This window comes from Lupinus angustifolius, unplaced genomic scaffold (genome assembly GCF_001865875.1).
Source record: "Lupinus angustifolius cultivar Tanjil unplaced genomic scaffold, LupAngTanjil_v1.0 Scaffold_82_50, whole genome shotgun sequence".
NCBI classification, from domain to species: domain Eukaryota; kingdom Viridiplantae; phylum Streptophyta; class Magnoliopsida; order Fabales; family Fabaceae; genus Lupinus; species Lupinus angustifolius.
In genome coordinates, this window is record NW_017724144.1 from 1 (window position 1) to 56,363 (window position 56,363).

Here is a 56,363-nt window from a genome sequence, read left to right on the forward strand (position 1 = left end):
AATAGGTGTCGCAATTCCCACTTACCGCTATTTACACCAAAGCCCTATTCTGGAAACTTACCGTGTTAATCGATTAAAGCTATGACTTAATCGATTAAGTCGCGCAGAATCAACACTTGCTGACTGGCTCATTTACACAACCAATTACAGATTATACAGCAATGATATAGCAGATATATTTGAACACAAATGATCTTTATTTGGCAGTAATACTATATTCAAAATATCAGCTACAATATGCAATTAAAAGATACTAAAAATAGTAAAGAGATAAGGGAAAGAAACAACATGCAACAAGGTTTTTATACTGGTTCGTTTTACGGTCCACTACAAAACTACATCTAGTCCTCCCCTCTGATCCAGGAGATTTTCTTCACTAAAATTGAAATCAATGTGTCTTACAAACACACTTCCAATTACAAGACCTTGAATGCTCCCTTCTTGAGTTCCCAGAACCTCTACCTTGGTTTGACCTTACACAATCGCCTAGGAAATCCTTTCCTACGATCCAACCCCAGCCAAGACTATGCTCTAAACTCGAGACCTCCAAGTCTTGGTGAAGACTCTCTAATCTCTTTGGTGGTACAACACCAAGAGACGACTTTCCTTGTTACACAAACAACACAAAAAACAGAGTAATGTGTAGCACTAAAATAGCTCAAATATTACAAGAAAGAACAAGCTATAAACCCTATACAAATCTCACAATTACGACTTTCCTTGGCATGTTGATTTGTTGAGTTTTCTTTAAGCTTTCACTAAGTCCTTTGTCTTCATAAAAACATATGCAAGCATAAGTGCACTCTTGACACATTGCACTTTCAGACAAAGCAACACATACTTGCTTCTTACTATACCATGATACTAGGGAGCTGCCCAAGAGATGGCAAGTACCGCTAGTACTTTTCCGGTCCAACTTGCATCCTGCAAAATCATAATCGGAATATCCTATTAGGGACAACGAAGCATCCCTAGGATACCATAAACCCATAGACAATGTTCCTTTAAGATATTTCATAACACGTTTTATAGCACTAAAATGAGATTCCTTAGGTGACGCTTGATATCTTGTGCATATAAATACACTAAACATTATATCGGGGCAACTTGCAGTTAGATACAATAGTGAACCAATTATCCCACGATATTTTTTACCTCAATTGCTTTAACTTTTTCATCCTTGTCGAGATAGAAGGATGATGCTCAGGATGTTGTCGCTTCTTTACACTTATCCATCTCGAACTTTTGCAATTGTTCCTTGCAATATTTTGTTTGGTGAATGAATATCTCATTACTTATCTTCTTTATTTGTAGTCTTAGAAAGAGTGTCAGCTCGCCCATCATCGACATTTTAAACTCCCCTTTCATAAGATCAGAAAACTCCTTACAAAGTAAATCATTAGTAGCACCAAATATTATATCATCTGCATAAATTTGTACTAACAAGACATTACTTTCTGATTTTAATATAAAGAGAGGTGTATCAACTTTTCCCCTTTCAAATCCCTTTTCTAATAGAAAAAATACTCAATCTATAATATCAAGCTCTAGGAGCTTGCTTTAGACCATATAGCGCCTTTTTGAGTTTGTAAACATGATTAGAGAATTTATGATTTTCAAAGCCGGACGGTTGATTTACATATACTTCTTCCTGAATATATCCATTAAAGAAAACACTTTTTACATCCATTTGCAAGAGTTTGAAGTTCATTATCGATTCAAAGGCTAGTAACATTCGGATAGCCTCCAACCTCACAATAGGGGCGCAGGTTTCATCATAGTCGATGCCTTCTTCTCGATTATACCCTTTGGCAACTAGACGTGCTTTATTTCGTATAATCAAACCAGATTTGTCCAATTTATTTTTAAAGACCCATTTAGTGCATATTACACGATGATCTTTAGGTTTAGGGACCCAAGTCCTACACGTTATTATGCTCAAATTGGTTTAGCTCTTCTTGCATAGCTATTCCCCATTGTTCATCCTTTATGGCCTCATTTATGGTCTTAGGCTCGAATTGAGACACAAATGCTACAAAATTACAAAATTTTCACAGAGAGTTACGGGTTACCACTCTCGTTGAAATATCACCTATAACCTTGTCGAGCGGATGATCTTTCTTTGTTTTTCACACCATTGGCATTTCTTGATGATCTGAATTTCTTTCCTACTCATCCTGAACCTCCTTCTCGATTTCCATGTTATTTGTGTATGCATTTTCCAGGATACCTGAAACATCATTGCACAAAACCTTCATCTTCTCTTATTACCTTTGTCGCACAGTTGACTAATGCTTAGTAGGTTGAGCTCTAGTCCTTCAACATACAACACGTTCTCAATTATGGCTTGTGAAACATTTCCAATTCTTCCGACACCTAGTATACTTCCTGTATCGTTGTCTCCATAAGTGACACAACCTTTACCGTTGACTGAGAGATCCCGGAACTTTGATTTGTCACCTGTCATATGCCTCGAACATCCACGATCCAAATACTAGTGTTGTCCCTGAGTCCCAAGGCATACTTGCAAAAACATTTCCTTGCCTTGTTTAGGTACCCAAGTTATATTGGGTCCTTTCTTATTAGTAATCAAATAGTCTTCCCCTTTTTGCATCCATGCATATTTTCCACTAGGCACTCCATATTTTCTAATATAACATGATATAAATGTATGACCATATTTACCACAATAAAAACAAGTAGACATGTTATGATTAGACCTATTATGCATGTGTGCTACTTGCCTTCTATATGGTTTTCTCTTATTCTTTGGTTTATAGCCTAGACCTCCATGATTACCTACATTTCTACATGAAGTAAGTAGGTTGTTCAGATTATAACTACTATATGTGAAATTTGCTAATTTATCCTTTAAATCATAAATTTCAGCATTCAAAACATCGCAGTAATCACATATAGGAGTCTCAATTAATTTAGTGGTGCAAATACATGAGGTGGAAGAGTAAATAAGATATAGAGTCTCATTTTCTAGTTTTAATTCATTCAATTCATCTTGCATTTTAATTATTTTACTTGCATGCAACGTAATGACTCGTTTACTATCTACATTTACCTTTGCTAGTTTCTTTAGCTCCTCATGCAACTCAACAAATGCACTATACAATTCATCGTAAGTAGGAGACTCATTGGAACATGTAGAAGAGTCAGAATAGTGTATCTCACTCGTGTCATCCGGATCGCTTGTGCTGCCAATTTCTTGAGTATTTGCCATTAAGCACAATTTGGAGGTCCCCTCTTCATCGGATGTTCTACTTGTTGTTTTGTCCTCCGGTACATCCCTTACTATGTAGGCCTTCTTGGATTTAAAGTCTCAGGGTTGCTCTTATCATGTTCAACCTTCTTGAGGTGACTCGGGCATTGGTATTTCATATGGCCCGGTTTGCCACACTAAAGGCAAATGAGGCGATCTTTGGGAAATTTGCCTCTTCTGGTTGAATCACTTGCCTCTTTCTTTTGAAAACGCTTCAACCCTCCTTTCTTCTTGAGAAACTTGCCAAATTTTCTAACTAGGAGAGTTAAGGTTTCATCATCCAATTTAGACTCGGAATCTTCATCGTCTCTCTCTTCTTCTTGTTGTGACGATGTAGCTTTTAGAGAGATCCCATTTTTCTTTCAGTCTGAATCTACATGCATTGTTAAGCATCCCAACTCCATTTTGTGCTCTTGGAGTTTTCCAAAGAGAGTTTCTAGAGGCATTATGTCTAAGTCTTTTGACTACATTATTGTTGTTACCTTAGGCTGCCATTTCCTATCAAGACAACACAACACTTTGTTAGTAAGTTCACCAAATACCAAAACTCTTATTTAAACCAATTAAATGATTATCAATATGAGTAAATCTTTTCTGCATTTCTATATTTAAAAGTATTGTTGCAAGTAACTATAATGAGTGTTGTTGAATCTTAACTTTCAATAATAGTCGTTACAACTAGGGATGTTTAATGTTTACTTTCAATAACGCTCACTACAATGAGTGTTTTTTATTCTTTTGTTTCAATCACAAACATTTATAAATTTATTCTTACAAAAAAACTCATAAATTTTGCTTAATTATTATAAAAATTATATTACAAAAGTCTTAATATAATTTTTTTAATTAGAATGTTGTTATAATAATAACTTACTCCTCATCCTAGCCATCAATTCTATGAAAATTAAATGGTTTGAATTAGTGAGTAGATCTAAACCATTAGATATTCGTAGAATTGATGGCTAGGATGGAGAGTAAGTTTAAAAAACTTACTCTTGGAGTAAGTGGATCCCCACTCATAATTTAATTACAACATTGTTAGAATATTTTAATTAGAATATGTATTATAAATTATTTATAATCTTTAGCAGTTTATAGTATATTATTAGTAGTTTAAATAAAATAGAACATAAAATAAATTATGTTCGAAGGTTCAAACATATTAGTTATTAAGTAGTGAAATTTAATTAAATAAAAGGGAAAGTAAAGGAAAGTTAGTCAATGAGTTTACCTGTGGAATGCTATAAGTAGCAAGTGCATAAATATTTTTGACATCTCACGCATCAAAAACACTAACCCTATTGAGAAGAGCCTTCAAAATCTCACGCATATCTTGCATCTCAGCCTAGTCGACTCAAGTTGCTCACTTTTGAGGTGGTATCTAGCCCCTTAACATACATCAAATCTTGCATACCAATAATGTGTGGAGTACTCATGCAGGTTAAATGTCTTATCAAGTACCTCTCGATTATCTTTGCTTTTATCTCGCACTCTGATGTACACTTTTCTTTTAGAGAAACCTGGCATAAAAGCAATAAAACTCAGATTGACACACTCCTAATATATCATAAAGTTTTAAATTAAATTAGATGCATTTACACAATAATTTGTCCCTTAAACATTTGCATTTGTCAATTAAACCATCCTTGTTTGTATAGGTATCCATCCACTAAATGTTCAGATCTATTGATGAAACATCTCAAGGTGTCTCATTTAGATCTACATGAAACATAAAATAAATTTAAAAACTATTTGTCAATTTGTAATATTGTAAGATGGATACAATGGTATTTGTCAAAACTATCTGGATACAATGGTATTGATGCTCTTTTATAGTTTTCTTGATGTGAACACTCAATTTTGTCCGGTCCAAAAGTCATTTTCAAAAAATAACAAATAAATATAAAATTAATATCTTTGTCTATTTTCTAATAAAAATGGTATTCTTAAGTGTCACAAAATAAATAAGTAAAACTAAGTTTGAATTTTAAATTTGAATTTAAAAAATTGTGTCATAATCAGATTTTTAATGATTAATTAAACATGATTTTATTTTCTCATAACTATCTCTACTCAATTAATTTGGAGATCCTCTTCATTTCAACACATGTGTTAATTCAAAGGTTATAAATAGAATCACATATATTTTCATTAACCTACCGAGAAATCCACAAAAATCCTCAATCATATCAATTCGTTCAGAAAAGCCTCATCATCAATCATCTTCTTCTCTCAACATTATCTTCCACACACAATAACTCAAAAGTCATTCATCCACAATCCCAAAAATAACTCATACACAATAAATCCAGAGCATACCCATCAACTCACTCATCAATTTCTCATCCACCTTTCATTCACCCACATGATTTTATTTTCTCATAACTCTCTCTACTCAATTAATTTGGAGATCCTCTTCATTTCAACACATGTGTTAATTCAAAGGTTATAAATAGAATCACATATATTTTCATTAACCTACCGAGAAATCCACAAAAATCCTCAATCATATCAATTCGTTCAGAAAAGCCTCATCATCAATCATCTTCTTCTCTCAACATTATCTTCCACACACAATAACTCAAAAGTCATTCATCCACAATCCCAAAAATAACTCATACACAATAAATCCAGAGCATACCCATCAACTCACTCATCAATTTCTCATCCACCTTTCATTCACCCACATGATTTTATTTTCTCATAACTCTCTCTACTCAATTAATTTGGAGATCCTCTTCATTTCAACACATGTGTTAATTCAAAGGTTATAAATAGAATCACATATATTTTCATTAACCTACCGAGAAATCCACAAAAATCCTCAATCATATCAATTCGTTCAGAAAAGCCTCATCATCAATCATCTTCTTCTCTCAACATTATCTTCCACACACAATAACTCAAAAGTCATTCATCCACAATCCCAAAAATAACTCATACACAATAAATCCAGAGCATACCCATCAACTCACTCATCAATTTCTCATCCACCTTTCATTCACCCACAAATCCATAAAAAATTTCATACAAAAAAGTCTTTCATCCATCATCTATTTCATATAATCCTCAACAATTTTTTTCAATAAAAAAACACATTCATCAATCATTTTCCCCCTAAACATCATCTTCCACGTACAACGAATCCTCTTCAACCAAAAAAAATCCAAGAAAACAACAAAAGCAAAAAAATACAAAAGAAGCCTTTCTTTTCTTTGAGATTCGTGCGGAGCCTCTACAAATATTTTCTTTTTAACATTCTCGGTTTTGGTGGGAGTAATTAGTTTATCATTGCTATATTATTCCTTAACCAAACACAAATACTAATACTTGAAACAACCACACACTAGAAAAAACAACATTTCATGAAAACACCAAAAATAACAAAAGATAGAAGAATTGTGGGTTGCATCCCAAGTCTTGTAATCTGTGCCTAAACTCCCCATGCAACTAGTGATTTCACAGACCAAAATCCATGTGGATTACATTATTCCGTTTCTCTTCGAATAGGTATAACATGTATGTCATTCTCCTTACTTTATTTCATCTTATTTCATTTATAATAATTTTATTTTTTTTATTAGTCACATTAGTAATAATTATCATAGTAACATTTGACTATAATTATAGCAAATGCATATAACTCAATTGGTAATTGATAATTGTAATATTAGCTTTGCTTTTATCATATTTCAACAATTTTAATATGAGATGTGGTATCGGACGTAAGGGCTATGTTTCGCTCATATTTTTTTTAAAATGTTCTAAATAAAAAATAATTTTGGAATTTCTTAACCAAGTTTTAATATGAGATGCGGTATCGGACGTAAGGGCTATTTTTCACTCATATTTTAAAAATATATATAATTTAAACTTTACTCTTTTTTCAGAAATAAAATTAACCCAATCAACAAATTTTTTTCCCCACAGAACTACGTAGTCTTGATTCTCAAAAGAGGGATACGTAGGACCAAGACCACGTCTTGTCAGACATAATAAAATAAAATATTTTTTTGTGTAAAAATATGGTAATAATATAATTAATAATCCATGTATTATAATAAGGGTACTGTTCGAATGGGCAGCTAGGATGCTAATACTTTCCCTAGTCTTTAATCGACTCCCGAACCTGGATATCAAAAATTCAAAGCGCAATATGATTCGGCTTAAAAGATTTTTCTACATTTTTAACTATAAAATGTAGTGGTGACTCTAACAAAGTCGTGCAGCCGAAAATCAGGGCGCGACACTTGACATACTTTATGCATAAACAAACAATAATTATATCATGTATGAAGATAAATTATACTAAAAAAGCCCTCCAATTAGAATAAATTATATAAAAAAAAATACAACAATTTTATCAAGAAAGACTCGTCTTCCATGTGTCTAGTTACAAAAGCCTTCCAGTCAACCTCACCAATGATATTTGCATGTTTTGTCGGAGGTTTAAGTTTGATGCTCTCCTCAGCATTCCTGACATACTTTCTAGCATCAGTTCTCAATTGTCTATGACTCTTGCCGGTAGTTTTGAGTATTTAATTTTTATGGTCCCCACCAAGATCAAAAACCGACTGATAAGTACAAAGTTATATCAATCAAAATCATTCCAATTTAAAGTTACTTACTATTATATGAATAAGTAAAAAGATAAGAAATATGAATAAGCTACACGTTAAAGTTACTTATTGTTAGTTCATTCTACATGATTTCCTTCAAACTATTCAACATTTTATCATTCCAATTATTCAATAATATTAGCACCACTTGTCTAACCACAACCCCAATGTTACATGCTTGACCTTTTATGTTTCATTCAATTGTTAACTTGACATTTTTACTTCTGCACAAATCATTTTATTCATTATGTTCATCCTACATGCACTCTTGTTTTGACTACTCGAGGTAGCATAACCTACACTTATGTTTCAATTTTTTATTGTAACAAATATGTCAACACTCAATTTTGTCTGAATCATTTACAAAAAATGTAAAAAAAATTGAAATTTTCAAAACAAAAAAAAATATGAAAAGTTTGAAATTAACATTTTTTGTAGATGTACCAAAACCAATTTATATCTTCTTTGGTGGTCCATTCTTAACCATTGACTTAGGGGTGGTTTATTTAAATTTTGAATATATATAAAAGAAATCTTTTCATTCTTCTTTAGTAGTTACATTTTATAACATTTACTGAACAATATTAAGGAATGGAGGATATTTGTTATAAGGCTAAGAAGAGATCAATGATAATTGTGTGTTGTGTATCTTATATACAAGTTTATCTAACAACTTTAAAGTTGTACAAAATTATTTATGTAACTAACTTCTAACTTAATTTACAATATCAGAAACTAAACTATTTGCATCCAATATCTCCCCTCAAGCTGCAACATATATATTCTTAATGCTCAACTTAGCCTAAAGGGATTGAAACTATGATGGATGCACTGGCTTGGTCTAAAGATCAGCTAGTTGTGCCAAAGTAGGAATTGGCATAAGCTAGATGATTTCAGCTTGAACTTTATCCCTTATGAAGTGACAATCATTTTCAATATGTTTGGTCCTCTCATACATAGCTGGATTATGAGCAATTTGTATGCCAGAACGATTGTCACAATATAGAGGAATCAATTGTTGTAGTGGTTGTTTCAAATCATGAAATAAGTAGAGAAACCATTGGATTTCACATGATGCAGATGCTAAGACTCTATATTCAGCTTCAATAGATGATTTGGATACAATTTCATGTTTCTTTGATTTCCAGATGATTAATGATGATCCATAAAAGGTATTAAACCCAATGATAGATCTTCTAGTTTCAGGACAAGGTGCCCAATCTGAGTCACTAAAAGCCTTGAGAGAGTGCTCTGTGTGGGAAGAAAAGAACAAGCCTTGTCCTGGACTATTCTTGATGTACCTCAACACTCTTATTGTTGCTGCATAATGATCTTCCATAGGATCAGAGACAATTTCATTGAGTGTGCTAATAGCATAACACAAATCTGCTCTTGTGTTGGTAAGATAAAGCAGTCTTCTATAAGCATGAATATCAAAAAAAGGTTTTCCTTCAGATTTAGAAAAATTGGTTCCAGGTTGTATAGGTGTGGAAATAGGTTGACAAACCAACAAACTTGCATCTTCTAACAACTCTAGATCATACTTTCATTGTGACCAAGTTTTAATATGAGATGTAGTATCGGACGTAAGGGCTATTTTTCACTCATATTTTAAATATATATATAATTTAAACTTTAATCTTTTTTTCAGAAATAAAATTAACCCAACCAACAAACTTTTTTCTATGCAAAGAACTATGTAGTCTTTTTTCTATGCAAAGAACTATGTAGTCTTGATTCCTGATTAATATAAGCTCTTCCATGGAGGGGTTAGAAGTTGCCTTAGATAAGTTGCCCATCATTGCAGTGTCCCTTTGGATCCTTGCCAAGGCTTGGGCAGTAGTAATAAACTTATCTTCAAACCTACCATGGTTTCTGAAGTGCCAAATTGTTGAGATGGTGCACACAATATAGGCTATTATCACCTCAGTAAGCTGATGACTCCAAGTGTTGCTAGGCGGTTGAAGAAGAGCAACAACAGAGGACCTCTCAATGTTCTTACCAAGAAGTTTCTCTAGCCAGTTCCAAAGAGGAACAACATAGGGACAATGGAGGAACAAATGCAGAGAAGTTTCTGCTTTAGCATGGAAAAGGGTGCAAATAGAGGCCATAGGGATCCCTCTTTTTTGAAGGTTCTCATCTGTAGGCATTTTATTATTGATAAGCCTCCAAGCATTGAAGGATTTCGTAGGAGGAATGGATGAGGACCAAATCAATTTGCACCAACTCAATTGGCTAATTCCAGGCTTGAAGAAGCTATAAGCATTCTTGAGAGTGGGCTTCCCCTCACTAGAGTGCTTCCCATCACTAGAGTGCTTCCATACCAACTCATCATTCATATCCTGATTAATCTGGATTGTAGCCATTGCATCAGTAATTGAAGGAAAATTATGACCCATCCAAGAAGGTATAGTCCATTTATGGTCATGAATAAAATCTGCAACTGAGGCTGCCAGGATTGTGCGAGTCTGAGGAGGAATGGACAGAGTATCCACCAAGGTCTCACCAAGCCAATTATCAGACCAAAATCTGATTTTTAATCCATTTCCCACAAGCCAGATGGAGTTGTCAATAATCATTTGCCAAAAGTTTTTAATGCCAGGCCACACAGAGGATTTCACATAGCAAGCCCTCAAGTCACCAGCCCTATAGAATCTCAATCTGTAGAAGGAGGCCCATTCCTGATTAGAAGATTTCATGACCCAAGCTAGCTTCAGGATTGCAGCTTGATTAAGGTCAGAGGTGGATCTTAAGCCAAGACCACCCTCCTTCATTGGATAGCATAATTTATGCCAAGCAACTGTGACTAATTTCCTCACCTTCGAATCCCCTTACCAGATAAAGTTACTAATGCTCTGATCCACAGATTTCAGCAAGGTAGAGGGCCAAGCATAGACATGAAGCTATAGGCTAGCATGCTGTGGATTATTGACTTCACCAACTCAACCCTTCCCATAATAGATAGGGAGGAACCCTTCCATTTGGAAAGCTTAGTGATAATCCTATCAGCTAAAGGCTGCAAATGAATAGTCCTAGACTTGCCTTTGAAGAGAGGGACCCCCAAGTAGAAGAAGGGGAGCCTACCTGATGTAAATCCTAGCCAAGATGCCAAATTGGATAATTTTCTAGCATTTGCTTCAGTAGAATAAAACTTACATTTATCAAGATTAATGTGCTGACCAGAAGCTTGGGCATACGAAGAAATGAAGTTATTCAAGGCCAGGATTTCTCTTTTTAATCCTTTACAGAAGATGAGGATATCATCAGCAAACAGAACATGGCTAGGGGTGGAGATATTCCTGGGACCAGAGATGGCACTCAACTTCCCCTCAGCAATCAGCTTTGATATACCTCTGCTAAGGACATCCTCAGCTAAGGAAAAAAGAAGATGGGACAAAGGGTCACCTTGTCTAACACCTCTTTTGCAAGGAAAGAATCTCACACTATGCCCGTTTACCACAATGGAAAGCTTGGCTGAGGTTTAAATGACTTTGATCCAATGAATGAATTTACTATCAAACCCAAAAACATGAAGAGTAACCAGCAAGAAATCCCAATCAACTGTGTCAAATGCTTTCCTAACATCAGATTTTATAGCCAGATTACCACCAAAGGTCTTATGATCCAGAAGGTTAACTGCTTCTGAGGCCATGCAGATGCAATCAGTGATTTGTCTACCTTTTACAAATCCTCTTTGCTGGCTGGAGACAATGCTAGGAGCCACAACAGCCAACCTATCTGCCAGAACCTTGGAGATTACCTTGAATTGGAAGTTGGCCAAGGCAATAGGCCTGAAGTCTTCAATCTTATCAGCCCCAGGGAATTTTGGAAGAAGCACCACTGAGTTGGACTTAAGGTTGGGAAACATCCAAGATTGAGTGAAAAATTGAGTAACCGAATTGCAGACATCAACACCAACAATCTCCCAAAACTCCTGATAAAAACAGCCCCCAAAACCATCAGGGCCAAGGGCTCCTTCACCTTTCATAGCAAACACCGCAGCCTTGATTTCATCTGAGGAGGGAATCTTAGTAAGCATACAATTATCACTTTCAGTGACCATATTAGGGATTACCAACTGGATAAGGTCATTAGGTTGAGATTGATTATCTGAGGCATATAAATTTTTGAAATAAGACACTGCATGGTTGGCGATTTCAGCAGGGTCCCAGATATTATTTTCACCATCTCTTAGAAGCGTTAAGGACTTGGTGACTTGCCTTATTTTAGCCACCTTATGAAAATAGGTTGTGTTTCTATCACCACTAGTGTGCCAGTTAACTCTAGCCTTCTCCCTCCAGAACTCCTCTTCGATTCTTAAAGCCATTAGCAACTCCTGCTGAGCCAAGTTCTCATCATCAATTAGCCCCTGATTATTATCCACCAGACCTCTTCTTTGTTGAATAGAGTCAATTTCTTCCAAGGCCATTTTCACTCGAAGATGGATGTTCCCAAACACCTCCTTATTCTAGGTTCTGAGGCAGACTTTAAGGTTCTTGAGCTTTTGAGAAAGCACAAACATAGGGCAACCAACAACACTCGAATTCCAGCTAGTTTCAACCAAACTTTTAAGGCCTTGATGAAGAGTCCACATTTTATGAAATTTAAAAGATCCATGACTAAGGATACTTACCCCAGAGGAACAAACCATCAAAGGATGATGATCAGACCCAGATCTAGGCAAGGTGCAACAGGTGGAGTGGGACCATTCATTCAACTAATAATCATTACATATGGCTCTATCTAGCCTTTTCTCAGTGTGGGCAGGACCTCTCCTCTTGTTAGACCAAGTGAATTGGGCTCCTCTAGTGGGAAGATGGGTGAGGTTGGCCTCCTCAGTGAAGCAAATGAAGTCCTCACACGCCATTCTATTAGGTAAGTGAGATCCTCTGCACTCATAGGCACCTAACACTGCATTAAAATCCCCAATACAACACCAAGGGCCAATGAAGGAAGCTAGAAGAGAAGTGATCTCAGACCAAAGGACCCTTCTTTTCAATCTCTGGTTGTTTGCATACACCGCACAAAGATAAATCTTTTTGTGCTCAACGTCCAACTCGATTGAAACTTGTTGATCAGAGTTAGCAATGACCTTAGGCTGATGATCAAGATGACAGATACCCCAAATGTTAGGAAGGAGAGAGCCCCTATCATTGACCATGAATAACTTCAAACCAAGGCTAGACCAAAATCTAGAACTTATTTTATCCGCACGAATCATAGGCTCTGAGATAAAGATTAAATCAGGTTTATTGGAGATACAAAAGTTTTTTAAAATGGGCTTTGTGTCAGGGTTGCCCATCCCCCTGCAATTCCAGAAGAAGACCTTCATTGAGCAACATTAGAATGCCCACCCCTTCCGGTATAGTGAACTTTCCCAAGACTTTGTCTTTGCCTCTGCTTTTTCTTTTGAGATTTGGACATTACCGGCATGAAAATCCTTTCTTCTGCTATGTCAGCCTCAGAATCCGTATCATCAGCCCATAACCTTCCAACTATTTTCGAATCCTTGGCAGCAGCAATGCTTTCAATCTACTCTTGAACTACCAACTGTTCGGATTGAAGATTTTGAATAACTACATCCAGATCACCACCATTCTTATCTGAAACTAAATCAACTCTAGGCAATTCAATACCTGTTAAAGGCTCTGTCTCTGCCAACTAAGGGAGAGCAACCCGTTCCAAAAGATTCAGATTTTCTGAGTGATCAATTTCAAGATTAACAACCAGATTATCTACCATTTTCTCTGTAAACTTCTTTGCCCCATGATTACCTTTTTTGTTTGCGGGTTTGAAATTCTCCTCCACTATCAACTGTTTTTTTTTCCTACAAACCGCCACCATATGCCCTATGGAGTGGCACCCAGTGCAAAAATCTGGGAGGTTTTCAAACTCAATGTTGACAAAGAAAGCAAATCCCTCCCTTTCGAGAAGGATTTGATTTGGCAGAGTACCCTTCAAGTCCACATCCACAAGAACTCTTGCAAAGTGGCCAAAAGATATATTGGATGTTGCTTCGTCCAACGATATAGGGGTCCATATACCTCCGGCAATTGAAAAGAGGATTTTGGCACTCCAATACTCCAATGGAAGGCCCATAATTCTCACCCAACACTGTGAATGGCAAAGCTTCTGCAAGTTTGGGTTGAAGTCCGGGGTCCAGAGAGAAAGACGAAGCAACCCAGGCTTTAGGTTCCAAGATCCCACCGCACAAACATTGCGCATATCCTCAATAGAGGAGAAAGCGAAATCATAGAACCCCCTTCCCAACGATATCATGCTCCATTTTCCAACCGAGCTCCATAACGATGAGAGCTTAGTTTTCAGATCTTTGACCTTAATGGGGGAGTCTCTTTTTGACAGTAAACTATACTGACATCTCCTGAGTTTTAGTGAAATTATATAAACTATCTTCCTTTTTTTACACCTATACAAACCACCATTAATTTATGAGTGTAATATCTATGCACTTTAACTATAAAGATTTATACACATTTAGTACATCATTCATCATATTTATTTATAGTACTTAATTTAAAAGTCAATGATGAATGGTAGATGATGGAGTGATAATGAAAAAACTCTTACATTGGTGACGCATTTTCTTAATTTATATACATATGTTACACTCACTACTCAGGGGCGAATTTGATATTTTAAACAAAAAAATTGATGAGCATAGTTAAGTTAAATTCCAAGGGGTGTTGTTGTAATTTGCTCTTAATTAATTAAATTGTCCATTTGTAAATTTGAATATATAATTTAATTATCAAATGACTATTGCCTTTCGTTTTGTATATTTAAGTATTATCTTCTTAGAATTATTGATGCATTTTTGTAACGAACCAAAAATAAAGAAGAAACATTAATTTTTATACTATTTGGACATGGATTCATAGTATACCTTATTTAGTGGAAAATCTTGTATAAGATAAAATAAAGGTGTATCATTTCTTCTTATGGCCATTGTCATTAGAAGATATATAATGTTTGTAAAATAAGTGTCGGTTCATAAGTACTTAGAAACTGAAACTCAAAATCAATCTCAATATACTTTATTTTATCTACAACACTTAAATTAATTTTTGCTAATGATATAAGGCTAGAACTAAGAAATGATTTAAACGAAATAATAATGTATGAATCATCATTTTATTATCATTGTTTTAACACTTATTGTTGATGACTAAAGATATGTTAGAGAACTAGAGATATCAAATAAGAAATTCATATTTTATATAAAAACTAATAATGTTGTAAATATTTCAGAATTGTGCATTTTATATTAAAAAGTCATTGCTAAAAACAATAAAACATTTAAACTTATCCTATTATTCAAATATTTGTTATTTAGTAGAATTAGTACGTTTTGAAAATGTTTAATGGAGTAATAAAGGGAGAGAGAACTTGTTGTTTGGTCCAACGAAAGTTGGATTTCAGTTTTTCCATTAAGTTATAAAAAAAAGACTATTGTTATACTTAATAATATAGTATGTTTCAAAATTTATCTCATCATCATTTCCTAGATAATGAGTGAGACACATTACAAAGAGAAGTAAAAATATAGTAAATTATAAAACAATCATTTTGGTTTGTTAAAAAAATGCATCAATAATTCTATGCGCAAATTTACCAATGATTAATTTATTCTAAATAATGTATAATTAACTAAAAGTGAATTACATTGACACCCCTTAAAGTTTAACTTGAAATTACATTCATCACTCTTTTTCTTGTTTAGAAGATTATGATTATCTCTCATGTAGGAGTAGTAAGTGTAATGTATCTCCCCTACAGAGGTAGTCAATGTAATACACATATAAATTTGGGATGGTTTGTATATGTGCAAAAATGTGAAGGATGACTTATGTAATTTCACTAAAACATAATGAATATCACTTTAATTTACTATATAATACAATTAATAATATATTCAAATACATTGATTATGTAGCTTGCTACACGAAATGCCAATATTCAAAACATGTGATTCAACAACGCTCACTGCAAAAAGCATTTTTGAATATGTCATATGCAATAGTTCTCTCTTTACTGAATGTTGTTGAATATGTATCATTAGACGTTGTTGATTGTCTTGATACAACAACATTTGCTTTATTGAGTGGTGTTGGATGTCGTTCCCTTGACCTCCGCTTATATTTAATAGCATTTTACACATGGACAATATTGTATATTTGTTGTTCAAAGATAATTATGAAAGAGTCACCTTATTATTCATAGTTATATTACTAGTTATTAGCATCTTTTCTAACTATATTAGCAATATATATAGAGCTAGCAACATCAAACCACCTGTATATACATATACTCTATCTTCACTATCACCTTATCATTCAGACCAATATAAAGAAGGGAAAACCTAGGTTCATAAAGTGAAGTTACTCAACTAAGCATGATTAGTAGAAGATTACTTTAAAATACTTTTCATCTATAATTTATTCTTACAAATATAGTGAATTATATTTCAATTTTCTTATTTTCATTCTTGTAATAAAGTATGGTTTTTGGTTTTTGGTTAGGTTACTTATAAACTCATTTATTTTGGTTTTAGTCCTTGATATAATTGTTAAACTCGTGGAGGTTAGGTAAACTTAGCTCCTAAATACAACCCATGAACTCGTATGAGTTTACCTATTTTAAAGAATATACTACAATATAACATATATAGCCAGCAACACATCATTAATACATTTCATATCGTATATGAAAAACTTAATAAATGTGAACCTAAAAGAATAGACGCAAGGTAGAGGATGACCAAGTATAGACGAGACTAAGAGAGAAGACTTAGCAAAGGCTAAAGTGGAGAGGTTGGAGACTTTGGAGTTTATTGAAGCCCTTAAGTACATGTTGGTTAAAAATGGTATTTTTTATGAATACTATTCAGATATTATAATTTGAGTTTAAAATATACGAATTGTTATAAATAAAAAATTATATTGTTAACACATCAACATCATTAGTTTATATTATTTTTGTTTGAAAGTCAATGATGATTAACATGTGAATGATTAATGATTTAAAAACAGTGTAAAAAATATTTACACCGTCAGTATATACATATTAAATCCTTATAATTTATATTCTAGTCCTTGAACTCTTGAAATATATTTGAACTATATTTTAGTATTTGGGTTGATATTGTATTAGACTAGTTATAGTTAGAGTTCGAGTTAGTTTTAGTGGTTTTAGTTAGTTAAGCTTTGTTTACATGTATATATAATTTACTTTCATTGTAAATTATCACACATTCAATTCAATAATGAGAATATTATTCATTCATTTTGTTGGTACAGCGGAAGCGATCGTTGCGCAACGTTGGCCACAAGCAATCAAATAACGGGATTCGGCCAATTGTGCCTACGTCTCCGGGAGCGCTGAGCGGCTACCAAGATATTATTAGAGAATAAGGATTATAAACCCTAGCACACCCATGGGCCCACCTGTCCATGAGGTGTTTATATTTGGTGCTTATATCTGGTGCACGTTATAGTAAGGGACTTGAGTCCAATATACAACATTGGTTACTCTATTCTATTCCAATACTAGACAATGTGGGACTAATACCATAACATATTTCAAGCATTTCCAACAATCTCCACCTTGATTGAAATAGAAGAATATATCGCTCCTTAGGGTATCTACACAATAATCTCCACCTTAGCGAATATATGACTTCACCTTGTTCGATGTCTAATTCTGTTTAACTGCTCCCCTATAGCATAGACCTTCTGAGTATGCTTGACAATGTTATCAAGAGCCTAGCTCTCCATACTTATAGTGCAGCTTCCCGTACCACCATCTAGCCACCTATTGCTAGGAAGTCTTTCGATATATTGGAACATCTACATAAAAGTTCACCAACAATCGTCATCTTCAATACTCAGTCAAACTAAACCTTGGAGCTTCCTTGGAAAGCCTCAACCGCTACCACCATTGTCTACTCCAACGATCCTAGTTCGAAAGAACTATTATACTCCACCATAAGGAGTATACCCACACACCTTGCGTCAATGCTAACTAATGTATGTGTCACATCCTTGCATCACAGCCAATGCCCATGTCACACCACTTGCATCTCTACCAATGCTCGTGTTATAACTTGCATCAAAGCTAATGCTCATGTTACACCCTACATCAAAGTCAGCTAGCGCCTCTGTGCTTTTGTAGATCTGCTAACAATTAATATCCTTCACTATGATGTCTCAAACACGCCATTAGGATATATAGTTTCTATCTATAGAGATATTGTCAGCATTTGTCTCTATGTTAAACTCAACACATGAGTCTTTATCTCCGCCTTGATCCTAACTCAATACGTGAACTTATGGGGTTCTGGATCAACACATACATCGCTCACACCATAGTTCCACCCTGTTTCTTTCCCCTTCAACTCATCTACTCTATATTTTCCATTACCAATTGTTGGTGCAGCGGAAGCGATCGTTGCGCAGCTTAGCCACAAGCAATCAAATAATGTGCATAGAATAAATATAAGAGAAGAAACAAGAGAATTTGTTAATGAGGTTCAGCCAATTGTGCCTACATCCTCGAGAGTGCTAAGCGGCTACCAAAATATTATTAGAGAATAAGGATTACAAACCCTAGCACACCCGTGGGTCCACCTTGCCAGGAGTGTTTCTATTTGGTGCTTATATATGGTGCACATTATAACAAGGGACCTGAGTCCAATATATAACATTGGTTACTCTACTCTATTTCATTCGAATACTAAACAATATGGGACTAATACAATAACATATTTCAAGCATTCCCAACACATTTCTCATTATTTCTTTCTTTAAGCTTTCTTTAAGTTTTTCTTATCTTTCTCATTCATGCATGGCTCTTACCATTTTAACATGGTATCAGAGCAATAATTATTGTTTTGATAGCTTCCGCTTATGGCTCCATCATTTCATGATTCAACGAAGAATCATTATGTTTCACCATGCGTTTCACCACTCTCTGCATGGATGCACCACTTTCTGAAATTTTCATTTTGCTTGGTTTGGTTCTTGTGATTGGTATTTTTGATGTTCTAGGAGTTTTTTTTTCTTCATGTGATCAGACACTGGAACCATCTTTCTTGGGCATGTATTCAGATTTTGTTACTTGCATAGTAGAATTTTCCCATATGAAGTTGCAACTTCTGCCGCATTAGCTTCAAAGGCTTCTTAGGTGGTTTGTTTAGCTGGCTTCGGACTTCCATTTTTAGCTGCTTCTTGCTGCTCTTTAGCTTTTGATTCAAAATATTCTAGCCATGCAGTAGAATCCTATGTTCATTTGCAAGGTTTTCATTAAGAAGGGCTAACAAAGATTTATTAATTTCATTGTGTTCAACCATCACTAGTAAAGTTGCTTTCACATCCTTGGGTGAGAAGATTCTGTGTAGACTTTCCTTGGTTGTTGTGAGTTAAACTTGCATCTTATCAAAGGCTTATTTTCCTTCCTCCAGATGCTTCCATTGCAGTTAAAAGTCACCTTAGAAAGAGTCTAGGTGAACAAGAACACCCTCCCTTAAAGCTTCTGCCAGATAAATAGATTCAGCGCAAGTTCATGTACATGAGTCTTTTGGGTGTTTGGACTTTCTTCCCCTAAAGAACAAAGGAGCTTCAATACATTTTAGTACAACTATCTTCAATTTTTTGCAACGGCCAAAACACAATTCTTGGATGGTTCTTTTAGTTTCTTTTCTTATTCTTTATCATTTACCCCTCCAATTATCTCTTTTCTTTAATACTCTATTTTCTTTATTCATGTCTCTCATTAAACACAACATTAAAGTTTGTATTTTTCTTCATTGAAGCATCATATTAGGATCAATATTAAGATCCATTTTTTTCTCTTTCATCAATTATGGTTAGTTAAGCTTCTGTTAAGATAGATGGTTAAGCTTTGGATGAAGTTGCTTCTGCCTATGATGGTTAAGCGTCAGTGTTGCTTCACATATTCTTTTCAACTGGGAGATCAAGATTCACTCACCAGCAAGAGGAGGAGATATTAGAGTATACATGGTGTTCAATGCAATCATTTCAAGCTTGGAATGCTTGACACATTCCAGCTTGAGGGTATGTTGAAATATATTTTGAACTATATTTTTGTATTTGGGTTGATATTGTATTAGACTAGTTAGAGTTAGAGTTAATTGTAGTGGTTTTAGTTAGTTAAGTTTTGTTTACGTGTGTATATAATTTATTTTCATTGTAAACTATCACTCATTCAATTCAATAATGAGAATATTATTCATTCATTTCTCATTCTTTCTTTTTTTAAGTTTTTTTTATATTTTTCTTATCTTTCTCATTCATGCATGACTCATACCATTTTAACATGAAAAACATTATTTTGGAGGGTTATGAAATATAATTTGAGTGGCCCAATGAACTTGTAAACTTAATGGTGATCTCTCAAGTTTATGTGAATTTACCCGACTTCACTCTATTTCATTTAGTTTTGAGTTTTCATGTGAGATAACTCCATTCTACCACCATAAAAAAAGAACTAAAATTATTTGTAAACCTTTAATTTTTAATTTCAACATTAAATTTTCATTTCATTATAGTTAGTATAATAACATGAAAATATATTTAAAAAAAAGTTTAATATTCATACACTGAATAATTACTAACAACATGAATAATAAATGATATTATAATAACATGAAGAGTTCTTATATAGTAAGTGCATTAACAATTTTCTCACAATTAAGATACCAACCTAGAAAACTAATATATATATATATATATATATATATATATATATAAGTAAATTAAGTAAGCTCCATTAGACATGATTTTTACCCAACGCGAATTTTACTAAGAAAACAAAGTACGCTCAATAAAACCATCAGTTCGATTGCACATGGTTTTCTGCCAACGTAATTTTTATTAAGTAAACCAAGCTTGACTGCATATGATTTTTAACCGATAATATGATAGAATTTAATTCAAAAAGCATACTTAGTTTTCTTACTATAAATAACAATCTGTTAGTAATTAGTTGGTTGAATGGTTGCTATATATTGAAGGTTGTTACCATTGCCTTGATATATGAAAATAATACAATCTCCTTCCAACAATCTCACTTCTTCTATTCTTTCACCATTGTCTCTGTTCTAACAGTTTGGTATCAAGAGCTAGATTCGATCTAGGGAGAACACGAAGATGATGAACCTTGGACAGAACTCAACTTCCTTCCCTGCTCATCTTCCCATACTTGATGGCAAAAACTGGAGTCGTTGGAATACCCAAATGAGAGTCATATTTGGATATCAAGAAGTCATGGAGTTAGTAGAGGGTGGATTTGAAATGATAAGCAATGAGTCCACTAAAGAAGAAAAGGCAAAGTTCAAACTGAACAAGAAAATGGACTGCAAGGCATTGTTCTTGATACAACAATGTGTAGACAATGCATACTTTGATAAGATTGCAGGTGCTGCAAATTCTCACGAAGCCTGGAAGATTTTGGAAAGATTTAATGAGGGAGCAGAGCAACTGAAGAAAGTGAAGTTTCAGACAATGAAGCGCCAATACAAGTTGATGCGGATGGAAAATTAGGAAAATATTGGAGAATTTTTCAATCGTATGGTTAGCCTGACAAATGCAATGAAGGCACTTGGAGAAACAATGAGTGATCAAACCATTGTTGAAAAAATTCTTCACACCTTGACACCTCGATTTGATCATATTGTGGTTGCCATGGAGGAATCAAAGAAGATGGAAGACTTGAAAATTGATCAACTTCAAGGTTCATTAGAGGCTCATGAACAGAGAATTCTGGAAAGGTCCACTGAGAAACCTACAGATCAAGCCTTACAGGCTCAAACATCAAGAAGAGGAGGTTTCCATTGGAAAGGTGGTTCAAGAACTCAAAGCAAGAACAAAGATTTTGGAAAAGGCCATACATCCTACAAACGCACACCTGATTCATATGAACCTGGGAGAAGCAAACCTAATCATACAGAAGGACATCTCACTAGAGGCAACTCAAGTTGGAAGGGAGGCAAGAAAAGAGTGGACAGAAAGAGAATCAAATGTTTCAACTGTAACAAAATTGGCCACTTCTCCACAGAATGTCAAGCACCAGGTCAAGGAAGAGAAAGACCTCAGGTTGAAGCCAATCTAGTGAAGGAAAGCAGTGACTCTGAAGAGGATACTCTTCTTCTAATGATGACAACAAATACTAAGGCTAACAATCCAGAGACTTGGTATTTGGATTCAGGGTGCTTAAACCACATGATAGGCCACAAAGAATGGTTAATCAATCTTGATGAATCAAAGAAGAGCAGAATTCGGTTTGCTGATGATAGAACAATAAAGGCTGAAGGTGTTGGTGATGTGGTGATCAAAGGAAAGAATGAGAAGTTTGCAAAGATCACAGAAGTCTTGTATGTACCTGGCATGAGAAGCAACTTAATCAGCATGGGACAACTACTGGAAAAAGGATTCACAATGCAGATGTCCAAAGGCCAAGTTGAAGTCTTTGATGCACAAGACAAGAAAATATTGAAAGCACCCTTGGCTGAAAACAGAACCTTTCAATTCAGTGTCTCAGCACTAGAGTCTGAATGTATGTCTGCTGAGGTAAGTAACAATAACTCATGGCTTTGGCACTTAAGATTTTGGCATTTAAACTTTAGGGACTTAAGTCAGCTACACACTAAGGACTTAGTCTCAGGGCTGCCATAAATAAGGATTCCTAAACAACTATGTGAGAATTGTCTAATCAGCAAGCAGCCAAGAAAATCTTTCATTGCACATACTAACCATAGATCATTGAATCTCCCGCAAATAGTCTACTCAGATGTGTGTGGTCCACTGGAAACTTGCACATTAGGAGGAAACAAATATTTTGTATCCTTTGTTGGTGAGTATAGCAGGAAGATCTGGATCTACCTAATCAAACACAAGAATGAAGTCTTCACTATGTTCCAAGCATTCAAAAACCTGGCAGAAAAACAATCAGGAAAGTACATTAAAATTCTTAGAACTGATGGATGAGGAGAATTTTGCTCAACAGAAATGGAAACATTCTGCAGAAATCAAGGGATAGTGCACGAAATTACCACACCCTATACTCCTCAACATAATAGCATTGTTGAGAGGAGGAATAGGACAATCCTGAATATGGTAAGAAGTATGATCAATGGCAAGAACTTAGCTCACAACCTTTGGGGAGAGGCTACTACAACTGTTGTTTATGTCCTAAATAGAAGCCCAACCCAAAAGCTGAATATGCAAGTCCTTGAGGAGGCTTGGAGTGGAAGAAAACCCTCTGTTAAACACTTCAAAGTGTTTGGATCATTATGATATGCACATGTTCCAGATCAAAAGAGGAAGAAACTAGACAACAAAAGTGAAGCTTTGATGTTTGTTGGCTACACCTCAACTGGAGGTTATAGACTCTACAATCCAATAACTAAAAGGATCACCTACAGTAGAGATGTGATCTTTGATGAACTCAAGGAATGGCATGACACTAAACCAGGCATGAATTCACAGAGTATGACTAATCTGAACCTGGAATTGAGAGACTCATATGCACAGACAGGGGAACACACTAATCAAGCAGATAAAAATCTTACCAGAACAGAGACTCAAGGCACTATTAATGCAGATAGACCACTCAGACACAGGTTGGCACCATCTAGACTAAGAGACTATGAGATGATACCAGATGATGTAGTAAATGATGATGGAAATCTGGTACAACACATGGCCCTATTTGCAAACACTGAACAGATCCAATTCTCAAAAGCAATCACAAACTCAGTATGGAAAAAGGCAATGCTAGAAGAATTGCAGGCCATTGAGAGAAGCAGAACATGGGAATTGATGACCCTGCCAGTGAACAAATCAGCCATACCTATCAAATGGGTATTCAAAGTAAAACTAAAGCATGATGGTTCTGTTTCTAAACACAAAGGTAGGCTTGTTGCAAAAGGTTTTATGCAAAAATCTGGATTGGATTACTCAGATGTATATGCCCCTGTTGCTAGAATTGAGACAGTGAGAATGATTGTAGCAACTGCAAGTAGCAAACAATGGCATTTATGGAAATTGGATGTAAAATCTGCCTTCCTTAATGGTCCCCTAGAACAAGAAATTTATGTGAAGCAGCCACCAGGATTTGAAATCAAAGGAAGAGAGAGTGAAGTCTTCAAACTGAGCAAGGCACTCTATGGTTTAAAATAAGCTCCTAGAGCCTGGAACAGGAGGATAGATTCATTTCTCTTACAACTTGGCTTCAGTAAGTGTACAATGGAGCATGGGGTCTATGTGAAATCATCCATTAGCAACAATGTTGTGTTGTTATGCCTATATGTAGATGATTTGCTCATAACTGGAAATGATGAAGCTGAAATTGAGATAGTGAAGCAAAACCTGAAAGGAGAATTCGAAATGATAGATCTTGGCAAGCTCTCATTCTTTCTTGGAATGGAATTCATAGAAACAAAGGATGGAATTGTGATACATCAAAAAAAATATATCTCTTAGTTATTGGAGATGCAAACCTGCAACACATCAGAAACTTCAGTTGAAAGCAACCTAAAGCTAGACTGTTGTGAACAAGAACCAAGGGTGGATGGAACACAATTCAGGCAACTGGTTGGAAGCCTCAGGTTTGTATGCAATAGCATACCCGAAATCAGCTATGGAGTTGGTCTAGTTAGTCGCTTTATGAGTGATCATAGACAATCACACATGTCAACAGCTAAACGTGTGCTAAGATATCTAAAGAAAACAATAGAACATGGCCTGCTATTTCCTATTCAAGGAGAACAGAATCAACTACATCTTGTAGCATATTCTGATTCAGATTGGTGCGGTGATAAAGTAGAGAGGAAGAGCACTATGGGCTACATTTTCCTACTAAAAGGTGCTCCAATCTCTTGGTGCTCAAGGAGGCAGAAGGTAGTAGCTTTGTCAACATGTGAAGCTGAGTACATATCAGCTTGTCACGCAGCTTGCCAAGCAGCTTGGGTGTCATCTCTCTTAGAAGAATGGAAGGTGTTTGATAAGATCTTAGTCACACTGCTTGTAGACAATAAATCTGCAATAGATCTAGCAAATAATCTGGTGTCACACGGAAGGAGCAAACATATAGATACCAAGTTTCATTTCCTTCGTGATCAAGTGAACAAAAGGAAGCTTGACATGAGGCATTGCTCAACCGAAAAACAACTTGCAAATATCTTTACAAAACCATTGAAGGCTAACAGATTCAACAAGTTAAAAGGAGAAATTGGTGTTATAGACTTAAAGGCAATTTTGAATTAAAGGGGAATGATAGAATTGTAATTCAAAAAGCATAGTTAGTTTTCTTACTATAAATAGCAATCTGTTAGTAGTTAGTTGGTTGAATGGTTGCTATATATAGAAGGTTGTTACCATTGCCTTGATATATGAAAATAATACAATCTCCTTTTAACAATCTCACTTCTTCTATTCTTTCATCACTGTCTCTGTTCTAACATAATATACTACACATAATAATTAGAGTGAAAGAAATCACCTAAATATATAACAAATATGATTTCCATTTGCTTTATTTTATATTAATTTAATTTGGCAATCTCTCAGCGTTCATAGCATTTTATGTTAAGCTATGATTCAAGGCAATGGAACATGCCTACGATATTCAGCTAAAGCCCACATTGGAAAAGTATCTCTATACATTGAGTAATGCAACATGGAATTCTTCAAGTATACTCCTGTGATTTCCTGCATATGAATAATAGGTGATTTGTGTTGTTTCATAAATTTAAAATATTTTTAAAACTTGTTTATAGTGAAATTGAAAGAAAAAAAAATTAATTTTGATTTTTTTAATTGCTTTGCTTTATTTTTTGTCTCGGTTTCCCACTAGGTGTGTACCTATCTTTACAAGATTGTTTTATCTCTCTTTTAAAATGTTGTGTTTATATTACTGTGAAAAGTATATTATTTCAACTATTATTATGAAAACTGGAACGTACCAATTAGAAAATTAGACCATATTGACTGGTTTAACTAGAAAATAGGTAAACTGGCATGATATTGAAAATATACAATAATCATTCACGGGATTCACTTACTCAAAGAGTATATTTTTAAAACTTATTCATTATCTTAGCCATCAATTTTATGGACATCTAATGGTTTAGATCTACTCACTAATTTAAATCATAGGATTTCTCTAGAATTGATGGTTAAGATGAAAAGTAAGTTTAAAACTTACTCTTGGAGTAAGTGAATCCCTCCTCTACTTATATTATTCAAACTCATTTATAAAGATTGGTTTTCTTGTAAACTCTATTGGTCATACTAGTCAGTTTTTAGGTGAAAATTGCATTTTTATGCACATATATTTTTATGAAAATGACTTAATTTTTACCTAAATGTTGTTGTGAGGATCAAACATGCAATCAATATATTTGTTTATACTTCTAAAATATGGTCTATCATCAAGTTATACATTTTTATTCTAACAAAAGATGTAAATAAAAAATATTTATCATATTCTTCTTTATATAGTCACTATCATATGTCATAATTAAGAAACAATCATATCATTATGTACTTTAATAGTTTGTTTTATAAAAATTGATGAGATGATGGTTTCTTATTGTATCTAATATAATGATATAGAATAGTAAATGTATAGAAAAATTCTATTATATTTAAGTACCTGCTGTGGCCAATCACCCTCTTCCAATTGTGAATTGATGATCAGCTTTGCTGCACGGTGAAGAGGAGTCGGGTCTCTCTGTGCCTGGTTATAGAAAAAAAAAGTAGAAGTAATCTGAGTTTTAAGATACCATAAAGTTGGCCCTCAAACACACTTTTGCAATGTAAAAACAAACCTGTCCAGCATAAATTAGACCCATTAAAGCCCATGCTGTATTTACAAGATTTGATCGACTTCCTTCTAGAGGTATGTAAATCTGCATTACTCAAATTCATTAAATTAAAACATTATTATTAGTTAAAGTTGGAGTGGAAAAAGTATACGTGACTAAATAGTATTGTAGAACCAACAAGTTTTAATGCTATAAGACATCATTGGATCATCAAATAGATCAATTTCTGGAAGCGACGAGGGATAATCATTTAACTCAAAAAAAAATTATTACCCATAAGGTGGAAGGTATATTAAACCAACAAAAATAGTATTGTAATAATAATTCAAATATGAACCTTTTTTGGGCATGAAAGATAGCTCTCTCCCCACCCACCATCTTCTCTCTGTATTGAGAGTAGAAATTTCACACCTTTGCGAATGGCAGCAGAGTTAGTGAAAGTCTTCCTCGCAGCTGCTAGACCACCTAGTCCAAACATGGTACCATAAATGAAACAAATTCCCCAATTCCCATACCATGAACCATCGGACGTTTGTGTCTCTTCAAGGAATCGAACTGCATCTGCAATACAATTCTCTATCTCTATCGTCCTATGCTCTGGATATAATTTCTTGAACAAAACTAAAGCCTGAATTGTTGATGCAGTGCATTCAACATATTCACGCTCAACTACAAGGCCCTCAAAAAATTCTGAGGGATTGAGTATCTGAAAATTAATACAAAGCTTATTAGTTTATTAACTAATGACCAATACCATTTATCAATTGATTAATTTACATATATCGCATTAATAAATAATAGAACACTTACTTCTAACCATTCTTGAGCTTTTACTGGTTCCCACGCTGCTAAACCACCATTCTTACTCTACAATAATCAAAATTGACTTTGTGTCAATAGTGAATCATATACAAGCAAATTAAACACCAAATTCCTATGTGCAGTCTATGTTACACATTTCCATGTTTTACCCTAAGCATCAAGCAAATAATATTGAGTACGCAATCAATCAATTAAACTATATGGTTGTAAAATTAATAATACTTGCCTGGAGTGACAAAAGGATATTGACAGAATCATATAACCTTTCAGGTTCCATCATTTCTCCCACAATCTCCGATGGTAACGTTGATAAAAGTAAACAACACTGAAATACACGAAAATTAATTAGCTACTTAACATTATGTGACTTGATAACCAACAAGGCGTTGATACATTGGTCTAAGATTTCATTGAATTCCCAAAATTGATAGTTTAATTTTGGTGAGCGTCACTTGTTGGGAGGGGCGGTCATGAACCCCAAAAGTGATTAACTTCTCACCCCAAAATGTAATAGAATACTCTTGGTATAACAAAAAAAATAATGTGATTGATAAATTTAAGTATGTAAATTAATTTTGTTGGAACCAGAAAGATATTTCAGTTTTTAATTTAATGTCTTTGAGATAGATATGATCAACTTAATCTATAAAAATAAGAATTAGTCCATTTTTCTTCTATTCATTTATTCTATTTGGTTAAATTAATTTACACAATCTTTTTAGATACTATGAAAATTCAAATAGGTCCCCAAACCTTAAATCTTTGTATTTTCGGTCCATAAATTTTAAAATTATTTACAATTAGATCCCTGAGAAGTATTCTTAAGGTTTGTTTGAAAGTTGGTAATGGAGGAAATGGAAAAACTTCAGAGTCATAAAATACATTTATAAAATAATTTTCAAGTCTTCCCCCTTTTTGTAATTGGGGATCCAATTACAAAATTCCTACTTTAAAAGATCTACTTATTCCAAAGAGGATCACCATAATAGTAAAGTATTTCAAGTTGTCTCCTTCTGGTTGACTTGATCCTTGAGATTGTCACTCTTGTAAAGAAACTCTACCTAGCTAGTGAACCTAATTACAATTTGTTTTAAAATTTAAGGACCTAAATGCAAATTTCAAAGGTTTAGGGACTTATTTTAATATTTCTAAATACATCAAGGACAATTAATTTAACCAAATTAAATACATGAACAATAATTGGTTAAGTTTTCACCATTTAATTTTAACATTGTTAAAATATGTTAAAATTAAACGATATACTTTCGTGAATGTTAAAAGATGGCATCCATTAAGTCAATTGAACTAAAATAATGTTTTACCAATTTTGCATGTATTACATGATGTTTTTTGTGCATATTCTAATACATATATGCATTTGAAATATTATTACATCATACCATGTTAGCTATAAACGAAACTTAATAGCTTGTCATTTTAAACTAGATGGATATTCGGACCATTCAATATTTCAAGGTTGAAGGAGTGAATTGATAAATTTAATCTTTATTAAATAAATTGATAAAAGATATATCTCACATGGACCAATACAGAGTTTTATTGTAATTATAGACAAATTAAGTTATTTGAGATCTAAGCTTATAGTTACCTTCAAACCTTCTGCAGTACAATCAGAAACTTGCCATCCATTATCTTGATCAGAAAGAGTCCACGATCCTTTAGAAATATGACGATGCATATTTTTAAAATCTCCCTGAGGGTTATCCCTAACCTATTAAATGAAATGAGGAAGTGGTGCATTATATATGGTAGGTAGATCTAGGAGATGAGTTACCGATTAATAATGCACAACACAAATTTATTAATCAATAATGAATATATTTCTTAATGCGAGGGTTATGATAGCAATAGTTTAACAGTTTTAATTTAGGTGAGGTTGACTATAGATCATATGATATTATAATGATATATACTAAATCATGTTTATTGACAAACATTGATCTCTTCTTTCTTAATTGTTTTAGCATGTTTTTAATTGTCATTCATCTCCTTCTTAAAATTTAACTAACATCTATTTGATCTACTCTCTCCTTACCAGAGCTTCTAATGGTCTCTTCCATTCAAATCACCTAAGACATGACTCTACAATATTTTCTATAATAGGAGTTACTCCAACTTTTTTCATAATGTATACACTCATCTATCACAACATTATCATATTTGTCATATAAAATTTGTTCTCCCGTTGACATTTTAGTGTCCAATATTCAATTAGTAGGTTAAGTCACTGAATAAGTATGAGATGGGGACTCCTAAATATTATTGATTTTTCTCTCCTTAATTCAAAAGGGGGTTGTAATGTATTTATCATGAAGATAGAAAATACTTGTGATTTCTTGATGAAGTCATGTCCCTTCGCGAGAGTTGGACCAATTTCATCAACTAGATTACTAGCAAGCAAAGCTTGAACAACAAAGCTGGCATCCCATCCTTGGCTACTAAGACCCTACAATATATAAACAAGTTCATTAATTAATATAACTCACTAAGCAAAAATTACTTAATTTGTATTAAAATTTGATATGATACAATATTACTACCTGTATGGACATTCCATCTTCTGAAACCCATAAATAATCTGGGATCCTTGCAAGATGCTTCTTGAAAGCAACACCGTTTGGATCTTCTACCCAACAAGCAAGCATACATAAAATCTAGCAAAAATATACATGTTAATGACATGTTTGAATGAATAAACTTTCATAACGGAAATTTTATTGCTAATTTCACAAGAATTGATGAAAATGGCTAGATATTCTTTTATTGTTACAATTCCTACCTTTTCCACAATACCATTAGTTATGTATCGACTATTTTCATCTTCATAATGGATATGATTCATTGTAACTTGAAGTGCTCTTTCTCTGACTAACTTGTTGAAGGGCCAACGAGTAAGAAGTGGCTCAGTCAATATATATAGACTATCCCAAATCATATCTTGTAACAAAGGATGGGGATAATAAAGATCTTCCTGTGATATATATATAATTGACAATTATCATATGATACATGGGATATGTATATTTACATAACTTTTTATTAGAAAATACAATGTCTCTTACCTTTGCACATTGGTGACGTGCCTTTTTCCAATTAATTTTTTCATAAGGTTGAGTATATAGTTCTTCTCTCAATTGTAGAATGAGTGGTGTGATAGGTCCCACAAATCTCTTACCATATAAGTAGGACATGGGCATGTATACCAATCGGCAATAACACCACATTTTAGCTGCATTAATTAAGGTGATATAATAAATATTAAATTCCATAATCGTATATACTCCGTGATTCAATTTCAAATATATATATACATGGTTTGTATTTTACAAGATCAATTGTGTAAGAGTTTTGTTCTATTTGTTACTTAATGAAATCAAGAAATAATTAATATTTTTTTAAACTTCCTCACTAAGTTTTTCCGCTGAATGAAATGAGAAGCATTAATGGACTGATTCAGTAATTTAACTAAATATATTTATATCTCTCATTGATAGATATTTTAAAACATGTGAAATATTATTAACTTGATAGTGAGAAAGAAAAATGAAGTAATTAACTAAACCTGGATGCATGGGGAGAAACGAAGGAAGGATCCAAAACTCAGGGGGCATCGGATTGGCTCCATGCCATTCAAATAAACCAAGTATCTACGATTAGAAAATTCATTAAAGTCAATAACATAAAACATACATACATACATATAATAACAACTCTCTTATAAGAATTATTAGAATAATAAATTTGTGTTTTACAGCTAATCATGGATGATTAGGATTATAAGTTAGTTATCGATCATATGATCATCATGTGCATCTATATTTTAATTTTAACCATTCAAATAAGATCTAATGATCCATATTAATTGTTCTCATTTCTCACAATAGCGCAATGTTCTCACGTGAGTCGTGTCACACATATATATATATATATATGTAGGGAGCGATTCACGTGAGAACATTATTCTATTGCGCTATACGAAGAGAGATTTGTTTACAACCAAGTTAAGTTATACTAATTACATTCAATCTTAGTCATCCATTTTCTTAGATCCAATGGACCAAATGGTTTAAACTTAAAAGTTATTTAAGATATCAATTTTTCTCTCTCATCATTTATTTCACTTTCACTTTTGGTCCTTGAATATAAGAAATGAATGAGTGAGATTGAATGTAACTAGTGTAACTTAACTTGGGTATAAACGCTATATATATATATATATATATATAGAGCGACTCACGTGATAACAATGTGTTATTGTAAGAAATGAGAAAAATTAATATGTATTATTAGATCTTATCTGAACGATGAAGATTTAAAAGTACTTACACATGACTATCATGTGACTAATAACTAACTTTTAATCATAAGCATTCATAATTGATTGTAAAACCCAAATTTATTATTCTTCCAGTTTTTAAATTCAAACCATTCTCACTTCAGTAATTCAATATATATATATATATATATATAAAAACATACCGAAAGCCAAGTTTTTCCCCATGAAGGTATATATGTTACACCACCATGATCATGAATCCACTTTCTTGCTCTACCACTGGCATTGCCTTGACCTCCATTAGGCCCTTCTCCAAGAATGCGCATACATATGTAGTTGAGTGCAGTGCAAAACATGATGCTATGACCCTCTATATGTAGTCCCCAACCGCCATCTTCGTTCTTTAAGTGAAATTACAACATGGTCAATAATAGTTGTTCATTGTTGTCGTGTCTCAAAATTCAAATACAATTCAATTGTTTACGTGCAAGGAAAGTAGAAGGTTCAATCCCTATACCTACTGATCATCCCTATTTCCCACTCACTATGCTAAATTCATAGGGTAGATTTTTCATTTTTCAAAAATATTCATATTATTCCTGGGAATAGTGTTAGTGCAGCGAAAGCGATCGTTGTGCAGTGTTGGCCACAAGCAATCAAATAAAGGAATAGAATAAATATAAGAGAAGAAACAAAAGAATTTGTTAACGAAGTTCGGCCTATTGTGCCTACGTCCCCGGGAGCGCTGAACGGCTACTAAGATATTATTAGAGAATAAGGATTACAAACCTAACATACCCATGGGCCCACCCGCCCATGAGGTGTTTCTATTTGGTGTTTATATCTAGTACACATTATAACAAGGACCTGAGTCCAATATATAACATTGATATTCTACTCTATTCTAATTCTAGGAAATGTGAGACTTCGTATAATAACATATTTCAAATATCCCCAACAATCTTCACATTGATTGAAATAGACGAATATTTCGCTCCTTAGGAAATCTACACAAGAATCTCCACCTTAGCGAATATATGACTTCACCTTGTTCAATGTCTAATTCTCTTTAATTGCTCCCCTACAGCATAGATCTTCTGAGTATCCTAGACGATGTTACCGAGAGCCTAGCTCTTCAAACTTGTAGTGCAGCTTCTCGTACCGCCATCAAATGGAACACGTAGCCTAGCCACCTATTGCTAGGAAGTCTTTCGATATATTGGAATATTTACACAAAAGTTCACCAACAATCGTCCTCTTCAATACTCAGTCAAACTCAACATTGGAGCCTCCTTGGAAAGCCTCAACCGCTACCACAATTTTCTACTCCAACAATCCTAGTTCAAAAGAACTATCATACTCCACGATAAGGAGTATATCCACAACACACATCTTGCGTCAATGCTAACTAGTGTCTGTGTCACATTCTTGCGTCCAAGCCAATGCCAATGTCACACCCCTGCATCTCTACGAATGCTCGTGTTATAACTTGCATCAAAGTCAATGCTCATGTTACACCTTACATCAAAGTCAGTCAGCGCTTCTGTGCTTTTGTGGATCTGCTAACAATTAACATCCTTCACTATGACGTCTCAGACACGCCATTAGGATATTTCACTTCTCATCTCAAATGAGAATATTCTCTCATCATCTAGAGAGATATTGTCAGCATCTGCCTCTGGGTCAAACTCAACACACGAGTCTCTATCTCCACCTTGATCCTAATCCAATACATGAACTTATGAGGTTCTGGATCAACATATGCATCGCCCCCACCATAGTTACGCTATATGTCCTTCTCCTTCAACTCATCTGATTTATCCTCATGCAATATCTTTTACAGATCTTGTCCAGCCAACACGTTCTTGACCCTCCTTTGCCATAATTTGGCGTCTAGGTTAAGAGTCATCTACCAATTGGCTCGCTCTGATACCAATTGTTGGTGCAGTGGAAGTGATCATAGCGCAGCGTTGGCCACAAGCAATCAAACAAATGCATAGAATTAATATAAGAGAAGAAACAAGAGAATTTGTTAACGGGGTTTGACCAATTTTACCTACGCCCCCGGGAGCGCTGAATGGCTACCAAGATATTATTAGAGAATAAGGATTACAAACCCTAGCATATCCATGGGTCCACCTTCCCATGAGGTGTTTCTATTTGGTGCTTATATCTGATGCACATTATAACAAGGGACCTGACTCCAATATATAACATTGATATTCTACTCTATTCTAATTCTAGGCAATGTGGGACTTCAAATAAAACATATTTCAAACATCCTCAACAATCTCCACCTTCATTGAAATAGACGAATATCTCGCTCCTTAGGAAATCTACACGAGAATCTCCACCTTCGCGAATATATGACTTCACCTTGTTCATTGTCTAATTCTCTTTAATTGCTCCCCTACAACATGAACCTTCTAAGTATCATTGACGATGTTACCGAGAGCCTAGCTCTTCAAACCTATAGTGTAGCTTCTCGTACCGCCATCAAATGGAACACGTCGCCTAGCCACCTATTGTTAGGAAGTCTTTCGATATATTGGAATATTTACACAAAAGTTCACCAACAATCATCTTCTTCAATACTCAGTCAAACTGAACCTTGGAGCCTCCTTGGAAAGCTTCAACCGCTACCACCATTGTCTACTCTAACAATCCTAGTTCAAAAGAACTATCATACCCCATCATAAGGAGTATACCCACAGCATACATCTTGCGTCAATGTTAACTAGTGTTTGTGTCACATCCTTGCATCCAAGCAAATGCCCATTTCACACCCCCTACATCTCTACGAATGTTCATGTTACAACTTGCATCAAAGTCGATGTTCATGTTACACCCTACACCAAAGTCAGTCAACGACTCTGTGTTTTGTGGATCTGCTAACAATTAACATACTTCACTATGACGTCTCAGACACGCCATTAGGATATTTCACTTCTCATCTCAAATGAGAACATTCTCTCATCATCTAGAGAGATATTGTCAACATTTGTCTCTGGGTCAAACTCAACACATAAGTCCCTATCTCGACCTTGATCCTAACCCAATACATGAACTTATGGGGTTCTGGATCAACAGATACATCGCCCCCACAATAGTTACGCCATATGTCCTTCTCCTTCAACTCATCTTATTTATCCTCATGCAATATCTTTTGCATACCTTGTCCAGCCAACACGTTCTTGACCCTCCTTTGCCATAATTTGGCGTCTGGGTCAAGAGCCATCTACCAATTGGCTCTTATACCAATTGTTAGTGCAGCGGAAGCGATCGTTGTGAAGCGTTGGCCACAAGCAATCAAATAAAGACATGGAACTAATATAAGAGAATAAACAGAGAATTTGTTAACGGGGTTCGGCCAATTGTGTTTACGTCCCCGAGAGTGTTAAACGACTACCAAGATATTATTAGAGAATAATGATTATAAACCCTAGCACACCCAGGAGCCCATGAGGTGTTTCTATTTTGTGCTTATATCTAATACACATTATAATAAGTGACATGATTCCAATATATAATATGATATTCTACTTTATTCTAATTCTAGATAATAACATATTTCAAACATCCCTAACAAATAACAATTAGAAATAATAGGTAACTTTGTTTTTGAAGTTGTAAGAAAAATATTTTCCAGAAAAAAACTTTTTTAAAGAAAATATACTCTCGTGTTTTAGTGTTTTCTCATTTCCATGAAAAAACTTTAGAATGTTTTATCGTCTATCTAAAAATTACAAATTTCCAAATGTTCTCATATTTCTCGTTAGTTTTCCACTTCTTGTGAATGGTCACAACAATACACATAGATGACAGACCAAGCTACTTTCAATTTCCAGGAGGCAATGGAATTACATGCATTTTTCCCCTAATCATAACAAAGAACCTCACTTGAAGTTAGTACAAGTAAATAAATTTTCTATACAAAGATAAGTAATCAAATGACAATTGTTTTGGTTTTGTAGCTGTATTAAAGTATCATTTAACAAAAAAAAATTATTTTCTTTAGTTATATCACATTAGAAAATGTTAGTGTTCTAAAAATATTTGGAAATGGTGATTGAACTCAAATGATTAATAGAATGATATATTTTTATATAAAATAGAGGTATTTTGACAATTATATCATATATTTCTGAGAATATATATCATAAACAAACAAGCTTTTACGTTCTTGCAAAAAATATCAATAAAGATTCCCAAAAATTATAAATATCATTTAACTAAACATATATTTTAATATACCTACTAATGGCATTATTGTTAATACCATTCCTAAGAATGTGATTTCTGGGACTATAAATCGATAACCCTAAACAAACGCCTCAAATAGAAAAAGGAAAAGAAGTGTAAAAATATAATTCATCTTTTCTACTGTAATTAAGCATTGTGCTTGAAATTTAAAATAGAAGTGTACCTGGTGACAATATATATAACGAAGGATCTCTCTTCGATACTCTTCTGGAAATACAGACTCGAGATGCCCTGTAATATACAAACAAAATACCTACAATGTTTTGAGCAGGCAGGAAATTAGTGTTGATTATTGCTCATCTACATATTAGACAAACTTTTGAGGGAATTATGTGCATGTCAAATTGTTAACTGTGAAGAAAGAATTACTTTCTTTGTATTAATATATTTAGAATATTGTCAACAACAATATTGAAGTCCAACACATAATCCTTAAAGCCCAATCAAGTTGCATCACATAATTCTCAATGTATTTGAAACTTTCTGTTTTAGGAAAGTTAGTTTAGTTAGTTTAGCTTAGTTAGTTTTTATGTTTTGGTTGTTTTCCGTATAAGTATCCCTGGCCATTTAGTTTGTAAGGTATGCAATACATATTCTTTTTACCATTCAATACACATAGACTTATTATCTTCTTCGTTTTCTTGTTTTCTTTCGTGTTCCTCCATTAGAGCTTGGAATATTGCATCTTGTTGATTTCACCATTGAATATAAGGGTGTATTTGCTTTCACCAGTTAATGTTTTCGTTTTCAGAAAAAATAGAAAAGGTAATAGAAAATATGTTTGGTGAGGCATTTTCATTATTAGTTTTAGAAAATAGAGCCATTATTTTCGGAAAATAGAAAACGAAAAAGTTTAAAATATATGCTTTTACACTGTCAGCACATCATCCACCATTAATTTGTATTACTTTTGTTTGAGAGTCAATAATAATCAATAAATCGTGAATGATTAACTCACAGTATAAAAAACATTTACACTGTGAGTGTACATATTAAACCCTAATATACATTTTGAATACAGTAAGGAATGTGGCGGTGGCAGTTTTGTGATTATTACTAAGTTAATCATTTCACGTCGTTGTGTCAGTTCTGTCCATCCACTTCTTTTGTCTGGTGTTGGTCATACTGCAAGTTTGGAATAGTAGAAAGAGGACTTGAACCTCATCCTCATCAATGGTGAAATAGAAGCATGAAATGATATATGTCAATCTTCATTAAAAGGAAAATTGAATTGATTTAATAGAAAGAAAAGAAAGTATTTTCTCTCATAAAAAAGGCTTTCACTACGAAGAGGGCAACACACAGATGAAGATTTTGGAAGATGGCTTTGAGGAGAAAGCAAATGGGATAAAAACAGAGTAGAAATGTTATTAGATTACGGATTAGTAAAATAAGTAAAAAAGGCATTGAAGAATTTGCAAATGAAGGAAACCCCATAAAAAGAGGGGCATATGCGTTAACAATAGTACAATTTTGATTTTAATAAGGAACACATAATATAAAAAGTTATTTTTTTATTTATATATTTTTTAATTAGGTGTCATTTTTTTAATTGAATTAGAAATAAATAACACTCAAAAAAATGGGGCGAAGGATTTTCATTCTTCCCTTATCATTGATTTTCATTTGTCCAAGTAGAAGTGGGAGTGAGCCAAGCCAACTTTACGGATTCCACAATTACTCAGTTAGTAGGGCAATCGCATTATATGGTAAGAGTTTTTTTAGATAAATTGAAAACAACCAACTAGAAAAAGGTATTTGAAAAACAAACAAAAATTGATTCATCTTCAATGTTTCCCTTTTCTAAAAACAAAAATGTTATATGGAAACGAATATATTTTAAAATTTTCATTTCCTGGAATTGAAAAATATTTTCAAAAAATAGAAACAATAAACGAAAACAATAAATATTTTCACAAAGCAAACAGACCCTAAGAAATTTACTGAAAATGATTCTAAAGGAGGGAATAAAGAGTAGAATATCTAAACCAATCACTATCTATTAATTATATGATAATATGTGAAAAATAAATGTTTAAAGCAATCAAAACCTATTAATTGCATGATACATTTTTTTTTGTTTTTCACAGGTATCCTCGCATCGGAGGCAATCATGTCCGAGCCGGGCACATCCACAGGTAAGTGGTTTAAGGAGAATCAAGCATGTACCACTTGAACCAACGCCCGTTGGTAATTGCATGATACATTGATACCTATTAACTAAAAATTAAACAAGAAAGGAATAAATAAATAAAAGGCAGAAAATAAACAATTTGACATCAAATACAAAATTTGGTGTTGATAACATTCCCTTCAGAATGAGATGTGTAAGTCAGATAAGCCTTTCTTGCTCTTTAGATGCATGAAATGATCTTTGACCAATGATTTGGTAAGCAAATAAAAAATTAGATCTGTAGAACTCAATTTCATAGTAGTAATAACTAATAAGGTCGAAGGAAGTTTTTTCATGAACAACATAATACTCAATTTCTATATGTTTGGTCCGTTAGTGAAATAGTATGTTTGAGGTAATATGAATTGCAATCTGAACGACAATATTTTATTCACATGTTTGAGGCAATATGAATTGCAATTTAATCTTCATGAAATATGAATTGCAATCTGATTATCATAAAACAACATTATTAGTGTAGAAAGAGATAGACGAATATTTTTTTGCTTCAAAAGAGGAGCAGGGGACCACACATTGTTTTTTTGTCTTCGAAGAGATTATACCAAAACCCAAAAATATAATAACTAGTAGTGGTGCGTTTGGTTTTTGAGCAACGAGCCCAAACCAAATTACAATAGCTTTTAAGATATAAATTTGAATATAAAGGAAAGAAGAGACATTGGTTAGGAAAGGACTTAAGATAGCGAAAAATACGAGTAACAAAACTCAAGTGTGGTTAATGACGATCATGCATGAATTGCCTCGAATTGTTGGCGAGGTAAGCGATATTACGAAGTTTTACCATTAGATAAATAAGATGACCCACATGGTAACTATAAGGTGTGTGACCAATTAAAATTATACCATCGGAAGGAGATAATGTCATGTTCTATCCCATGAGAAAATCTACATAAACAGTAATTGTAAGACCCCTATCAGATGAAATCAAGAACATAATGTCGTTGTGGTAAAAAAAAGGCCATTTGTTGAGCTTGCAACGTCAACACCCAAAAACTTTCATATGGTCCAAAGGTTTAGTTTTGAAGCGATTGTGTCAAATATTCTTAAATAAACTCATAAGAAGAAGATTTGAACCTATGAGAACAATGTCATCGACATAAAGGAGCAAAAAAACAAAACCAAATTCACGATGCACAAAAAAAAGATGGGTCACTTATGCTATGTGCGAAACTAAATGCAATAAGAACATCTAAAATATTGGAATACCAATTTGTGGATGCTTTGTTAAGACCATATTTATGTAACTTATAAATAAGAGGCTACTCCTTATGTCTAAAACCTAATGGCAACCGCATATAGATATCTTCATGCAAATTACCGTATGCGTTATTAGCAACAAATAGATGAAGATGACATTTTTTCAACATTAGTAGAGAGAAGAACTCAAACTGTAACAAGTTTGGCAATGAGAGAAAAGAATCAAAATAATCAACCCCTTTCATTTAGGTATATCATTTTAGAAACCTTGTGTGCCTTGTATCAAAATTACACATTAATCAACTCACTAAGGATCAATCATATGCTCAAGAGACAATCCAAGCTAACCTACATAGTAAGCCACATGGTGCACCAAGACCGAAAACTAGTGCACCAAGGGACCAGACTGCTAGGCCAAGACAGTAGAATGGTGTACCAAGGGACCAAACTGTTGGGCCAAGCCAAGAAAATCATGCACCAACTAATGCTTCTCATGCGCAAATTCTCACATTGACCGTGTCAACTAGCATGTGCCAAGACATTGATCAAGGAATGCAAAATTGTGACCAAGTCAAGCTAAGTCAAGTGTGCAATTTTGGGCGTGCCAAACACAAGGCCACGATCAAGCCAGGCCAAGTGTGCCAGTCTGGGTGTGCCAAACACAATGCCACAGTCAGGCCAGAGCAAGTATGCCAGCCTAGGCATGCTAAGCACAAGGCCACGGTCAGGCCTCACAAACCATGACAAGCCCAAGTTCCTCGATCATAAGTGTAAGCCAAGCTTGGACAATCTGAGCCAGAGTCAGAAACAACTATGCAGGGCAAGTTAGCTTGGATCGCAAGCAACATTTGTAATCTCATAGACTTTCCTTTTAAGCATGTGTTAAATATGGGAATGAGGAATTAGTCAGTTAATTAATTCTTTATTTTCTCTTTTAAATAGTTTTCCCATTCCTTTGTATCAATCAATCAAAATCTTTGCAAGATAATATAATGAAAGTATCAATATTCATCTTCTTCCACTAAGCTTTCTTTAAGTTCTTCTTCTTCTTCATTTTCACTCAAAGATATCCAATTACATTTCTTTTACCTTGTACCTTTCAATACTTCCATGAGATTTGCCTTTTACTTCGGAAACCCAACAACAACCAATCAGCTTCTTCCCATGCAACGTTGAAACTAAGGAACATGTTTTTATTTCACACAATGCATCAATTTCATGTTGCATTGCGTTGCACCATTTCAAAAAATTCTTACCCTTAGAGTCAGATTTTGGCTCAGAGTCAAGATCAAATGGGTAAGGATTACCGAGAGTAAATGCTTTTGTAGGGTTTTGATTGTATGTATTCTCATCTTTGGGGCACATTTTTTATAGTGCACTAGAGGCTTATAAATAGGCTTGTTTAATTGTTTCACACCAAAAAAATTTGGATGAAAATTACTTGTCCTAAGTTGGTTTCTTCACATCCAATAATATAGTATCATGTATGATATTAAGAGCATTTATTTTTATGTGTCATTTTATCACATTGCTGGAACAAAATAGAACATTATGTGACATGTATGCCATTAAAAATATTCGTTCTTATGTGTCATATAGTGTCACATATGTCATTAAAAAATATTCATTTTTATGTGTACTTTCATCTTTCTACTAAAACAAATAGTGCATTAAGTGACATCATACTATTGAGAAAAACATGAATGGCGCATCAACTTTGTACATGTAATTTTCATCCAAAAATTCTAGGCATGTTCCATCATCTACATACCTTTATTTTGATAATTAATATATCCTTACTTAAAAAAATTGATAATCAAAAAGTATTTTATAATATTGAGTGTTAAGTACTTACCAAAGGAGGAAGGAAAAAGAGGTTCCCAGTAAGTTGAGCAGGCCAATGTCCATCACTACTTTGCAATCCTGATATGTGATGTGTAGCCCTTCTCAGCGTGGCTGTTACTTTCTCGTGTGTAATCTCCTCGCCATCTTTTATCTTCACACTAGGTATTTTCTGATTGAAATTCTTTTCTCTCAGAAACTACACAAGCCCAGAAACAAAAGTGGTGGAAAGTAAGTTTTAAGGTTATAGAAAAATAAAATTATGTGGCAAAACTTCTCTTCTTGTCTTTTATATTTTTAAGGTTAATTAACAAAACAGTTGCCAAATTATATTGATCTTATGACCTTATATATTTAAGTTAGGAAGAGTTAAATAGGTGGACCATGTTTTGCGTACCTTTTCACAAAAGCATAAAAGAGAATTTTGTATATATTATAACCGGGAAAAAACTGATGTGTGATCTGAAAGATTTTGGCATGGAGTATTAAATTGCGTGATAATATTAAAGAAAAGTATAACGATTCCGAGAGGTGAATTCCTACTAGATTCATTTTGTATTATTATATATACATGTATTAGGGAGTTAATCTCGAGATCAATTTTTTACAATAAAAATGGAAATTTGGCAGAAATTGACAAAAAAGTTGGAGTAGCCCATATAAGATTTCGCCTTCCAAAGAAAAGCATATAGCTTATCTAGTAGTATATAAGCTTGTAACTTATATTTTTATATTTTTTATACTACTAAGGGTATCCTCTCACCTTATAGGTAAGAAATTAATATATTTTGAGGTTCTTAGTTGTATTTCCCAATAAGTGTCGGTCATAGAAATCGAACTCTTAGACTTTTGGTCATCCTAATATTTGACAACACCATATATTATTTTACCAACATGTTGTTGGTTATATTAATATGCTTATGGAGTTGTTTGGTAAATTAAAAATTAAAAAGCTTTTAATTTTGAAAGCTATGATACCAGGTAGCTTTTCTCACAAAATAAAAAGTTTCCAAAAACTTATGTGTCAATTTTATAAGCTTAACTTTGTTTAACTAATATTATCGAAGCTAACTCAAATTATGCACGTTAGTGATCTCCTCAACCTCATAATCTTTCATTCTTTCATCTTTTCCTTATAAATCCAAAACCATGTCACCAAGGTTGACCTTAAACTTTATACAATGACAATGAATCGAGTTAACTCGGTTTTTATTTAAAACTCGATTTATTATTTAGTTTGATAAACTTAGTTTATGAACCAAATGAGGTGAATTAGAGCTGTAAATTGAGCTCGTTAAATAAACGAGCTAAACTTGAGTTAGATATAGTTCGACTCGTTAGATTCATGAGCTGACTATATATATATATATATATATATATATATTTGTGTTTATTATGGCTTATGCATTATTTTTTATATTTTTGTTCTTATATATATATAAACAATATTATATTTATGTATAAAATATTTTGCAGTATTTTTTTAAAATAAATTAATTATTTGAGTTATCCAAATGAACCAATTCGAACTGAATTGAATAGTTCGCAAGCTTTAACTAAGTCGAACTCGAGTTAAAAAAATAACTCGTTTGAACTCGAGCCGAGTTTTGAGCTGAGACAATCCTTATCGAACTGAACCGAGGGGAACTCTAGTTTGGCTCATTTCCAACCATAATCATATGCAATAAAATTAATGGACCCTAATATAGAAAAAAAATAAACCATAGGAAATTTGTATACCAAAATCTTAATAAAAATGAGGGCTCAAAATATATTGTGAATATAAAATAAAAATGAATAGTAATTGTCATAGTTATAAAAACCAGACCGTACCGGCCGGTTCAACCAGAAAACCGGTGAACCAGCCCCTAATCGGTACGGTACAGGTGTTAAACCGGTCAAGTATCAAAACCGATCAAAAACTTGTCATAACCGGTGAACCGGCCGGTATTTTACTAAACCGGTTGGTTTATACACATATATTTTTTTTTAAAAAAACTTAAAAACTCATTACAAGGTGACCAATCTTTCCAACTATTCTTCAACACTTCAAGGCACATGCTTCCGAAGCATACTTAGATTATACATTTTGGTTCCTAATATTCGTATATAATCTCAGTGACATTTGTGTAATCTTGGAGTACTATCTGAAGATAGGACTTGGTAGAAAAATATAATATTCATATAAGATAACTTTGACTCCTTGATGTTAAATGTCAAAACTCTTAATTTATTTGTTTTATAGAGTGAGTTGTGAAGTTATGTCATTTATTTATATTTTGTGGTTATTAAGTGATAATTTTGGATTAATATATGTTTTTTAATTTAGATTTTGAATTTGTTAAAGACTTAAAGTTGTTTATTTATGTGAATTTTGAGTAGATTATAAATAGTATCTACCTATTTGGAATTTTTTTGTTATAGGTTTATACATATATAAATATAAGTAGGTATATCTGGCATGCGGTTTAATTACTGAACCACTGGTTGAACCACTGTACCACTATACCAGTACCCTGACCGGTTTAATAACCGATATAGTTTTAACAACACTGGTAATTGTTTATACAAAAAAAAATAACTACGAAATACTTTTACCATAATTTTGAATAAAAATGGTTTCATATAATTCATGATGAGGTAAGATTTATTTTTTCCGAACTCAATTATTATTTTTTGAGACTTACTTCAAAAAAAAATTAGTCAACTTCTTAATTAGTTTTAAATATTTTCATACTTTGTTTACTCTAGGTAGAACCATTATTTTAACTAATCATCCATTAGAGTAATATAATCAACAAAATATCGAAAAAATATGCGTAGTTATTATATAATACAATAAGCAATGAAATCAACAAAATATTGAAAGTCTATGCTTACTGCTTAGAGTTATAATAACGGATGACAGTAAAATTAAAAGAAGAAAAAAAAGCAAACTTGTCCAAACAGAGTAATTTTTTTGTAAAAATTCATGGAAGTAAAATTACTGTACTAGCGTAAAAAACTTGGGACCATAAAGTATGGACTTCGTGTGGCACTCACTAAACGTGGGCCCGGCCTGTAGCCTCAATTTTGTTATTTTAAGCGAATAAAATGGAAAGAAAATGTTAGCTACAAGGTACCGTAGTTCTCATATTCTTTTTGTCTACGAAAATGTGCGTTTAGCCAATGTTACAACAAAATCATCTAATATAATATTATGTCATTTTAACACCTTTGAGGTACTTACACAACTATCAGCTATAAACTAATAACTATAAGTTAGATTTTTTTTGGTAACTACCAAACTATCTCCATATGTTTTTGAGTAAGGAATTAACCCTTCTGGATTTATGAAAATTCCTCCCAATAAATGCAATTTTAAGAATCGAACCATCGACTATGAGATCTAATAGGGTCTTACACTACTAGTCCAATATTTTATTCGTATTTAGATTTACCAAACTTTATAACAACATCACCCAAAATAACGAATTATCATGTAGAGCAACCAATATTATAAAACACAGATGAACTAATGTCATCCAGAGTTCATGATTACCCCTCCCAACAAGTGCGCTCCCAAAAATCAAACCTTCGACCATGGAAATCGTAAACCATTGGACCCGTATTTTGTTGATAGTTAGATTCACCAAACTTTATAACAACATCACCCAAGATAAGGAATTATCATGTAGAGTAACCAATATTATAAACAGGGATGAACCTACTTGAAACAATGTTGGACATGGGTTCAAAGTGATTATTAGATATTAGTTTACACCCAAAATTAAATTATACTAATTCAATTTTATTATTTCATTTATTTAACTCTAACGAACTAATGTTAAAACTTAAAAGTCATTTAAGATTCTTTTTTTTCTCTCTCATCACTTTTTTTACGCTCACGTTTGGTCCGTTAAATTTAAAATAATAAACAGATGATATTGAATGTAATAATATAATAACTTAATTTAGATAAAAATAAATCTCTTCTCTTTTTTGTATTATCCATGTAATTAATTTTCATTTCGACCTATGGTATATTTTAATGAGTTTAAAATCCATGTACTATCAGTGTAAAGTTTTTTATACTGTCAACATATCATTTACCGTTGATTTGTATTACTTTTGTTTGAAAATCAATGATAGTTAATATATTAATAAGGAATGATTTGCTAATAGTATGAAAATACTTACATTATCATCAGTATATACATATTAAATCTTATTTTGCAATCTACACTCCACCTGATTAATGGCCAAAATTCATCCTTATAATGAGAGGAATATATTTTGTTTTGAAAGTATTTGGATGAAAAATTATTTTCTTGGGATACAATCAAACACATGAATGAAAACTCTCTAATAATAATTTTTATATATATATATATATATAAATTTAGAAATTAATTAATATGATGTTCTAAACTTTTTTATATTTTGACCAACTTAAAGAGAAAAATATTTTGATAGTATAAAATTTTATCTTATTAGGTAGATTGTCAATATTTCTCACTCAGACGTAATTATGAACCTCAGAAATAATAATTGTGGTTATTTTAGTTTAATATTTATATACCGGAAGTGTAAAAAGTTATATACAAACAATACATCATCCATAATTTATTTATATTACTTTTTTATAAGTTTATAATGATAAAATATAATGGATAGGTAATACAATAATAATACATAAAACTCATATACTATTGACACGGCGAATCATGCTAAGTACAGGTGGGGAACTACCCTGGATTTTTTACGACTATATTTCTTTATTTTTATTTTCAAATATACTTTTTTAGCTTATGTAATTTGTGTGATCTTTTAAAAGTTAGATACAATAAATCAAATTATTTTATAAATATAGATGTTAATATTACTTATAATATTATTATTTTACGAGTATAACATTTGTGAAGATTTATATATAGTTGATACATCATTTGTCTGTTATCTATATAAAATTTTAAAAAGAGTCGATGATAACTAAAAATGAATGATGAAGGATAAACTAATAATATATAACTCTTACACTATCAATGCATACATTTTTCTCTTATTTTTTCGATTTTATAATGATTTTACACATAAAATAGATTATAGGATCACATGTTGTTTTTGTTAAACTTTGCTACAATAGTCCTAAAATCCTATGAATCTTTATAAATAATTTAATATTGATAACATGTGCATTTTTGTGCAAAAATTTTACCATGTGAATTTTAGTGAGCAAAGAAAATTAACTTTAGATATCAATTTCAATATTTTATTGTTGATGTTATTAGTGATTCATATTTGTAAAATTGTTAACGATCTCACAATTAAGTACAACTTTGACATATGGAGAAAATAGATGCATATTATTTGTTTGATCTAGTTATTCTAGTTTAAATATTATAAAAATATCATTTTCAGCAACCAATACAACTAAACAAAATTTTGTAGTAAGATAAAAAATGAATTTCTTAGAAACAAAAGAAATAACTAAAAATTTACTCACAATTCAATCATCGATGAGTTTAAGTCTAAAAAAAATGAAGAGTGACACTTTAAATAAATGTACGTTTTTCTTTAATATTTTAATTATTAATTATTATTCGAACGAATATGTTATTTTGAAACTTTAAAACAAATATGTATATTTCTTTATATTTTTTACCCCATTAATCATAATTACAAATTGTAAATAAATATTGTTATCTCTCCTAAACTTTATGTCAAAATCCACTTCTGTATAAACATGAAGGTTTATAAGATTTAAGATGCTCGAGACAAAAAAGCCATCACCTAAGATAGCTCTCTGAAAACGTAGTGACAGAGAAGGTATACACTCATTCAGCACTTGAAGTGACCACCACAAAGTAATAGCCGGCACCAGCAAGACAACCATATATTAATATGTCAACAAAAATTGGGGGAGTTAATGCTCCCACCTGTCATCGCAAATTAATTACACTCGACCCATTTTTTATATGGGAATAATATATCTCTTAGTGTGATGAGATAATTCTCCTCCTTACACCAATTACATAGTGACACACGTCCATTCACTTTTATATTTTTTATTTTCTTTCCATTTTCTCATATTTATTTGTATAATAATGATTTTCTTCTCTCACCGGAAACCAACAATTTTGTATCATCATTTTCACTTTCTTGCTCTTCATTCATTCACCCTAATACACTTAATGAAAAATTCACTTCCACTTTTCATTTACTTAGGACACCTCCTTCTCTCTCTAAAATCTATGATTTAGTATGGTTTTTTAGCTATGTATTGTGAGTTTTTGTCACATTAAGTCCAAAATAATTCTTAATAGAAAAACATAAAAATTTATTAACTATATTAGTCATTAGCCACAAAAAATAATTCCTCAACTTTTAGATATAAACAGAAGAAACATCAACATAGAAAATAAAATTTATTTCATGTTTCCTTTATCATTTATTGCCTTTCCTTCATTGTCCACTTGAATAACAAATGAAGAGAGGAGTTGTTGTGTGAATTCTTCCTCTTCTTCTCAGAGAACATAAGAGAGAGGAAAGAGAAGAAGAGAGAGAATATACAGATTTGTAAGTGAATATGAAAGTTTGTGAAAGAATGTACATATTTGAGAGAGAAAGAGAAGTAGGAGGTGCTGTGAGTGAATGAGAAGTGTCTGGAGAGTGAAAGTGAAGGAATAGTGTGAGTCTCTTGTTTCTAGGGTGAGAAGAAAATCGTTATTCATAAAATCAAAATATCTGAAAATGAAAAAAAAATAAAAAAAATAAATGGATATATATTATTGTACAATTGGTGTAAGGAGGGGAGTTATCCCCTCACACCAGAAAATACATTATTCCATTTCTATATATATATATAATTGAATATATGGTTGATTTTTTTTAATGCTAAAATGACAGTATCTTATCATCTTATTGATAGTAAACTGATCATTTTCGGAGCCTGAATGACTTTTAACCTGATATAATACACATAAGAATCTTCTTAACCCTTATACAACAATTATTTTTATATATATATGGGAAATATGTTATCGGTTTTCACATTCGTGATATCCTGCATTTGATGTTATGTGTATGCTAAAAAGGTATTTTATATTTTTCATGAAGTTTTTTAATTTGCCGTTATTAATTTATTAACGAAGACACTTAATTTTCACTATTATTTTCTATATATGGAAAGTCACATTCTTCTCATATTTATTATATTTATTATTAGAGAGTAAAATCATAAATGTATTTTTTAATTGAAAAAGTAATTAAATGTAGAGTATAAAATCTATACACGGTTAATTAAAGATTTATACATGGTCATTACATCATCCACCATTTATTTATATTTTTCATAGGAGAGTAAAAAATAAATAATGAATAATAGAGTGATAATATATAAAACTCTTATAATCCTCTTTCTTTAATTCAAATATAAATATTTATGCTGGATTCAAATATAAATAAATAAAACTAATATGTGACAGTCTAATGTATAAGCAAATTTTATATAATTTCACTTTGTTAAATATTGTCATCCCTAAGATACACTAGATTTACGTTAAATTTGATTCCAAATATATTATAAATTATTTAATCAAGAAATAATTTCACACCACTTTTAAATGAAAATAAATTATTGTCACAATTTCTCATATTATATGAACAACTGTCAAGTTTTAATTTTACTAGTTGTGGCCCACAGTCCACTATATAAATCAAACGATTCACAATTGTCTATCATTTATTGACAAATTATGGTTATAAATCTCATAATCATTTTAATATGATTTTTCTCCACATTCATCTTCCTTTAAAAATTAGACCAGTCTTATTTTAATATATTCTCCTTTTTGGGCTTGTACTAAACTTCTCCACACATATCAAACCATTAATAAACAAAATACTATTTTATAATACTTGTTTTTCTAATGGTGTAGGATAATTTGTACGTAATATATAATTTTGGCTCCTTATTTTTATCTTGTCATGTTTGATTTCCTAAAATAGAGGTTACCGGAGTTATTTTGAACATCAAAGATTGAATTTGCAATAGATAACAGTAATACCTGAAAGCGCCAAAGGAGGTCTCTACAGGGCTTAACCTTGAAGCGGTTGTTATAGAAATCTTGACGAGCTGCTTCAACTTGTGCCCTCTCTTCAGGAGTACCTGCTTCAGGATCAAACTCCCATGTCTGTCTCCCAGCGAAATTGTTTGTACTGAATAGATATGGGTCTTTCCCTCCTTCTCCTACCTTCAATCTCCACATTTTCAACCTGCTTAACTACCTCATACAACAGATTACAGTCTCAATATATAGTAGTGAAATAGTGAGTGACGTAGTATTTGAGAAACGAGTATTTATATAGAAAAATTAAATATTATTTTATTTTTATGGAGAAAAATAAAATAATTAGATTGCGAAACACACCAAAGACACACTTGATTCTGAGGGCACACTTTCCAATATGCAACTATGCAAGAAGTGCAAATGACACCAATCAGCTTTAAATAGGACCGTTGAGTGTCTCCGAGGACTCCCACTATTTTTGGATTATGTGAGGATAAATTTTAAGATCATTTACCAAAATTGCTCTATTTAAATAGGAAACTAATATATAATCCTAATAAATCGTTTCATTAATTCTTTTACTTATAACAAAGTGATATATGTCATCAATCAATAATTTATTTATTACTAATTAGTAAAATTATAGCAATATTAGATTTAAAATTATATTACCAATAAAAAACTAATGAACAAATTATATTTTAATTAACTGGAATATATATTATAAATAAAGAACTAATCACGTTTAAGACGTGTAGTTGCCTTATCAACAAGTGTCATTCCCAGAACGTGTATCACTCTATGTATCCATTGTTTTTCATTAGTCAAAGATATAAAGTATGAATTAAATATATATTAATGTTATAATTTTTAACTAATAAAGACTAAGGTGCATATGAATTGGTATAAATTTATGACATAAAATATGCTCCCCACTTTATTCTTGGTGAGGATCTAGTAACGTGTTATACTGATAGATGAATGGGTACATGGAAGCTGTTTGTAACGTTGTTATTATTATCAACAAAAAATATATATTTTTTTTTCAATTTCTTTTTAGAGTGTGCCATGTGGTGACAAAAGTAAGCCCAACAATTTGTTGGTTAAATGTTTTTTGTGGACAACGAAATACATACATTAATTCTTTACACTTTGATATTTTAACATAATACATATTTTCTTGATATTTATAATTATTAAAACAAAAATGATATTTAAAATTAAATATAACTACATTTTAATTCAGTGGAGATCGTAGATAAGTTAGAAAAGTAAATATAGGTATATTTTAATTTTAAACCATGAAGTTAAAAAATGGGTATAAATATATTTTAATACTCTATTATCCTAATTCAGTTTATAATTTTGTAGTATATACGTTGGGTAAAATAATCTATACTATTAATAAAGGGAAAACACAAAATAACCATATTTCATGATGTAATTTGTGTTTTCCTATTTTGCTCTCAATATCTTTTTATTTATACCAAAAAACCATATAATATTATTTTCTTATTTTATCCTTATCATCTTTTTATTTTAAAAGTGTATTTAAAAAATTGAATATTAAACCAATTGAATAAATTCAACCGTAAATTTAGAGCAAAAAATTATATATGAATTTATAAAATACAAACTATACATTACAAACGATAGGAAAGTGGGTTGACAGGCACGACAGTGCATGTCAACACGCTAGTAATAATAATAATGAATAGATACAATATCATTATTAACAAATTATTATGAAAAATATTAAAACGTGTTTTAATTTTATTTTATGAATGAAAATGTTCACAATTAATGTTATTTCAGGTCATTAAATCATTTTAACGTGAAGTCCCGGTGTTTTATCGGCTTTCATAGACATGATGCTTACAAACTGAATAGTTGAGAAAAATGTAAACTTCTATATAAAATGGTAGGTTAATTATAGAGGGAATTAAACATTATAGGTATAACAGGTAGGGAAATTTGAAGTCGAATTAAATAATTCTAGCGTATAACAGGTATACAAATTATAAAATGAATTGAATCATTATTGTCTAGCAGAATATTCACTCTTAAATTTAGTTTTGAAAAATATATTGATAGTTATATATAGAATTTGGCTTAAAGCCTTAAACTCTCCACTTTTTTATCATGTCCAAAATTTATTATGAATTTACTCTCTAACGAATCAAACCATATTCGTTATGTTTCCACCAAAAAGTAACAAAAAGAGGGTGAAATAACTAAAACAGGGGATTAAAACTACCAAAAGAAGGTACAGAGAAATTCATGAAGAAGCAAAAGTTGGGAGACTAAATTTATACAGTTTAAAGAATAATGTTAGCTTATTGAGGTTGAAAGTTGAAACCTCTCACGGGGAAATAGAAACTATGAAATGATAAAAAACAACGACTGAAATTACTTTCATCCTTATAAGTTTTCATATGCATCAATTGAATCACACAGAAATAAAAATCTAAAGATATACATAAATATAGTAAAGATATGTCAAAATCATCCTGTTATAAATAATAAAAATACTAAAAATAATTAATTTAACTCACGTTAATATTTTGAGGAATCATTTAGATTTTATATTAAAGTTATCACACGTTTCAAAAAGTCATAACAACCAAGTTTATCAATAAGTTATTATTAAAAAATATTTTTTATTTTTTATTTATTTCCTACATATATCCTCGAACTGGAGACAATCATGTTCGAGTTGGGAACATCCACAAATACGTGAGGCTAACTCTTGAAGCGAATATTTTTTTATTTCTAAGACTCGAACCTAAAACTTTACTTAAGAAGAATCAAACATATATTAGTTGAACCAACAGGTAAATAACAAAAGTCAAATTTTAATGTAAAAAATATCCCAGTGGAAAGACCCACCTTGGTGTGGTGCAATAATGCTTGATAGTGACTGATATCTGTCGATTCGTCTTAAATTACACAGCTATCTAGGTGTGGCCGTTTAGAGCAGGACGACCTAGGAGTGGATAATCTATTTATATATATAAATGAAAATGGATTAATTATTATAGTATAATTTCACTTTTTCTATTTTATTTTTTAATATTTTAATTTTACAAGAAAACGTATACTTATATAAGTGTATGATTACCACCAATATATTAACCACTTTTCTAACATTTTAATAAAACAAAACTTTGTAATATAAAGTATCCAATAAAAAATATAATATAAAAAATACTCAATACAAAAAATATTTTAATTCTCCAGAACAAAATATATAAAATTCTTCAAAATAAAATATATAACATATAAATTCGAGTTGGCAGCTACAAAGTGCATGTCACCCCTAATACTTATAATGGGTAGAGTTTGCCTCCATATTTTTGGATCCAGTAGAATTGGCTGAGATATTAAAATTAGTTGTTTTAGAAAAGTGTTATAAATTATATCTTAACTTACTTTTGTGAGAAATTAGAAAATCTTTTCTAATTGATTACGAATAGAAAAGTCATAAATACAACTAATTTATTATAAAAAATTGGAAAAGTCATAAATCATTTCTTAATTTATTTTCCTACATAAATAGAATAAGTGTAAGAGATATAGTTTTTCATTCAATTTTCCTCTCACTCTTTTCCTTTTGATCATTTAAAAATTGGTATGATGAACTTTTAAATCATTCTAATTGACCTTTAAACTATTACAATTATATAAATGGACCATTCCATCAAATATCTATCACGTTATTAACCGCAAAATGACATTGACAAATCTTGATATTTCAACTTTTATTAATGTGATTTAATTTTTTCTCTCTAACACCTAAAATCGATATGAAAACACTAGATATTGGCACAGTAATTCTACCACTCTTACTAAAACTGAGGCAAAATTATAATTAAGCCCAAAGTTGCTACTTTAATTGATCTGATGACCGAATAAGGCAAGAAAGATAACAAAGATAAAGCGGGAGGCACAAACTTATTTTTCCTGTCCCGTCAAATTCCCCCACTTCTCCCTACTCTATCTACTTGAGAAAACTTCTCTTCATACATATGCCATCACCTTTCGAATTGAAGCCTATTACTCACTTTGTGGTTTTAATTGACGTTGCGTGTATATAGCTTCTTTATTACCTTGTTGTTCAAATCCTTGAATTATCCAATCATCAACCTCGTCCACATTCCATCCTTCACAAGTAAATGAAAATCTAATTCCGCAACTTCTTCCACTTTATCAGTTTGCTCATAATTTTCGCAGTCTAATTCAATTTCTCTCAATCTCCAATCTTGTACTAGAAACCAAAAGCAAGAAAGGTTGTTCACCGAGAAGCAATGATTCAAGTTTTGATGTTTGGTGCTTTTGAAGTCTGTAATTTTTTTAGTAACATATATAACTTTATTTCCACTATCGTCCATCTTATATGTGTTGCATTTTGGCATCTATAATGCATAGGTTGTTAGGATGAAATGTCTCTTTGAAATTTGATTAAATTAATGTCATTTTTCTTTAATTGGAGTCTTTAACTTTTGTTATTTTTGTAGAAACTCCTTTGCATTGTCCAATTTGATGTGTGTTTTCTTTCAAAGTCTTTTTGTGTAGTTACTTTTTGTTGGATTTGATCCTTTTATAGATTCTTAAATATTATTATTATCTTTTAGAAACTGATTGGAAAAAAAAAATACAAATGACGGAGGGAAGAATGTTAAAAGATGTGTTGTCTAGTATAACTTGAAATAAAAAGAAATAAAAACTGGAGAAACAATTTGGAGAATCAATGAGAAAAAAATAAATGAGGAGAGTTACATGAACTAAAAAGCTTTATCACCATCTTATTTTTGCACTTTAATAGTGGAACCAAAGTAATTTGATATGCAATTCTCTTTAGTACGAGTACATACTATATTGTATGTCATCTTATCAAATACTAGTACATTAAGGGTATACTTATTTGATATGTTCTATATACTTACATTATTAATTACAAATAATTAATAATATATTTTAAAACAGGGTAATTACTTCTTTCATTCCCTCAAGTTTTTTGAGAGTACTAACTTAGTACGTAATAAATTTAAATTACCATTTTGATCCCCAATTTTACAACATAGAAACACATTAGTTATTTCATATTCACCCGTTTGTTAATGTTAACATAGTTGATCATGTGACACATTAAATACTAACATGATTGCACCTGTACAATTCCTGCTAGAGTGTTGTATCCATCAACAACATGACGTTGTTTCCATTTTTTTGATAAATGTTTAAAACAAAACAATGTAATTTTGTTTTATTTAAAAAAAATACTTATATAGCTAGAAAACAACGTCATTTTGTTTTATTTTTTAGAAAAAATAAAAAATAGAAAATGATAAGTTCCAAACATACCTAAATTTCATACACTTTTATGTCACTTATCTTAAGTATAATTGAGAAAAATCAACTTAAAACAATATTTTTTGTATAAAATATCACAATCTTGTATATTTGTGTTTGTATTTCTTTTTTTTAATGTGTTTTGTATGACTTAAAAAGAAGAAGAAAAGATAAAAAAAGACTCATGGTCAAAAAGAAAAAGAAGTCAAAATCAAGGTGCTCAAGCAGGCAGTTGAGCATGGACCAAGCCACGCTAAGCTGACCTGGACACCAGCCTGACCTAGACCAAACTGCTCAAGCAAGCAGCTGAGTGGACCTGCTTGGCCGCTCAGCCTAGCACCAGACTAATCCTGACACGGTCAGAACTCAAGCTTGACACGGTCAGACACAAGCTTGGCACACGTCCAAGCTACTCAACAAGTAGCTCAGCGGTACAACCAAGCAGCTCAGCGGTGAACCAGACTCCTGCCTAAGTCAGCAAGCACCAGGCCACGTCCCAGTCAGCATGGTCAAAGCTGCTGAACAAGCAGCTTAGCGGTGCTACAGGTGTGCTAAGCAGTGTGCACCCAGACTTGACTTAGCCATCAAGCAAACCATGAAGTCACTAATGTAACGCCCCGAAAAAAATACTTCTAAAAAACATTGCGGAAAAATGGGTAATTTTTTTTTGAATTGGTGATATAAAATTGTTTTCATTTAAAAACCTTCATTTTCCGGGACATCACTTTAAGTAACTCGAATGCGGAAAATCAACTTATCGTTATCGAATGATAACTTAACCCGATTCACAATTTCCTGAATAACATAATGCATATAATCGGTTAAGTCATAATTAGTTCATACAAACTAGGTCAACAAAGGCGAAAACTACATCGCCACTAACATATACAAAATCAAAAAGAAACACAATCCCCACCAAAAACAAAAAGGGGACATCGACTAATCCACATGTTGACTCAAAAGATTCCCAGAATGTTGGACCCCTCACTAGGGTCCTCCTCCTCTTCCGAGTCAGACACGAGGTCGATCACCTCCACCGAACTCTCTACATTTACGAGCTCAACGACCTCGTCCTCCTCTTCCTCTTCCTCCACTTCATTATGCCATAACCCAGTGGCATAATTCGGAAGGGATGACATTCTCAAAACCGGAGCCTTCTTGCAGGGACCTCCTCCAAGAACCCGGCTCCTCTTGGCTCTACTGGATGACGGAGCACCCAAACAATCTGTCCACGTCCTATGACCGTGAGAGGAAACAACACCATCACTCTTGACTGGCTGGTATCGAAGTTCATCCTCTGGGAACCTCAGCCTTCTTGGCGGCAAGGTGAAAGAAGTGTCAATGTAGGCGTCGGGTTGAGGGATCATCATCGATGACCCGTTGCACACCATGTGCAACGACAGACCACAGGGGCCTGTGTATGTATATCTGTGCCCGTCACTGTCCCATTGTCCCATCGGGGACATCATGAAGTGATAGCCTCGAATGTGAGTGCTGTTGTTGGCCATCTGCATAACAATTATATACAAAACAAGAACAATACAACAGAGAGAGTAAGACATCTAATGAACATAAATTCATTGACAGCGT

The 56,363-nt window shown here is 32.6% G+C and overlaps 1 protein-coding gene across 3 annotated transcripts; it reads right to left on the reverse strand.

Moving 5' to 3' along the window:
- Positions 1-25,435: 25,435 nt before the first annotated feature.
- On the reverse strand, positions 25,436-49,881 carry LOC109339602 (beta-amyrin synthase-like). Of its 3 annotated transcripts, none has more exons than XM_019577062.1 (17): positions 49,776-49,881; positions 49,419-49,638; positions 41,384-41,569; positions 36,301-36,390; positions 32,078-32,275; positions 31,161-31,245; positions 30,661-30,827; positions 30,378-30,569; positions 30,139-30,252; positions 29,925-30,044; positions 29,187-29,309; positions 27,804-27,902; positions 27,566-27,622; positions 27,093-27,461; positions 26,759-26,839; positions 26,584-26,667; positions 25,527-25,637 (listed from the first exon to the last, which is right to left on the reverse strand). In XM_019577062.1, exons 2-17 carry the CDS (start codon positions 49,617-49,619, stop codon positions 25,527-25,529), a joined length of 2,277 nt encoding a protein of 758 aa, XP_019432607.1. In that variant the 5' UTR covers positions 49,620-49,638; positions 49,776-49,881. The 3 variants fall into 3 exon arrangements, with proteins under 3 accessions (XP_019432609.1, XP_019432607.1, XP_019432608.1); XM_019577063.1 differs by having other exon boundaries at positions 49,419-49,634; positions 49,780-49,875; XM_019577064.1 differs by lacking the exon at positions 49,776-49,881 and having other exon boundaries at positions 25,436-25,637; positions 49,419-49,619.
- Positions 49,882-56,363: the final 6,482 nt, after the last annotated feature.

What these genes read in the sequence shown, in the direction of transcription:
- LOC109339602 (XM_019577064.1), bottom strand. Translation starts at nt 49,619, where the DNA reads ATGTGGAGATTGAAGGTAGGAGAAGGAGGGAAAGACCCATATCTATTC. An exon ending in GGGGAAAAACTTGGCTTTCG is followed by an intron (nt 31,246 to 32,077) that starts GTATGTTTTTAT and finishes TTCTAATCGTAG; the next exon opens with ATACTTGGTTTATTTGAATG. An exon ending in CTAATGGTATTGTGGAAAAG is followed by an intron (nt 30,253 to 30,377) that starts GTAGGAATTGTA and finishes TATTTTTGCTAG; the next exon opens with ATTTTATGTATGCTTGCTTG.